At 40.3% G+C, this 72,089-nt stretch overlaps 1 pseudogene; it reads left to right on the top strand.

Annotated features, from left to right (window-relative positions):
• The first annotated feature begins 42,114 nt into the window (after positions 1-42,114).
• LOC147619205 (5S ribosomal RNA) lies at positions 42,115-42,235 on the top strand (annotated as a pseudogene).
• Positions 42,236-72,089: the final 29,854 nt, after the last annotated feature.

Genomic DNA, 72,089 nt, shown 5'->3' on the forward strand with positions numbered 1-72,089 from the left:
CTTGGGCAATTCGAACTCTTTTGGGGAGGGACTCTGCATCCAACGCCTTCATGCGCTTGCTCTTGGCCCTCTGCTCGCTCCATACAACGTCCCATAACTGTAGACGTTGCATGTTGGCTTCAGGCGGGGCAGCATCTCGAAGATCACTGCACGCTACTCGCATGCTCCCCAAAATGGTTCGTGTTATGTGCTGATGGTTGAAATCTGCTATCTTCTGTCTATCCAGCAGCTCAGCGTTGCCTCCGCTTCGAAGCCGCCGCTGTGCATTTTCCCATATTTGGTCTATGAGATCTCGCATGAGTATCTCAGACTCGTTGGTCTTCTTGACGACATCATCAGTACATTGTGATACTGTGATGACCGCTTCAACGCGAATTGCTCGCAGAACAATTTTGCGCTCTTCGGGAGTAAGCATGTTGATCGTCTTCGTAAATCCAGCAAATAACACTAAACATAAAAAAACAAAATATCAAACATTACTGAAATAAACATCAAGCAGACGTGAGAGAACAGCAACAAGTATATCAATATCGTCAATGTTCATACAAAAACAGAATATCAAATAATTTTAATAAACTCAATATCATCCAATACATCATCAAACGTGAGAAAACAGCAATAAGTGTATCATTACTTATCAATGAACAAACAAAAACAGAATATATCAAACATTACTGAACTCAACATCATGCAATACATTATCGAACGTGAGACAACCGCAACAAGCGCATTATTACTTACCAAGTGTATACATTATCGAATGAGAGAGAGAGAGAGAGGGGGAGGAAGAGAGAGAGGTGTGACAGATAGAGAGAGGAAACATTAAATGATATTTTTTATAGTTTTGTGAGTTCCTAAAGAGAGAAAAATAATGTTTTGTAATCCTAAAGCACTCCTCATCTACATACCTATCGTGATAGAGAGAGATGTGAAGTGTATCATGAGAGAGAGAGAGAAAGAGTTGTGAAGTGTATCATTGCGAGAGAGAGAGAGAGAATTGTGAAGTGTATCATGAGAGAGAGAGAGAGAGAGAGAGGAGAGGAAGAGAGAGTTGTGACAGATAGAGAGAAGAAACATTAAATCACATTTTTAATGTTTTTGGGAGTTCCTAAAGAGAAAGATAATGTATTGTTTTAATTTTTAAGTAAATAGAGGGAGAAAAAAGAAATTATTAAGAAGTATGTATATTTTAAGAGAGAAAAAAAATCATTATCTACACATCTATCGTGTTGTGAAGTGAATCATGAGAGAGATAGAGAAAGAGTTGTGAAGTGTATCATGAGAGAGAGGGGGGTAAGAAGAGAGAGATTCATATTTTTCGAGTTACGAATCACGATATTATAAAATAAAACGGTTAGACAATATGATGTAAACTTTGATCCATGAAATACTAATGCCGCGTTAGCAACCAAGTATCGCATGGATCAAACACAATAAAAACAATACAAGTCAAATCAAACAAATTTACGACATTTATTCGACCGCGTTAACGATCATATGCCGAAATACACAAGCAAATTTACGACACTTTTTCGACCGCGTTAACGATCAAATGCCGCAATATGCAAAAAACATTTTATGCACTAGCGGACGACACCAACTTGCCGTGTTAACGACAAAATGGCGCCCGATTCTATGGGAATACCAATAGGATACGAACATACACTGGCCGCGTTACCGACCATATGTCCGCATTTGACAAAGGGAAGGGAAGGGAAGGTGACATCGCCATAACGATACTATGCTTGCCGCGTTACCGACTAGTACCGCTACGGCATGCCATACTTACCATAGGACACAGACTAGCCGCGTTACCGACTAAGTGCCCCAGGGTAAGCACCATTCTGAAGAATGGCCTTACACACACACCAGTCGTGTGGCGGGCCACCCAAATCCTGCCGCGCATTGCGACAATGGGCGGCTGCCCGCACGAACTCACCCACACACACATCCCTCGTGTGGCGGACCACCCACATCTTGCCGCGCATTGCGACAGTGGGCGGCTGCCCGCACGAACTCACCCACATACACAAACACACACACACACACACAAGTTTTTATTACCTGTGTGCTGTCAGCAATGAAATCCCAAAGGGCCCCCCGGGCCCATATATATAGAAAAATGTACCCCGCCGGGATATGTGACGACCCCGGCGGGCCCCGCCGGGTAAAGCATAAGCCCGGCGGGCCCGCCGGGGTATATCAAAAGCCCGGCGGGATTTTTCCCGGTTACCAGGTCGCTTGCCACCGGCTTTTTTGTGAACATGTTAACATGTGAACATGTTAATAACATGTTCACACATGTTATTAACAAGAAAAATTTTGTGATCACGTGAATATAAAATCCCTGATCAGAAGACAAGAACCCTACATGATCTTCGGCTTACCTAGACACCTGCTCCTTTCTGTGGTAGTGATGAATGCGGGTTCAATGCATCTTAAGGACGATGCCCTTGTCACGTTGCTTGGTCCTCCTGCCATGACCACCCCTATGATAGATGCACATAGCAAGTAAGTACATTTCTAAACCCTAAACTTCTTTATTTTTGCAGAACTAATTTTTACTTGTGTTAGTTTTATTGTGTTTTAGGATTATGTAGCTAGAAACGGTGGTGCAAATGTCCAAGCAAGAAGCAATGGAAATGTGAGAAGCGAAGGGGGTGGAGCTGCAAAGGAACACTATAATAATCGCACAGCATGAGATCTACATAGCCCCTACCTCCCTAGATTTTCATTATGCTTTATCTTTTTCTCTTTTTTGTTACACAATAGGGGATTATTGCTGTTGTGCACAACTCGTTGTTTTAGCATCAGCTTGATTTATCCCAATCATTGGAGGCACTTCCATTTGTAATACCACCTTGAGATGGTATTTGATGTGCAAAATCTTATTCATTTTCCTCCCTTACATGGGTGGTTTTAGCCACTTCTGTGTGCAACAAGTTTGGTAGAATGATGGTGGTCTTCTTTCCGCTCTAGCATGCCTCAAAATTGATTGTCATGTGTAGAAGTGGTAAGGGCTTAAATTTTCTTACCATTAGAAAGGTGATAATTAAAGTTTGGATTTTCCTTCTTGCTTAACCCTATCCTGGAGTCCAAATTCTTTAGGTTCTTTCAAACTAGGTTAGAAAATGTACTGCTTTTGGGCTCTTATGAGAGTGCCAACTCCCCGTCTTGTTGTTCAATTCATAATCCAATGAGAATGGCTTCTCATCTCCTTGACTTCCATTCAACACAAAATCGTAAGGAATGTGCATACAATGAGACCATAATTCATCATGGATAATTAATTGGGCCACACCCATGAATGGAGGCGGTGCCTCGGAGGTTGACCCCACATGCAAATGGTACACTCTCCTAATCATTGTACGATTTTGCATCAGATAAAAATAAAAAAATTACCAATCAATGATGAGCATTTGCTTTTTAGGAAGATGACAAGACAAAAGCAATAATTACCTAACCTTGTGAAGCTTGTTCGTGGATTGGTCCATCAGAAGACAAGAACCCTACATGATCTTGGGCCTACCTAGCCACGTAGTCCTTTCTATGGCAGTGATGAATGTGGGTTCAATGTGTCTTAAAGATAGTGCCCTTGTCACGTTGCTTGGTCTTCCTGCCACCATGACCACCCCTATGATAGATGCACATAGCAAGTAAGTACATTTCTAAACCCTTAACTTCTTTGTTTTTGCAGAACTAATTTCTATTTGTGTTAGTTTTATTGTGTTTTAGGATTATGTAGCTAGAAACGGTGGTGCAAATGTCCAAGCAAGAAGCAATGGAAATGTGAGAAGCGAAGGGGGTGGAGCTACAAAGGAACAATATAATAATCGCACAACATGAGATCTAGATAGCCTCTACCTCCCTAGATTTTCATTATGCTTTTTCTCTTTTTCTTTTTTCCTAATTAAGAGTTCTCTATTCAACCTTCATATGGTAAGAGATCTTGATTTTTCTTTATACTTTTTTTTCTTAACTTGGTTTAATTTTATAGGTTTTCAACACATACAAGCCTCATAAGAGATCTCTTTCTTATATGTTTCTTCTTTCATGCTTTTACATGTTTATAGGGTTTGTAAGTTTTAGGGCTTTTAAGATTAGCGTTTGTTATTAAAACATTTTTTTCTTATTTTGGTTTTATTTTATAGGTTTTCAACACATACAAGCCTCACAAGGTAAGAGATCTCTTTTCTGTATGTTTCTTCTCTTATGCTTCTACATATTATAGGGTTTGTAAGTTTAGGTTTTGTTTATTTTTCCATGCTCCATGCATGCTAGTAACTACCTATGTATGCTGGTAGCTTCCTAGGCATGCCGATAGCTACCTATGCATGCCGGTAGCCTCTAGTGCGTGCTGCTAGCAACCTATGCGTGTAGGTAGCTTCCAATGCATGTTGATAGCTACCTATATATGCCAATAGTAACCTATGCATGCCGGTAGCTACCTAGACATGCTGGTAGAGCAACCAATGCATGTCAGTAGCTACCAGTGCATGCTAGTAGCTACCTATGCATGTCAGTACCTTCCAATGCCTGCCAATAGTAATCTCGCCATGCCGGTACCTTCGAATGCATGTCGGGAGCAACCTAGGCATGCAGGTACCTTTAAATGCATGTATGTCGATAGCTTCTAATGCATGCCAGTAGTAGCAACCTATGCATGTCGGTACCTTCCAATGCATACCAATAACTACCTATACGTGCTCGTAGCGTCCTAAGCATGCCGATAGCTTTACACATTATGCCATATGTGTTAGCATTATGCATTAGCCATATGCATAAGGCCATATGCATAAGAGTTTTAAGTATTTATGTTTTTTCTTAGATAGATGGGAAATAACTTGAGGCACGATGTTACAGGTGAAGGAGGAGTCGATATCCCAACAATATTTGTAAATATATATTAGCCTCAAATTTTATCTTATCTTTTAATTACAAAATGTTATCTTAAATAAAAACTATCTAAATTGTTCATTTATTTGTATGCCTATAGCTTGAAGTAGTGGACCGCCACCCTACACAAAATGAATATGATTTTGCATTACAATAGGATTCGCAAGCTCTATTTGATAAGGTGCCAAACGAAGTATATATTGTTATTACTAGAGGACATCCTTGACAAGCACGGTAACTAAGTACATTTGTAAACCCTAAACCTCTTTATTTTTGAAAAACTAATTTTCACTTGTATTAGTTTTATTGTGTTTTAGGATCATGTAACTAGAAACATTGGTGCAAATGTCCAAGCAAGAAGCAATGGAATGTGAGAAGCGAACAGGGTGGAACTGCAACAAGGAACATTAATAATTTCATAGCATGAGGTCTAGATAACCCCATAGCTTCTTCATAGATTTTCATTACACTTTATCTTGTATATGAGTTTTTTGGAATCATACACTTATGTAATTTCGCTAAGTATTGTAATTGAATTTTGACATTTCGAAAACCATGAATTGCAATTGTCATTTTTTTGTATTTGTCAAGTTTTACATTACACTTGTCCATGATTATGTGAAGTTGTGTTAGTTTTACTGTGTCTACGTTAGAAAAAAAATTTTTGGAGCAAACAGGGGAGTCCTGTGCAGACTTCCGAGTCTACCCAGCTTTTTTTTTACTATGCAGTACTTTCTCGGCTCTTCTACAAGCTAAAGATGTGGACTCACATCCTCCGAATCTCCTCGAGGACTCTCAAAGTCCTTCCGTTGATGATGCACTTGCTAGTGCTCACTCTAAGGAATGGATCGACGCCATGACGCAAGAAATGGAGGTCCTCATGGAGCAAGGCGCTTGGATTCTTGTCCCGCCACCACCTCATCGCAATATCATTGGGTGTAAGTGGCTTCTCAAGAAAAAATACAAGGCTGATGGGAGTCTGGATCGATTCTTATTGCTCGCGGCTTCACTCAGCAACATGGTGTTGACTACACCGACACTTTCTCACTCGTCTTAGGGAACAGGTCCTCTCAGTATATGGAGGCCTTTACAGATTCAGATTGGGGAGGCCATGATCCCAACATGTGGAGTCTCTCTGGATACCTCTTCATGCTTGTTGGTGGTGCCATATCTTGGCAAACTAAGTGTCAGTTGTTGTCAGTGGCTTCCTCCACGACCAAAACGGAGTACATTGTCGCTTAAATTCAAATGTCCACCTCTTACCTTAAGTGGGGATGTTGGCAATTAATGCATCGTATGTGTCCATTTTAATTAGCATTATTCTAGGAGGAATATCTCTACTTTTGTATGTAGATCCAAAAGTCACTTGTAATGGTCACCTCCACATATAGTGACCTTATCTTGTATAAAAGACCAACTCTTGTAAACCTTTGGATATCAATGAAATACAAGTGATTGTCTTCAACATGTGGGTCCACATGTGCCGATGTATGTGAATGCGAGAGGTGTAGTTCTTGTGACTTAACATGTGGGCATTTAGGGTTAGGGTTATGGAGAGACGGAAAAACTCTCTCACTTGTAGCAAGAGTAGTATGATCCACCCTTAGCTCAATCCAATGGGATTTGCATCCCTTTCGGAGCTAGGGATTCAACCCGTACCGGTGCACAAAAGCTTATCCATTTGATGGAGAGAATGCTAAGAAAACTACTACTAATGACATAGACTCAACACACACTCAAGCTCAATATTGCTATTGCTCACTCAACTCCACATTCCACTCATCCATACATCCAAACAAGAAGAAAGCTTAGCTATTGATTACACAAGATCAAAGCATTCTTCATTCTCAAATACTCATTTCCCTAGCATGCACACAACCCTTGAAGCTATCAATAAGAAACATGCACACTAGAGAATTGACATGAGAAGAGAGACAAATATCAACTCATTGCATTGAATTAACAAAAGAATAGAACTTACAACAATGTAGATGGGGAGAGAGAAGAGCTTGCACCTCTATGGAAGAAGAGGGAGAGCTAGTCTCAAGAGAGCTCAAACATGAGTTTTCCCAATGTGTCCATAAGCTCTCAAATGAGCCACTTTTTATACAAAAACTCTAAAACTCCCAAAAGTTCCCATGTGGGATTATTGTCAAACCCACTCCCACACTCATCCACAACTTGGAACTCTTTTCAAGAGCCCTAAGTGTCTTTTTTGTTGCATCCTTGTATTGATCTTCATTCGTCATGCAACACTCCCCCCTTCCTATTTTGCGCACGTCCTCGAGCGCGGTAGTAGCAAGAGCTGCAACAAAAAAACAATAGATATAAGTAAAGTCTCTTATTGAAAAAAAGAAAAGAAAAGAAAAACCAGCAATGATAATTTCACACGTGAGCATACAAGTGCAAGGCTGATTAAAGTTTTAATGAGTACTAAAATAGGTGAGTAAAGACTAGTCAAAGTGAGACTTAAGTGGTAGATAATGCTATGCAAAGGCAAGTGTGCTTTGTACACCGCCGGTTATGACCGCAGTCTCAATGTCCTACAAGTATGTAAGTTATTCCTAAGTGGCAAACCTACTCCTAAATATGAGCAAAGGTGATTGGAACTCTTTTTTTTTCTTCTTCTTCTTTTTTTTTTTCTTTGATGTGTGTGTAGAAGGTGATAAAGATTAAGGTTCCATCCCAAAGAGACCCAAGCAATGGCCAAGAGACCTCCGCCAAGAGAATCTAAAGACCGCTAAGTATCTCAAGGGCGACAGACCCTTTTTCTTTCTTTTATGACCTAAGGAGTACCCCATGAAGATGAGGGCATCGGTCTCGAGGGCCCATAGTGTACCCCAGAGTCCTACCAACATCCATCAAGGCGATAGATTCCTCAAAGGTCTTTTTCTGAAGCTTTTAGACATCAGTGTTCACCCCATGGAAACCAAGGCATCGGTCCCAAGGTGCTAAGACAACCCCAGGTCCTACCAAGCATTTCTCATGGCTGTAGATACGTCATGTCTCAATTCACTTTGTATATATATTTTTTAGGGTATAATTTTTTTTATAAATTTTTATTACTCCTAGCACCTAGCTCATATCTAAGAGGTAGCCACCACTAGGGATAACTAATATACCTTGAAAGCATAAGAACTTGGCATATTCCATTGGTATATATCCTACACTATCTTTAGATAGAAATATCTTTTACTAAGTCTTCTAAGACTCTAGAATTCACTCACCATATTTTAACAACTAATCAAAAACTTCAAGCAGCCAACATTGTGTGAACATGCAAACCATATATTCGAAAGATAAGAGCACATAAAGAAATAATGATTAAGATTTGAATACACCTGTTGTAGTGCCCTGTTGATGTTGTTCGTTTGCATTGATGCATTGCTGATTTTGTGCAGATTGCTCCTCCTTGATCTTTGTAAGCGTAGCATGTCTCCCCCCTTCCTAATTTGTTTGCACGATAGGTGGACTATTTGATGCTCTTGTTTTTTTTCGGAGATCTCTGCAAAATTTTTATTAACAAACAAGAAAAGAAAAGAAAAGAATAAAATTTGCCATTGGTGCCAAACACCGAATATAGCCGAGGGGAAAAACCGAGTGGGAGAAAAGTGCCCTGGCTTGTCGATCTTATTATGGAGTCACTGAACTTACCTTTGCGCTGGTAGTGGAGATCATCTCAAAAAGAACATAATCCTTTAAAGGCATAAGGAACCACACTATACAAACATTGATCTACCAAAGAGTTTCAATTGTAGTGTTAATGCCTTATCTTTGGTTTTAGGTATGTCCTTCTTGAGTGAAAATTTTATCAATTGTCTTGGAATTTGAGCAAGATAAGAGGATTTAGGCTTTGAAATGCTAGAATCTATGCTCAAATGAGACTCCTTTGGAGTTGGATGTGTCTTAGGTACACCAGTTGATGGTGGAATTGTGTAACAAGGAGAATTTGGGACAACTGGTGACTCATTACATGTTTTAGGAAGAGCAACACAAGTAGATTTGTAGGTGCTATCACAGCCACCTATCCTATCTTGAAGAGTTTGTGTTGATTTCTTTTGCACCCACTGATATGGAAAATCAAGGGTGGCTTTTGGCATCTTTCGGAAACACTCTTTTATCCCTAGCAAACCAAGGCATTTTGGAATCCAAATTGCTATTGCACCCTCATAACAGCCTTGTGCTTTAAGAACATGTTTTGGGACCCATCGAGTAACAATCCGAGGTTTAGGCTTGGAAATGATGTGCTTCTTAGGAAGCTTAGCAACTGGACTAGATGGTACAAGTTTGTACGCACCTTTGGGTAGCCACATTGATAATTCCTTCTTACCTGGCCTTCTTTGAGCAGCAACTAGAGTAGTTGAAACATGCCAGCCATGGCCCTCACTTGAGTACTCATCAATTATCCACATCATTTGTTTTGGAGCTTCAAGAGCAGATTTTGATTGTGGGTTGGGTAAGGTAGAAACATTACCCCTTTGACACGATAAAGCTCGTGGAGTAGCAGAGACTTTTTCTAAATGCAATGCTGTGGTGTATGTATCCCTATAGTACAAATCATCTAGAAGGGCACGTGGTTGTACCATTCGTATAGGAATAATATCATATCCATCTGAGTCACAAAATTGAATTGGCTTCGGTAAAGCACATGTCGATAATGTTGCAAGGACATGACTCCATTCTAATGGATCAATTAAATGCTCAGGGAAGGGTTGTGGAGTGTATGCCTCATCTGATACACTTCGATTACCCTTAAGTCTCTCAGTGTTGAAATCCCTACATGAGGCTCCACACATCCATAGATCTTCTCTTCCGTCTGACAATGTAACTTTTGAGACCTCAGATGAAGCAGAATCAAACTCATCTATTGGAGACCTTGTTACATCACGATATGAGCGATTCCTTAGGTTGACCCTTGTGATGACAGAATCATGTCGGAGGTACAAATAATTGTATCCCCAATCTTGAATCATTTGAAATTGTCGCATGAATGGTCTACCCAATATCACTTCATAGTTTGGATGTTTTCCAAAATCCACTACTGCAAAGGTGTGCTCATATTCAATCCCACACGTGGTGACCAATATGTTCTCAAGCAGCCCAAGGGGATGTTCTAAGCTTCCATCTGCTAGCTGCAAGCGCATCCTGGTACTCCTAATAGCTGGTTTGCCCCATTTTTCCCAAATGGACCTTGTCACAATGCCCACTCCTGCACCACTATCAAGTATTGCAGTTGAAGATACTTTTCGCACTTCTAATGGGAGGGTAGCATTTCCCTGATCGTCCTCACAAAATTTTCCTACTTTGTTGATAGGAACTGGCATAACATGTTTTGTCTCAGGGTGTATAGTACACTCATGGTGACCCTTTTGTAGCAATACCTGCTCTGACAAACATGTGGCAATATCATTCCACAACTCAGGTCAAATTTTAATCAAATCAAGCAAAGGTAAGGTACAAGCCACTGGTGCTGACAAAATAGCTTGCACCATACTTATATCTTTCTCCTTTGTCAACCTTTTATGCATGGAGGGTATCCTCAAGGTTTGAGAACAGTTCTCATATTCTCCCAGATATGATGGTAAGGTTTTCATTGTATGCTTACTTCTAGGAGAAACAATTGTTTGAACTTCCTCCTGGATGCTTGGGCGTCTAAAGTTGTTTTTCGTGCCCCTGGTAAAATCCACCTCAGAGAATGGAGGCGAACTAATAGAAGACATGTTCTCATGAACTTTCTCGTGAACTGCAGCCCACATCTCAATTGCCATGTCCTCATTAGCATCAATAACTTCATCATTGCATGGGAGGACAAGGCTAAGTGGTGGCAGATTACCCCCTGTCAATTGGGTGTCAATTGGTGCAGACCTTTCGCTATGAGCTTGTGAAATGAGCTCACTTTTCATTTCCCGACTTGATGACACTTCTGGTATGGTTTCTAATGTTGGCTTAAGAGAGGTTGAGCCCCGAGGAATAGGTGGTGGTGGTCCCTCAAGTATTGACTGAGCTTCCCTAATGAGTTGCTGATGTACAGCTAGATTGATCTTCTCCTCATCACGAGGGTTTGGGTATTCTTGAAGCTTCTTGGGTAGCTCAGATAAAGCTGCAATGCGACTTCTATGAGCATCAATGATGGCCTCTAGAGTCTCATTCACTTTATCCACAAAAACAGAACCCCCAGAACTATTCTCAGTCGTACTAGCCTCATTTTGTTTAACACTAGGCCCAGGTTGAGGTTGATGTTCCTCATGCACTTCTTGGGATGTAAAAGTTTTATCCCTCATGTTTTGTTTTGAGGCTTCTTGAGAACTAGTGGATGTACTTTTAGTTTGCTTGTTTCGGTTCTTCTTCCTCCGAGTGGTTTTTTTTCTATTGGACTGTAGGGTCTTGTCCACTAGATTTGTTTTTGCATCCCTAGTTCGAGGTGTCTCATCAGTTTGTATTTCGGCATTTCGTGTCTGTGATCTAGTCATGACTCTAAGTGGCACGACATCCTCATTCTCAGATGAAGGTGGTGATGGAACTGCGCCTACAAGGTTGAGTGAGACCTTTGGTTGAGAGGTGCCTTCCTCATGTGGTTTCAGCAGACAGTCTTTTGGGAAGTGTTCTACACAACACCCTAGACAATATCTTTCAATTGGTGGAAACTGTTGTACTGTTGTATTGGACCGAGAAGCTTGCCTTTGAGCGATGTGGACAATCACGAGCCCAATGGGGTTCTCCGCACTCATAACAGGGGCCCATTGGTTTGGCCTCTACTTTCCTTGGCTGCCATTGACCTGAGGCCTGGAGTCCTAGGTCGGTAGCCGCCTAGCAACATTAAAGAGTTTTGTTCCCCTGGTTGAGCGTCTAGTGCTGGGCTTGGGTATATGGGACTTTCAAAGAGATTTTCTTTGGATGAATATATGATGCGTATTCCTCTTCCACATAGCCTGGGTTTACCAAGTCTCTACACATATTTGAATTGTCGTAGTCGACAACCCTCACAGGAGCAGTCCCTGGAGCAGGAGGTTGAGCACCAAGAACAGGTCGTGCTTGCTCTTGTGCCATCGGTGGCTTACGTTCAAAATTAGTATACTGTTGATACATTTGTGGAGCCACTCCACCCCTTGGCTGCTCACGTTCCTATCTCATTCTCGCAATGCGAGTGCATTCCTGTGTGGTATGGGTAAAGTTCCAAGCACAGGCTTGGCACCACTTTTTTGTGGGTTGGTTTGTGACTAGAGGAGAAAAGGTATTACAATCCTCTATTTTATGGTTACCGCCACATGCTCCACAAAGATGAGGACCTGTAGGAAGTACACTTGTAATCCTCTGCTGCTGTTGTTGTGGCTGCATGGGGGGACGATAGGTCTATCCCAATCTCCGTAGTACTAGGTTAGCTATCTGGTCTGGATTTACTAGCGCACTAGACCCTGAACTTTGGTCGTTTCCCCACCGATCTCTAGGTTTCACCTCTGGGCCAGAACCATCTTGGAACTTGAAGTTATCGGTGAAATCCATAGCATCATGGCAACACTCATTGAAATTTGTATGCTTCTTCGCATAGAGATGTGTATGCAGAGTCGAATTTTTGAGTCCTTTTAAGAAGAGAGAAATTAATCGACTTTGGGCGGGCTTCTCATCTTCAGGGCAACGATTAATGTACTGCTTCATTCTATTTACACAGTCTCTAACACTCTCATTCTCGCCTTGTTTGAAAGAGTAGATGTGTGCTACCGTGTCATGTTGAATTCCCATCAAGGAAAAAGCAGCAATGAATCTCTCTTCCAAAACTCGTAAAGAAGATTTGTCTGAAGCCTCTAATGCGTGAAACCAAGCCAGGGCTTTTCCCTCAAGAGTGAGTCCAAATCCTTCAATTTGAGTATGCTTATCAGCCACTTGCTCAGCTCGAACTGCTTGCCTAAATGCTGCTACATGGTCGTATGGATCTCCCGACCCTTCATACTTCTTTACCAGTTTCTGAAGAGTTGATGGCCTTACTTGTCTTGAATACTCATCATAGGGCCTACGGCCTCTTACTCTCAGTGGGAATTGTTCCTCTCTTTGGAAAGATGGTCCACATGTTTCCAAAATTGGTGTGGGTACCCTATTACCAGCCTCACCAAACCCCTCCAAAGATTTTGTCACCCGCATTTCAGGAGGTGCATTAATGGGAGGCCGAGTTGGCTCCCCTACCCTCCGATTGTTATAGTGAGAAAGATGTTGGTGTGGTGTGACCTGTGGTCGCACAGTTGGTGTAGGACGATATCTTGGTGCTAGAGTTGGGCTACTAGCAGTGGTCCACTTAGATGTTGAGGGTCCCTCTCTAATGGACTCTCGTAGGGGAGGAGCAACAGTTTCTCCAAGAAAGGCTGTCTCTCCCGGTTTGGCTGTATTTGTTGAGAACACTTCCATGAATAATGGTTGTCCTTTCCACGTGAGTTCCCGAATCTCTTTCCAATCTAGGGTTCGGTATTCATTGGCCCATTTATCAATTATTCTGTTCATGTGTCCTGCAAGCTTTGCCTTTCCTATCCCTTTCCAAATTTAGATCTACAAGAAGTAAATCATCTATGGTGGATGGCTTTGAGGACTGGGCATTGGATGGTCCAGGCATGTCCGGCTCAATGAGCCAGTCATCTCTAGACTCCCTTGCTCTGGAAAGTTCTGATAAGTCTAAGAACTCGGTTTTAGAGAGCTCCCCTAATTTGTCTACCTTTTCTGGATGGTAGGTGACTTCGTAGTGAACACCATCCCCACCCATGTACATGTTACCCTGGTCATTGACTAGAGGTGCTCTATCAAGTTCTGAGAAAATGTCTGCGATCTTAACAAGATACCGTTGTTGTGGATCCCTAAAGATCTCAGCTCCTTGAGCATTTGTGTAGACATATTGGAGTCTCACATTGAGTGTTAACCCCATGGTGTCGGCTTCAAATGGATTAAAGGATCTTGAGGGTGTCCTATTTGGGGCTACGGGATGACTATTTGTCGGCCCTAGATTGTCCATGGACAATGAACTAGTTGTTCTGGAGGAAAGGGTATCGGATTGGGATTCAGAAAGGGTTTCAGTAATATCTGCCAAATTGCCTACCGATTGGGTCCCACTTTCTTGCGTAGGTACTCTAGAAGGTGCCCTAGGCCCTATGGCAGTATCTACAAGACGTCCCGACCGCAAGTGCATAAGGTCAAATTTTTTTGGTTTTTTTATGTGTTTTTGTTTTGTTTTGTTTTGTTTTTTTGTTTTTTTTAATAAAAAATATATATATATATGTATATTTTTAACCTACCTAATCACTAAATGCACTAAAAGGAGTATGTGCGGTGTAACTATCTATCCTTTTTTTTAATTTAATTATGATTTTTATTTTTAAAATGATTTTATGTTTTTTATATTTTTATTTTTTTTAAACTTACACAAAAATTATGAATCACACCAAAAAAGATACTAATTATGCACAAAGTTACAAAAATTAAAAAAATGCAGGAAAATACTAATTATGCAAAAAATTTAAATGAAGAATTACAAAATATGCACAAAGGTAGACTCCTAAAAACACTTAAAAATTTATTTTTTTAATTTTTTTAATTTTTTTTAACTTTTCTTTTGTTTTCTTTTGTTTTTTTCTCCTTTTTGTTTTGTTTTGTTTTGTTTTTTTTGTTTTTTTTTTAACTAATAAATTTCGTGCCAAAAATATAAATCTACTTATTATGCACGTAATTACAAAAATAAAAATAAAAAATGCACGCTCCTTTACTTATGCAAAAATTTAAATAAGGAACAATGGATTCAATAAAAATTGTTTTTTTTCCTCTCTTTTTTATCTCTTCTTTTTTTTTCTTTTTTTTTCTTTTTCTAAATTTAATTATTTTTCTTTCTTTTTTCTTTATTTTTCTTTTTTAATCTCTTTTTATTTTTTTCTTTTAAAAAATTTATTTTTTTGTTTTTTATATTTATTATTATTTTTTATTTAAAAATATAAAAAAACATGAAAAAATATATAAAAATTAAAAAAAAAATAAAAAAAATTAAAATTTGCACCTACCTTATCTTCCGCCTCCCGGCTCGCCCGGATTCAGCGCTGGCGCGCGCGTGGGTTGCCTTCAATGCTTGCCACCGCTTGCTCGCCTTCGCTTCCCACTGCAGGGCTCCACGCTGCCTCCAGCTCTTGCTGCCGACCTCATGCGCTGCTTTCTCTTCCTCTGCAGGCTCGCCTTCTTTCGCTTCCTCTAGCCGCCATCTACTGCAGGCTGCGCCCACTACAGCTCCGCACCGGCCAACACTGCTTGCTCGCCTTCTTCTGCCGTCTGCCTTTGCTCTGCTGTGTCGGCTATGCCAACGCCGCCATCCGCCTCTGCTGTCGTCTGCAAGCTACTACAGCTAGTCGTCTTATAGCTGCTCGCCGCGCCGTCTTACAGCTGCTCGCCGCTTACGCCGACACCTCTCCGTCTTCACCTCCTACTGCAGGCGCACAATGCAGACGTACGCCGCCGGCCGCCTCTGCTCTGCTCCCGCCTACGCCAACGTAAAAAACGATTATACAATTATATATATATATATATATATATATAATTATTTTTTTCTTTTAAAAAAAACGTCTCCTCTGCGTTTCCTTTCAGCCGCCTTCTGCTCTGCAGGCTGCGCCCACTGCAGCTCCACACCGGCCGGCCGTCGGCTGGCAAAAAAAACAATGAATGTAAGCATACTGACGATACTTGAAAAGCAATAAAACATAAAAAACAATGCGAGAGAAACCTCAACCTTCAATGGTTTTTTTTTCTTATCCTAACCATATCCACTCACACCGAGATCACACACCCGAACTTAACCTAATCACTCAATGGTTTTGCAACCAAAAGAGGAAATAGTGGTGGTTTCCACACACTCTCAACCGGATTTGAGTCTTCTCCCCGGCAGCGGTGCCAATGGAGAGACGGAAAAACTCTCTCACTTGTAGCAAGAGTAGTATGATCCACACTTAGCTCAATCCAATGGGATTTGCATCCCTTTCGGAGCTAGGGATTCAACCCGTACCGGTGCACAAAAGCTTATCCATTTGATGGAGAGAATGCTAAGAAAACTACTACTAATGACATAGACTCAACACACACTCAAGCTCAATCTTGCTATTGCTCACTCAACTCCACATTCCACTCATCCATACATCCAAACAAGAAGAAAGCTTAGCTATTGCTTACACAAGATCAAAGCATTCTTCATTCTCAAATACTCATTTCCCTCTAGCATGCACACAATCCTTGAAGCTATCAATAAGAAACATGCACACTAGAGAATTGACATGAGAAGAGAGACAAATATCAACTCATTGCATTGAATTAACAAAAGAATAGAACTTACAACAATTTAGATGGGAAGAGAGAAGAGCTTGCACCTCTATGGAAGAAGAGGGAGAGCTAGTCTCAAGAGATCTCAAACATGAGTTTTCCCAATGTGTCCATAAGCTCTCAAATGAGCCACTTTTTATACAAAAACTCTAAAACTCCCAAAAATTCCCATGTGGGATTATTGTCAAACCCACTCCCACACTCATCCACAACTTGCAACTCTTTTCAAGAGCCCTAAGTGTCTTTTTTGTTGCATCCTTGTATTGATCTTCATTCGTCATGCAACAGGTTACTATATTATTAGCTTATTTCAATCGTCAACTTTACAATTTCTAAACTTTTACCGCTAGCCCTCAATTAATATTTTCTTAGACTATGTGTGTCTTTTGTTTTTTTAGCTAAGTGTTCCATATACTCTATACACATGTAGGGAATGCAGGTCTATGTGCCATACTAGCTTTGGCCACACAACGTTTCTAGTGTGTTGCCTAGGCGAATTGTGCACATCCGTCTATCATACACATGAATAGAACGTAAGTTTATGTGCCATGCTTGGTTGGGCCACACTACATTTTTGGCATCTGGGATGGCGGACCTGTCCACATTGTTGGCACATGTAGACTACATAGTTAGATGGTGAGGAGTTTGGATGACTTGGCTCATGCATGCACTGTCCCTATATGCCAGGTAAAGAGCCATTGACTTAAACATATTTGTGTCATCCTCATATGCACGTCTACCACACTAGTGATATGGGCTCGTCTTTTCATTGAATGTTGACAATGCTTTCTTAATCAATGATTATATGCTAAATTTTTGAGGTTTGGGTATTGGCTATGTTTCATTTGTGCAATTCATGTTAGCTGAATGCTTATGTCCAAGCTTTTCTTGTGGTGGTGAAGTAGGCCCATCGAATGCTATGTTAATGGTGGGCAACTTCTCTATATCTCTACGATTAGGGTCTCCTAATCTTTTATCATTGTACTTGCTTTGATTTCCTTCACCTTAATGCTTAGGTCTCCATATGGAACAATTATTTTGATTTGGTCTTCTGGTGTCGAGATGGTACATGTATTATCAAAGGTAGATTCAATTATGAGAGGTCCCAAAAATGGCTACTGGGAAAGGGAGTGGTTATAGAGTGAGCACAAACAAGGGAGCAAGAGGTGGGGTCCTATATTCTATCTTTTTCACCACGAGAGCTGTAAATAGGGAGCACATGCTAGTTTTTTTAATGGTACATTGCAAGCAAACAAGCGAGTAAGCAAGAGAGAGAGAGAGAGAGAGAGAGAGAGAGAGAGAGAGAGAGAGAGAGGGGGGAGGTGGAGGGAACCCATCATGATGAATGTAACAAAAAATGCAATCATGACACAAAGGAATACATGAGAGAGAGAGAGAGAGAGAGAGAGAGAGAGGGGGGGGGAGGCGGAGGGAACCCATCATGATGAATGTAACAAAAAATGCAATCATGACACAAAGGAATACATGAGAAGAGAATTATGATATACTTAAATGTGAATTTCAATGAAGCTTTAGAGAAACAATCTTCTTTATAAGTTAACAATAAATGAATTCTCATTTCTCTTCCTCTCAAAAATTTCTAAAGCCAAATCGATCATTTAGGCATCCTAAAGACTGCCCAAAAAAACCAAGCAAATGGGAAGTACAATCTTCTTTCTAAGCAATTGAACTCCGAAAGGTAGGCAAAAAAAAAAAAGAGTAACCAAAATATGAAGTATTAACACAGAAGGCTCTCTATGTGGACAACAAATGTAAATATAATGGACAAAGGATGGGAATCCATTTAGGATCATAGGAGGAAAAAGGAACCTGATGCATTGCAACAGAGATTGGTATCAAATCTGCAAGGACAACATCTATACAAGTGAATTTTCTTTCCATACACAATAATGCTAAAAACCAAGATACATCCACGACAATATATACCTCTACCGCATATGGACATAGAAGACCTTCATAGATTACTTCATCATTCTCTATCAATATCACATGTCGATCCATGTATGCAGTAGCTAGCCCTAGTGTGCGAGTCCTAGCAAACATATCAATGATGGTCTCACCAGCACGAGTGAAGAGGGACACAATGTACTTGCAAAGCTTTTGACCTCTTTGATAACCCCCCCTTCATGGATGATCGTTTCTTTTAACCCAATCCTCAGATGGCACACTACACACACAAGAATCAACACACACATGTTACTACTAATGAAGGTTTAATGTTCATATTCTTTATGAGATTACCAATATACTCACTTGTCATGAATGAGATCAAGCTTAAACGTCAAACGCATCCTTGCGTTCCATTTGTCTCACTTGATCAGAATAAAGCTTAAGGCCTCTCTTAGGAGTAGAAGAACGCATAAATACAATTGAGAAGAGACATGTCCCTTTCCCCAATCAACATACCAAACTTCTGAGGTCTACTCTTTGTTCATAGTAGTGAACAAAGTAGACAACACATACATTAATTACCTTTGTTCCCATTTGTCCTTTCTTTCATCCAATGGCAGGTGTGCACTAGACCACTTGCCGATGGAAGAGCACGAATCCCTTCTATCCAGCACAAGATTCAACCTTATGTTCCTCTTCCATTGTGTACAAGCACACAAAGAATCCAATATTAGACATGCAAAAGTTTGCTAAATTGAATGGTGTTGCATGCAAGTCCATATTAACCCGATTCCACTTGGGCATGTTTGTTTGTGAGTAGCCCTCCACCATGGTGTTTGAAGGAAAATTAGCAAACACCATGTCCACACAGTAGTCTACTATCTTTCCCCTTACCTTTCCCCTAGTACAAATGATATTCAATCCTTCCAAAAAATTCTCCATCATATTCGATATGGCACCTCAAGGCTCTGTATGTCATGAGCAAGGTCAACAACATTCATACAATATGCCAGCACTGTGCCTGCATAGTAAACAACATACAATCAACCAACATTGCAGTCTATTTAGGAATCAAAGTCAATGTCTCTCTAGGATCTTTACCGGAAGGTACTAGGTGCGTCTTGAGTGTTGTATCTACTATGTCTTCTACTATGTCTTCACCACGACGAGCAGTGGAGCTCCTACTGACCCCTCTTTGTGTATAATGGGCTTGCTTCGCTGAACTATATATCTACCTAGGTTCATAGGTGGTGTGACAAATGTACTTGAGGGGATGGTCTGTGCATGTGAGGTGGAAAGCTGGTTCTGCCAGAATAAAGGAGAGAAGATTCAAAAGTAAAGCCAGCACTTTTAGAAACAAACACTTGCTTGTGTGATGGGTTCACAACATACCTCACTAGTGGTCTCACGATCTTGCCAAATCACAACTAAAGTCATATGTCTACTGTACAAGTCAATTTCTTCCTCAAGAGCCTCATTGTAGTTAAGGTCTAGCCACCATGGGCAATGTTCCATCTCTATGGTAGACAATACCTGAAAGCATGACACTAATAATAAGCACACACACAAAAACTTAAACGTTGAAACTTTAAACACTTAAATGTCAAGACTTACTCGGCCCAATCCAAAATCTTCGTACATCTAATCTGGAGTATTAGCTGATGCCCAAACCGCTGCCATGGGAGGCATTGACTCAAGGCCATCAGAGACAAGCTACTTTTGTAGACATCGATACACCAGAGAACGTGTAGCAGACTTCAAGGTAGCTTGCTCATCAATAGGAAGAGTGGGGGAACCCTCCATGGTGTGTCTTAAATGCCTTCTTGAAGAACTTTCTCCTACATGTCACTACATATTGCTTAAACTCCTTTTCAGAGGGGAGGTGGACTTGGTCAACCGTTCTGATTTTAACTAGCAAAGTCTAACCAAATTGTACAATTTGGAGCCAGCAAACAGACACATGGAGCCAATCTCTCATCTTCCTCTTATCATTTGGGAGATACTTAAAGGCGCCATTGGATTGCTCATTGTTTAGCATCCCAACCAAATATGATTTTGTAGCATTCTTAACACATACCATGCCAATAAGGTATAGCTTCTCCTCTGTTTCTATGTGCTTGGACGATTCATGCCATGGTAGGGAGAGAAAAGCTCGCTAGTAAGCCTCTCCATTGCATGGATCAGCCAAGCGCGTCATTTTGTGTTCCTTATTTCAGTATAAAACCTCCACTTATTCTATAACCTTCCGACGACCGGCATCATCCATGTTCTTTCCTTTCTCCTCAATGCGCTGCTCCATCTCATCTTTGAAAACAAGCTACGTCAAGATTTGAATTGGTATTTTGTACCACCCCTTTTTCCCTCACATATCGACGTTGCGATGAGCGCCTCTTTAATAAATTCACGATCATCATCATTAACCTCTGCCAACAAAGTGGTTTAGTGTGAATTAGAGCAAGCTACCTCAATTGGAACACCCTATCTCCGAATGTGCTTGGTACGTAGCTAAACTCATTGACCCTGAATATTCATATGGAACAGTCAAATTGTATAAAGCAATGAACAAAGAAAAAGAAATTCCAAATATCATGGACAAACACATGTCCAATCTTGTCAGACAAAATAGCAACTCCTTGACATCGCCTTTGTTGAAACGGACAAACTCACATTTCACATAGCAATGCCAAGATATGTCCGTAGTATGATCTTCAACATGTACCAAAACACAAAAGACGAAGCATTGCTAAAGAAGAATTCCAAAACTTTGAAATTATAGCACACTAAATAATACCTTTCTTGATGCACTCCATGAAAGCCTTCCATCTCTTCTTGCCATCCAAGATATTCACCATCTTTCCACTCAATAATGGGCCCCATTCATTGTCAGTCCGTAGGAGTGCCTCAAACTGGTCATTCATTACCCTCCACGCATTTGTCCAAGACTCAATATATGAGCATCTGTGATAGGTGTGTCCTCCCCGTCTAGGTGAATCTTGGAAATAATAAAGGATCCTCTACTAGAAATTGTTCTCTCGGTGTTCTGGCTAAGCTTTCTAACTGCGTCTGTTGGGCACCATCCTACCACGCGGTATCAATTGGGGATCGATGGTCAAATCAACTTTGATCGTGGAAAGGAATCCTTGTGGGATTCTAGTTTCCCAAAAATCTCTATTTTTTTGACTTGTTTGGAGGTGTCCTTTGTTCCCTCTCTTTGGCTACTTTGTGTCTCATCTACGCTTTCCCTTTCAAGACTCTTCTGCCTGTACATATAGCATCCTCCAACTCTTACCCTTGATTCTTCTCCTCTTGAGTGGTCCCATGGCTGTTATCATCCTCATAAAGGCTCACGTGAATGTCTCCGTCCACTCATTTCTCTAGTGGTTCCATTTCATGAGCTGTAACATAGGTAGTCTTGGCATGAATAGCCTCTTCTTCACATCTCTCTAACTCTACAACAGAATGAGGGTTTAGCAGCAAAAATAGCAGCACTTTTATAACTAAAAGGGTGCGGAGATGTTGGGCCAATGTCACTGCTAAACACGCTGCTATTTTAATTGTTGTGAGCACCGAAAGTACTGCATAGTAAAAGAAATCTACGGTAGACTGGGGAGTCTGCATATGACTCCCTAGTTTGCCCCAACTCTTTTTTTCCTAATGTCAAAATTCAATATCAATACTTTGTGGAATTACATAAGTGTATAATTCCAAAAAACTCATATACAAGATAAAGCATAATGAAATTCTATGGAGGTAGGGGCTATCTCGATCTCATGCTGTGCGATTATTATATTGTTCCTTGTAGCTCCACCCCCCTCGCTTCTCACATTTCTATTGCTTCTTGCTTGGACATTTGCACCACCATTTCTAGTTACATGATCCTAAAACACAATAAAACTAACACAAGCAAAAATTAGTTTTGCAAAAACAAACAGGTTTAGGGTTTAGAAATGTACTTACTTGCCATGTGCATCTATCATAGGGGTGGTCATGGTGGCAGGAGGACCAAGTAACCTGACAAGGGCACCATCTTTAAGACATATTAAACCCGCATTCATCACTGCCACAGAAGGGAGTAGGTGGCTAGGAAGGCCCAAGATCATGCAGGGTTCTTGTCTTTTGATGGACCAATCCAAGAACAAGCTTCACAAGGTAAGGTAATTATTACTTTTGCCTTGTCATCTTCCTAAAAATTAAATGCTCACAAGGTAAGGTAATTATTACTTTTGTCTTGTCGTCTTCCTAAAAATTAAATTCTCATCATTGATTGGTATATTTTACATTTTTATCTAATGCAAAATCGTATAATGATTAGGGGAGTGTACGATTTGCAGGTGGGGTCAACCTCCCAGGCACCGCCTCCATTCATGGGGGTGGCCAAATTAATTATCTATGATGAATTATGGTCTCATTGCATGCACATTCCCTATGAGGAGCCATTCTCATTGGATTACGAATGGAACAGCAAGACGGGAAGGTGACACTCTCATAAGAGCCCAAAAGTAGTACATTTTCTAACCTAGTTTGAAAGCACCTAAAGAATTTGGACTCTAGGAGGACAGGGTTAAGCAAGAAGGAAAATCCAAACCTTAATTATCACCTTTCTAATGGTAAGAAAATTCAAGCCTCTACCACATCTACACATGACAATAAATTTTGAGGCATGTTAGAGTAGAAAGAAGAACACCATCACTCTACCAAACTTGTTGCACATAGAAGTGGCTAAAATCACCCATGTAAGAGAGGAAAATGGAAGTGCCTCCAAGGTGGTATTGGAAATGGAAGTGCTTCCAATGATTGGGATAAATAAACCTGATGCTTGAACAAGGAGTTGTGCACAACAGCAACAATCCCATGTTGTGTAACAAAAGCTCCCTTCTCTTTCTCTTCACCATAAATGCATGGTACCCCTTGCTTTGTTCATCATGTTGTTGCTTCTCGCAATAGCAAAACAAATGGCAAGATTGCATGCAAAAAGGGAGAGTTATCTTCCCCGAAAGCAAGAGTTAGCTCTAGTGTTTGACATCACAATGATGTCACATAGACAATTAGAAGGCTTTCCCACAGGTTACGTTGGTAGCAAAACTCGGAGAGGTGAAGTTACCCTCTAGTGCACCCTTGATTTCTCCACCAAAACCTGATAGATTTACATCTCACCGACGTTATTCGGTCATTCTTGTGCAAATCACAACATCAATTTCCACACATGCTCATACAAATCTTTGAACCAAGAAGAAGCTATGAATGATTAGCAAAGTTCAAAACGATGCTTCAATGACACCAATTTTGATGCAGTTACTCAGTGACGCTTCATCCTCCTATATTGTGTGGAAGGTTTCGTTACATGTATAGGCAATGATTTATTCCAAAATACGTAGTTATCACAACTTCACCACCACAAAACATGAGAAAGCTACATTATAACCCCTCCACCAGTGCTAAGAGGGAAATGCTAATAAATAAAAGAAGATCCCGGGATCTCTAATATAATTAAATGGAAAAAAAAGGGATCCGGGATCGACACGGCCTTCCTATGCCTATGCCTATATAATGTAGGACGAAGTAGGGCTTAGGTCTAGTAGTGTTCTCTCCATCCCTTCCCCACACAGAGTAATATTTTCTTGGCATTGCAGGTGTGTTATTGTCAACCCTACAATCCTTCTGCGGAGGTTGCTCAAAAAAGACCGTTCATTGTAATAATTCAAGATGACTGGATGCTGCACATGGCAATGCGTTTTTCTTTGAACAACTCATGGGAAATTGACAGTACATTTAAAACAAACATTTTTTGGCTACCATTGTATGCTGCAGTATTGCCCAATCAAAATGGAATTGGCATACCTATTTGGTTTATGTTATGCACAAATGATCCAGGGTTTGAACAAGAAGCAATTGCTCTCCAAGTTACTCTCAAGACAGTGCTATCTAGAATGAGAGATATTCGTCCAGCTGCCTTGGTAATTGACAAGTCACACATGGAGCTTGAGACTTTCAACAAAGTGGTGCAAGAAGATCCTTATTGTTGGATAGACAATGGCTTAGGTGGCCAACAACAAGTGGCATGCCATGTCCTTCTCTGCTGGTTCCATGCAAAGAAAGCGTGGGTAGAGAACTTACTCCCAAAGGTATTCATTGACTTCCAATGTAATGCTTCTCATTGGTTACCATATGCTTCATTAATGTTTGGTAATGTATTCTGCAGGTTCCCAAGGAGTCCCAAGACCATCTCTACTCCTCAATGTGTACCCTTTTGAATAGTTCTACGGAAGCTGCATTTGAGCTTAACTACGAAATTCTCTTGCAAAATTATGAGTCAAACACAAATGTGCAGAGATATGTTACAAATGGTTGGTGTGGGAATGATTGCCCTTGGCGAACTAGATGGCCAAGATTTGGTCGCCTCTTCAATTATGGAAATGTGGACACTACAAACCTTGTGGAGAGACTATGGCAATATATAAAGTACACATTATTGAATGCACAGATTAATCGATCTGTTTTGGACTTGTTGGTACATACAATCATTGGTGACTCGCAAAGTGGCACTCGCATGGGTGGGACTTTATTAGAGTTTTTCAAGCAAAAACAAGAGATAGGTACTATGTTGGTTGCTTTTGCATAGTAATATGTTCACTTCTTCACTTAACTCCTTTGCTCCTCTAACAGTTGACTCGGACGATTCAATATCTATGGACATACTCAACAGCAAACAACACGTTTACGGAAAGGAGAAAAATTGCTGCAAAGATTTGAAGAACGGCCTTCTTCCGTGATTACAGTAAATGAGCTAAATTTGCTATTCAAGATGTTAAGTGCTTCATCTAATAAATGGTATCATGTCAGTCTGCAGACCAATTTTTGTGATTGTCCGGATGTTGTAAGCAACTGCAAGCATCTATATGGCCTAAGGCTAATCATTGAGAAGCATTTTTTTCACCTGATTCCAATCCTCCCAGTCTCATAGACAGCGCAAGAAGTATGCTTATGGAGGATACTACTAATGTTAGCGAGGGGCACATTCAAAAAATGCATGAGATTAGTGTTGCATCCTCTAGTCTTTCAGAACAGAAGAGTCATGTACTTGTGAGCATCAATGAAATAAGAAGCATGCTCAATCAAGTTGAAGTGCGTGTGCAAGAGAGTGACTCATCTCAGCTTGAAACTCTTTTGGACCATCTCAAGAGTTGCACATCCATCCTCATGGATGATCCAGCACCTAGACAGATCAAAATGCCCACTCGAGGAGGCATCCATCAAATACAAGAGCATGTCACAAGCACGAGGCTTGGCCATGGGGTGAAACGCATACAAAGGGCATCTACAATAAGTGAGGAGGAGCAAATAGGAACTTGTCAACCCTCCAGGCCGCCAAAAAGACTCACCACAGTGTTGAGAAGAAAGCATCAACATGGTCGGCAACGAGTGAGATTCCCAGAAAAACCATGGATTTGGTGTCCCCATTGTTGCTCAAAGACTTTTATGCTGGACCCTAAAGTGACCATAACTTGTTGCACATGCCATGCAATATTACTCTTGACATCAAGGCAGGTCCCAAGTGGTGGTGATTGTATTCTTGTTGGAAAAGTGGTAAGAATATGTGGGATCTCCTCTAGCGTTACTACTAAAATTGTGTCATGTGATCCCGACGGTGATGTAGATCAAGAGAGATGCTTTTCCTTGGCTCAAGATAATGGAGACATGCTGCGCAATGTGTTGGCCTCTGAGTGCATGCTTGTTCTCTTGTAATCAAGCTTTACACAACTCCATCCTCAAATGAATTAAGGGTCTTGCTTTCTTTACCATGTCTTTATGATTGTGGTTCACTTCAAATGAGATTTTCATTTCTGTTATTATTTTTCTACAGTTGTATGTTGTCGGGTCACATTGCCATTAATTGATGGGGTTCAAGCAGTGTTAATCACTCTTGGTTCACAAATGGTTCACACAAGGTTCACACAGGGTTCACAACTCTGTAAATATTTTCCTAAAGGTTCATGCTCTCGGGTCACATTGCCTTGAATTGATGGGGTTCACACGGTTCACAAAAGGTTCACAATGGGTTCACAAAAGGTTCACACAAGGTTCACACAGGGTTCACAACTCTGTAAATATTTTCCTAAAGGTTCATGCTCTTGGGTCACATTGCCATGAATTGATGGGGTTTACACATGGTTCTCAAATGGTTCCCATTTGGATCACACAGGGTTCACACAGGGTTCACTACCAGGTAAAATTGTATGCTCTCGGGTCACATTGCCATAAATTGATGGGGTTCACTCTTGGTTCACACATGGTCATGGTTCACACTTGGTTCACTCAGGGTTTACAACCCTATGAATATTCTCCCAAAGGTACATGTTCTCGGGACTCATTGCCATGATGAGTCATTGGGTTTACACATAGTTCACACAGGTTCACACAGGTTTCACTTTAGGATCACACAAGGATTACAAGCATGAGTATCTTATTCACATACCCTCTAAGGATTATGTTCATCTACTCAGGAGCCCTTTTTGAGAACAAACGGAGTATAGACCATTATCTGTCTATTACCCACAACCACTCACATTAAAAATTAGCATAAGGGTCTTCTCATTCACAACATAATGGAGTTTTCCATCAAGGAAGATTTACAATCCATAAAGACAATGTGTTTGCTAAAAAATTATCCACGACCACTCACAATTATCCACGACCACTCACAATTAAAATTAGCATAAGGGACTTCTCATTCACAACATAATGGAGTTTTCCATCAAGGAAGATTTACAATCCATAAAGACAATGTGTTTGTGCTAAAAAATGGTCCACGACCACTCACAATTAAAATTAGCAAAAGGGACTTCTCATTCGCATCACAATAGACTTCACATTCACAACATAGAATAGTTATTCATGAAAAACAAGAGAAGATAAGAAACAATGCAAATTATAATTGCCAAAATATTTGTCATAAGACAACCAAGTTTGTCAATAAGTTTGCCGCGATACAAACTAACTTTGCAATAATGCAAACTATCATTCCCAAAATCGTTGCCACAATACAAAATGAGTATCATGTGAAGCCAAAACTATGCCGTCACAAAGAAGGTGAACTCATTGTATCTCCAAGATCTTTTTCTTCGCCCATGCGACCGAATCTAGCTTCAACTGCTCCCCGGCCTCATGTTTGAACCAGGTCCTAGTCAACTGCACACATAAGAGAAAATAAAATCGAATGAGTACAACTCCTTAATTGTGAAACTTAGAGATAAGACTCAAGAGAAGCATCTTACATAGCTCTTCGATCGTTTGTCGTATGCCCCCTCAATCATCCATTTCATGTAGGCCATGACATAGAATCCACAATCTATAGCATTAGGTTGTTGCGGCACCTGCCAAAGAATCAAAGAATGAGTGAACCAATACAAATTTTCATGGTTAGTGATCACAAGGGTGCCAGGATTATTACATGTGGTTTCTCCAAGGTATCCAAGGACTTCCTTGGCCTCTCCATAAACTCCCTCAATGAGTTGTTAGAGCAATGTGAAGCCATGATTTGCAAAGCCCTAAAAGCATAGTTGGTGTGTAGATGGTTTAAAAAAAGGTCTTTTTTGTTCTAAGATAACAAAACAAGTAGCCAATATGTACCTGTAAACAAATGACAAATGAGTTGGAGACACTACCCTTGAAAGTGGATCAAGATATAGTAATCCATGAGTCTCCCATGGACAATGCACTAGCCTTTTATGGATATTGTTGTACAACACAAAAAGTTGCCAATGATGTCTGTAGAATGAGAAGCAACAAGAACACATTAATCCATTAAGCATCCTAATAGATAGTTTGAACATCAAAGGTACTAAGTTAGTAGACCTACCCATCCACAATTGGAAAGAAGATAAATAAGTACTTTGCCACATCTACCTCTCCAAAGTAACTATCAAGCTTTTTTGCCTCTTCATTTCGACATGCCTTCATAAAGGCATACCAAAGGCTGTCACAAAACCAAGTTTTTTCAAAGACATGGCTTGGCATTGTGTTCTCGAACCACCTATAAATTAAGCAGTTCATTGATGTCACACCCGTGCCTTGTACATATGCATATGAAAAAGATCAAGCCTTTTTTTAAAAATAGACTTACATATGATACAAATTCATTGTCCGTGTCGATGCTTTTTGAGTCACAATTAACTCCAAAAGGCTACCATCAACCTCAACAACTTGATTCGATGCATGAGACACAAACTGAATAGCAAGACCACTCTCAAACCTACATAGTGTAAAAGACGTATGATCATACATGGTAGTAGAAAATGATTCACACATGAAAGATAAAAGCCTTCTATTAAATAGCCTTACCTCTTAATGAAATCATCACATTTCAAAGGTTGACTTAAGTTAGCATCTATAGTTGTGCTTCCATTCGCAATGACCACGGTAATGGGAGCACTTGTGCTAGATAGAGGGGAGTCACAAATAATAGTAGGATACCCAAGCCTTGTGGATATGCCAACCTATGCAAAATTAGAGAAACATTTGATACATATCCATTCTACACTTTATGAAAGCAACGATTACATAAAGGAATTTATTTTTAACACACCTTCGCTTTTTTGGCCATTTGCACACGAGTTGCAAGGGGAGTTTCCATTGGCATTCTGATTTGCAATGAGCACAAGATTCGGCTTCCCTCGAAGAACGTACGAGCGCTATCCTCTTTCATAGGAGCTAAAAGTGGCCCTTGATCATCAAAGCTTGCCAACTTCTCCTACAAAAGAGATTGAGCTAAAAGTGGCCCTTGATCATCAAAGCTCGCCAACTTCTCCTACAAAAGAGATTGAGCAATATAAATCTAATAACAATAAAAGAACCTCTACCACGTTGTAAAAAAGAATGAGAAAAAAGCATTAAGCCTCTGTCAGGACTCAGGAGAGTATTACTGGAGTGACTACTTCGTCACGTACTTCATGTGATCCATCATTTAAAGGATTGGTGGCTGGTGTGGATGTCATTGCATTATCCTTCGCGCTATTAAGCGCCTCTAAATTAAGAAAAGACTACTTAAAATGATGCAAACACACATGAATATAATGCACTACCAACCAAAGCAATTATTCTATACTCACATGTTTCTCATAGCCTTCAGCAATCCGCTTGTTGATGCGACTCAAGCGAACATTCTTTCCCGCGAGTATTTTTGCATTGCACTCTCGACCTTCTCTCTAATGTAAGTATCCTTGCTTTCAAAGCACGATCTTTCATCATCACCCATTGCATCCCAATCCTCTTCAGCCCTCTTTTTAAGTCGTTCTTCTTGAGTCCTCCTGTTTTTGTTGAGCTTCTGGTCTGGATTTTCAAAGCGCGCACGACATTGCTTTGTGTACAAAGCTCTTGGGGCCTCTTGAGTGCGATGACCTAGAGGACGACCACCCTTTCGCATAGGAATATCTACATTGATATGATGCTTTTTGCGCAAATGGTCAATCATATCACCTCGCCTGAGGTATTGTACATTCAACCTGTGGTGACACTCCTCTGTAGCAATGCACAAACGAGCGGTACGACCGTCGACAAGCAAAACATCTTCAAACAATTGTGTTTCATCGGTGGGCCATTGACCTTATGAAAAAAACACCATACATTAGTTGACTTTTCTTAAGCATGTGAAGCTCATCCACAACTCAAGTATGACTCAATGACTCAATGCAAAGGTAATTTACACTTCACAAAGATTGTATGAGCGCAAGTGAGATCAGTGGAGTCGTGCCATAACTAATACAAACCGTGATTACTAGATTGACTAGGAGACATGCTCTTAGTAACGGAATCGCTCTCGGCCATGGATTAGGAGGCTTCCGTCACACCGGCGAGAGGAGCCGGATGACGGTGAGGACTCTATAATAGGTGAGCTGCCGGAGGACGGCAGAGTGTAAGAAGACGACAGACCCTCTACCAATGGAGATGAGCCAAATGACGGTGGAGTGTATGACGGAGGGCTTTCAACTACCGGCGGATGATGGCGGACTGAAAGATGATGACGGACCTTCGGAGATCGGAGATGAACCGGATGATGGCGAACTGAAAGACGATGATGGGCCTTCTGAACCAGATGATGACGGAGGGGAGTATGATGATAAAGGGGGGGACTCTATGACGCGAGAAGAGCCAGAAGACAGAGGGGTACAGCTTGACGGGGGAGATTCAACAACTGGAGAAGAGCCCGATGACGGAGAGCTGCCGCCAGAAGACGACGGAGGAGAGTAGCTGGGAGTCATCGATGGAGTTGAAACAGGAGAAGACCGGAAGAGGGCGACGGAGACTTGTAGTAGCCAAGGTGGCGGGCCATGTTTCTAGCCAAGGTGGGAGTCATCAATATAGCCTATGCTAGCTCCCTTAAGGTGAAGACCACCTTAAAGAAACACATTAATATATAGTAGACCTATTCCACTACACGTTTCCCCAGCAAAATGTTCAACCAAGATTTAACTTCTTCTGTAGAGGGACATTTACTAGTGAAAAAAAGAAAAATTCTTTACCAAGATTTTCAACGTCCAAGTTTTAACTTCTTCTGTACATGGTCATTTACTAGGTAACACTTGACCCAGTGGGTCAAGTTAAGGGATGACATTAAAAATCTGTATAATTGAAATTCCCATGGAGGATTGTTCGGATGAAAAATTTCGGTCTAATGGACCATTATTATGTTAAAGATATGAATGAGATGTTCTGAATGAATTGTTATCTGATAATTCTATATGAATATCTTTATCCCATGAACTGACCAATCTAAAGAACCCCAGAATCAGTTGAATCTAAAATCGGATTTGAATCATAAATAAAGGGACTTAACAAGATTTTTCGTATTGATAGGAGTATGAATCGAGGTCGACATGGTAGAAATGATAACCCCCAACTCGATGAGGAAGAGCTCGACTTGGATGTTCATAAGACTCTTCAAAGATCGCAGCCAGGACCTTTCAAGGGTGAAGGGAAAAACTTGGGTGAGGCTGTGGAAAAGTGGATCAAAGCAATGGAAGAGTACTTCGATGTCACCGGGTACAATGAGAAGAGCAAAATGGCTCTTGCAAGACTGAAGATAGTAGAAACGGCTAGAGTGGCATGGAAAAACCACTACAAGACAAACCTTCTGGAGCGAAATACTCAGACATGGAATGATCTCTAAATTTACCGAAGGACGAGGTTCTGTCCTCACGACTTTTTGGAAACAAAGATGAACGAATTCTTAGAGTTAACCCAGGGGAGCAGAACTATTGAAGTATATCACCAAGCGTTCGCTCTCCTCCTCAAATTCTCGCCACCTCTGGATGAAGAACAGCTGATGGCCAAGTTCATTCGGTGACTAAACGAACCTTTGAATATCGTGGTGAAGAATGCCAAACCAGTTTCCATGGCTGAAGCAGTGCCGATGGCGAAGGATTTCACCAAGGCCTTTGATGTCAAAGTCCCGCCGAAGCTAGCACCATCACCTTTTAAAAGGTTTTTAATTCCAAAAGGTGATTCCAACCTTCCACCGCCTAAAAGATATCAGGGTCAAGCCGAGGATATGGGAAGTTCCAAAATGGAAGAAATGTCCTTTTCCCGAAACTCAATCCCTTGGAATTCAACTTCAGAAGTTCCATCCTTGAACAAGGAGTGAAATGCTATAATTGTCAAGGATTTGCACATCACAGTATGGATTGCCCAACTCCTTTTGGATCAAGGTTTTTGGGGCAGGGAAATCAGGGATCAAGATTCCAGACTCGAGCTCCTTCCTCCCAGGAGGGTAATTAGGTTTCTTTCCGCCAAAATCAAGGAAATCCCAGAGGGAGAGACCCTCTAACCAACCCGCAGTCTCGATCCAAAGTAATGCAAGACCTCTGCCTCAAAATAGGGGAAGGCAAAAAGAGATATTTCCAAATCGGTCGTCCACTTCCAAGGCAGTAATGCTGGAAGTAATTGAAGAAGAAGAAGATGAAAGGCAGTAACGCTGGAAGTAATTGAAGAAAAAGATGAAAGGCATCATACTCCACCTGCGAGATGAGGACATCTCGCGTTTTTGAAGTGGGAGAGAATGTAAGATTCCTCCCCATCCCCCAAGATGTCCAGTTTCTTCCCCTATAATCAATCCCCTTTTTAGAATAATAAAAGATCTTGTTTCTACCTGTTTTGTCCTAGAGAGAGAAAATGTTCTAAAGAGAGGTAACTCAATTTTTAGATATCTTTGGATGGAAAAATATCCTTTCTTATTAAACTAAATTTCCCACAAGTTTAAAAAGAATTTCCTAAGGTGCGTTAGAAAATAAATTATAATCTGCTCAAAAAGCCTTAGCCTAAGGGTCCAGATTTTCTCAAAATTTTAGATTAAGGTTATGAGGGACCAATAAGGTTAATGCAAATGTAGGGAGGAGGGTAAATTGAAGAAATAAAGAAAAACCCCCCAAAAATGAGTAAATACTCACATAAGATGAAGAGTGGACTAAGGACCAAGGAAAATAGTTAAAAAACTGATTTTTGACACCTCAGAGTGGGGATTCCCCCTCATGAAAGTGGCACCTTTTTTCTCATCATTGCTTTCCATTTTAAATCAATAAAATGAGATATTTTATCTCTCCTCTCTCCTAATTCAAGTCTAGTTCCAAAAAGTAAGCTGAACTGACCCAAAGATGGTCAAAAATTGACCAAACTGATCTGGAAAGCTCACAAAACTCCATGTAAGTTAAAAATTCTACTTTTTTTTAATTCTAATCTATGGTTTTTTTATTCTTATTTTTCTAATGTGAATATGGATGCTATGCCTTGATGAAAAGGCCACCCCCTTCTCTTCATTAAGAATTCAGCCTTTCTTTATCCTAAAATGAGTAACAAATAAATTGAGTTAAACTTTTCCTATTGATTACTCGATTAGATTAGAATGCTTTATTTCATCTTGGGATAAATTTTAAAGTAAATTTAGAATGTAAAAATTGAGAAATGGTCAGCCATACAAAGGAGGTTATGGCAAAAATTTTCTTAAATTTTGTGGAAATAAGTTTTATCTTTATGTTATTCTAAAAGAATAATCCTCACCGTTTGTGCATTCTAAAAGAAATTCTTTTTATTTTAAAAGTGTTATTCCTATTTTATGCATAAATAGATGCATAAAAGGATTTTCTTTTATATAAAAGTGTTATTCTCATTGGACTTTAATTCTATGCATGGAAAGATGCATAATAGAAATTTTTATTATAAAAGTGTAATTTTCATTATATTTAATTTCTATGCATGGAAAGATGCATAATAAAAAAATTTATTTTAAAAGTGTTATTTTTATTATATTTAATTTCTATGCATGGAAGGTTGCTTAATAGAAATTTTTATTATAAAAGTGTTATTTTCATTATATTTAATTTCTATGCATGGAAAGATGCATAAAAGATTTATTTTATTTATTTTTAATTCAAAAGTGTTATTCTCATTAAAATTGATTTTATGCCTAGAAAGATGCATAAAAGATTTATTTTTTATTCCAAAGTGTTATTTTCTTTAAATTTGAAATATGCATAAAGAATCTTTATATCAAAAATTACAATTCTCTTAAATTCTGTGTTTAATTTCTATAAATAGATGTGATGAAAAGTGATGTGAATGAGATAGATGTGAATGGATGGATGGATGTGATGTGAATAGAGGTGATGAGATGTGAATGAGATAGATGTGAATGGATGGATGGATGTGATGTGAATAGAGGTGATGAGATGTGAGGTGAATAGATGTGATGAGAAGTGATGTGAATCAAATAGATGTGAATGGATGGATGGATGTGATGTGAATAGAGGTGATGAGATGTGAGGTGAATAGATGTGATGAGAAGTGATGTGAATTAGATAGATGTGAATGGATGGATGGATGTGATGTGAATAGAGGTGATGATATGTGAGGTGAATAGAAGTGATGAGAATATAAGGTGAATGGATGGATGGATGTGATGTGAATAGAGAGATGAGATGTGAGGTGAATAGATGTGATGAGAAGTGATGTGAATCAGATAGATGTGAATGGATGGATGGATGTGATGTGAATAGAGATGTGAATAGAGGTGAAGAGATGTGAGGTAAATAGATGTGATGAGAAGTGATGTGAATCAAATAGATGTGAATGGATGGATGGATGTGATGTGAATAGAGGTGATGGATGTGATGTGAATAGAGGTGATGAGATGTTAGGTTAATAGAGGTGATGAGATGTTAGATGAATAGAAGTGATGAGAATGTGAGGTGAATGGATGGATGGATGTGATGTGAATAGAGGTGATGAGATGTGAGGTGAATAGATGTGATGAGATGTTATGTGAATCAGATAGATGTGAATGGATGGATGGATGTGATGTGAATAGAGGTGATGAGATGTGAGGTGAATAGATGTAATGAGATGTGATGTGAATCAGATAGATGTGAATGGAAAAATGTGATGTGATATAAAGAGATGTGATGTGTTATAAATATATGTGGATGTGAAGAATGTATAGATAGATGTGAGAAGTCGTACATGTGAACGATTGGATGGATGTGGATAAATGAGATGAGATATGCATGAATGAGATATGATGGGGATAGAAGTGATGTGATATAACGGTGATGAGAATGAATGTGATAGATATGAATGTGATAGATATGAATGAATGTGAATGTGATGGATATGAATGAATGTGATGTGATGGGATATGAATCGAGATAGATGTGAATGAATGAGATGTGAGGTAAAATGAATGAGATTTGATGTGGTATGAATGGATGGGATGTGAGCGAATGTTATGTGGTCTGAATGAATGTGATGTGATCTGAATGAATGAGATGTGATGTGGTCTGAATGAATGTGATGTGATGAGATGTGGATATGGGTAGATGTGAGTGGATGAGATCTGATAAGGATAAATTTAGGAAAGATGTGATGAGATGAAAATGATGTGATTGGATGAGAATAGGAATACTTATGAAATGGTTATGGAATTAAATAATGTGGATTAATAATGAAACAGTGTGGAAAGACGAGAGTTCATTATAGAAATTATATTTATGACATTTTTTTTAATGATTGTTTTATGTCAAGAATGCTGGGAAAGCATATTGACCGTCTTGTGATTGAGGTCGTGGAGACCTATTCTGATAAAGTTGCAATAGCTGACGGAGAGTCAATGGAGGACGTCTTGCATGTAGCAAGGTTGGCCCACCAACCTCGGTTCGATTAAAATGGTGAGCTTCCGGTATGGTGGATGAGGGACCAAGGAAGCGGCCTATGAGTGAAGCGCTGGGTCACCTGCGAAGGATCCTAAAGGGTGCTGACCATACGGTGCTCGGGCTCTCGGTCACCACCGACAATACCCACGCGTGCATCGAAGAAGATATTGGAACAAAGAGTAAGAGTTGTTTTCTTAATTTGGACATGGATCTGGTTGATTGACCTAGCTGGTCCTCAACGGATGAGGCCATGGCTCTTTTATATGGATCCGTTGGTTGATCTTGCTGATCTTCATCAGAGATTCCATTTTGATATGTGAATATATTGTTGAGTACTATGAGCTAGGAACCATTGAAAAGGCCCCTGAGAGTGGACAGGTGGTGAGCGTTCTGGTTGCCAATGATGCCATAGGTACACTGATGAAAGAATGTTTGGAAATAAGGATTCAACCGGAGATTTTGAGGATTATGATCAGTGACACAATGGTTTCATTAAATGATTATTTTTAAAGATAGCTGATTCTGTGAAAAAGGCAATCTCATATTGGGTGTGTAAGTGGTGTGATTAGTTTTAAGTCTGCATGAATATCCGGCTAGGGGGGCCTGGGAACTCTTTTTCCCGGTACCCGAGACAAAACCTAACCAAATTCTTAATTGGATCCCATCACTACAATGATTGGTGGGCGGTTGGCTAACCCACGGGATTGGATGGGACTAGGTTGGGCTGATGGATCCCTAATTTGAGACTCAATTCTGTTATGGTACGATAGATGAAGTAAATCCCAGACAAAAATTGTTCTATGGAAAAGAATCAACGGCTATGCCTCTCAATGAGGAAAAAAATATTGGTCTCTCTATGATCCAAGTGCAATCTTTTCCCTGATCTGATTATGGGACTTACGGGTTCAGTCAGATCAGTTCAGTGAGTTAAGGCTTTTGACTATGTTAGAGAAAAATTATCCTGGAGGAATCACCCATGCTTTCCGAGCCAGGGAAGTTTTTCCAGGTTTGTTTTTTAGAAGAACCGATGGATTAGTCTCTTATCTAGATATCAGTGGGCGAGGCCCACTGTTTTTTGGAAGAACCGATGGATTAGTCTTTTACGGTGGGGACAGGGATCTTACAAAGACACACACAAAGAGAGAGAGAGAGGTTGAGAATTTCTATATAGCAGATAGTTTGTGTGGGAGAAGATAGTGTGTGTTTTCATTATTTAGTGTATGTGCGGTATGTACGTGTGTGTGTGTGTGTGTTTGTGTGTGTGTGTGTGTGTGTGTGAGAGAGAGAGAGAGAGAGAGAGGTAGATAATTTCTACATAGGAGATAGTTTGTGTGGGAGGAGAGAGTGTGCATTTAGATTAGTGTATGTGCAGTGTGTACATGTGTGTGTGTGTGTTTGTGAGAGAGAGAGAGAGAGAGAGAGTATATGCATGCATGTGTGTACATCTGCATCTATGTGTAGAATGTGCTTGAGAGAGAGTGAGATGGGGCAGACAGAGAGAGAGAGAGAGAGAGAGAGATAATGAGGGAGGGTGAAAAGAGAGAGAAAGAGAGTGAGAGATAGAGAATAAAAAGTAGCTTTAAATAAAATATAAATTAAATAGAAAACATATATGTATATGTTTGTATATGTGTGTATACATATCTGTGTGTAATGAGGGAGGGTGAAAAGAGAGAGAAAGAGAGTGAGAGATAGAGAATAAAAAGTACCTTTTAATAAAATATAAATTAAATAGAAAACATATATGTATATGTGTGTATACATATCTGTGTGTGTGTGTGTGTTTTTATTTACATTTATATATACATACATACATATGTATGTATGTATGTATATATATATATATATGTTTGTGTGTGTGTGTTTAGATGTGTGTGTGTGTGTGTGTGTGTGTGTGTGTGTGTGTGTGTGTGTGTGTGTGTGTGTGTGTGTTTAGATGTGTGTATGATATATCTATCTATATATTTAAAAGTGACTACAACTTATCACCCATCTTCGCACATTAAAATTTAATCAAAATTAATTAAATTATAATGATGTTTGTATTTATATTTTTAAATACATGTATATATGTATAAGTATATGTGTCTATGTATAGGTTTATGTATCTAAAACATAATATTGTATATACTATATATTTACATATATGTATGTGTGCGTGAGAGAGAGAGAGAGAGAGAGAGAGTGTACTTTGCTTTTGGCAGAAGATTGTGTAAAGAGTTGTATCATAGTTGTTGAGTTGTTCTAGGTTGGACTTTTTGGTCTTGCTTTTAGGTAGGATATTATGAAGGGTGGCCTCTTAGGATGGTCATTTTTCAAACTTTGAAGGGGCTTTGTTTCTTACTGACAATATTTATGAATTTGAAAGTCTAAAATCAAAACCGCTTGGCATCATATATGCTACATGTGGGTCCACATGTGCCAATGGATGTGAATACGAGAGGTGTAGTGCTTATGACTTAACATGTGGGCATTCAGGGTTAGGGTTATTATATTATTGGCTTATTTCAATCATCAACTTTACGGTTTCTAAACATTTATCTCTAGCCCTGGATTAAGATTTTCTCAGGCTATGTGTGTCTTTTGTTTTGTTAGCTAAGTGTTTCATATACTCTATACACATGTAGGGAATGCAGGTCTATGTGCCATACTAGCTTTGTGACGTCTACACATCGCATCGAAACATAGTCATGTTGGTACTCAGAATTTGTGGCATAGGTCGTCTGAGCATGCTTGCATGGACGGAATCACTAAAACAGGTTGTTTGTGAAAATTGATCTCCGATCCACCAACTTTCTACTCTAAAGCATAGAGTTGATGTTTTGCATCAACTTTTATGCACAACATAAAGTTGTGTGCAAAAGTTGATGTTTTGCATCAACTCGATGCAAAACATCAACTTTTAGTCTAAAAATTGATATTTTGCATCGAGTTGATATGAAAACATAAACTCGAGTTGATATTTTGCATCGAGTTGATATGAAAACATCAATTTTTTCATAAAACTCGATGTTTTGCATCAAAGTTGATGCAAAACATAAAGTTTTATAAAAAAGTTAATGTTTTACATTGAGTTGATGCAAAACATCAACTTTTCCATCAAAGTTGATACAAAACATCAAGTTTTGTGAAAAGTTGAAGTTTTGCATACCGTTGATACAAAACATCAAGTATTGTACCTACAAAAGTTGATCTTTTGTTTATAAAGTTAATGTTTTATATCAATTTAATGCAAAATATCAAATTTTCATAAAAGTTGATGTTTTGTATATCAAGTATATGAAAAATATTAACTCTTAGCTGAGAAGTTCTTACTCAGCAGGCCCAAGAAGACACAACCAAAAGATTCAAAGATTTAGACGCTGCAAGGATGGTCAAAGAAATGGCAATTTCAAACCTCCTTAGCAACACTAACTCTCGCCTACTACAAGAGTTAGAGCATCGGATGGTGGTACAAGATAGAAGTCAGTGGCTAGAGCCTAGTGATGATCTTTGTCTCCTCCTGAGCGCGCTCCGAGTTAGGTAAGCTGCTGCCAGTAACTCCTCGGGTCCCTCCTCAAACTCTTACCTTGTTTTTGTCTACACTAAAACTCTCTCTACTTCAGTATGACATAAATCTATTGGAAGATATAGGCCTAGGAGAACTAACACTAATTTTTAAAAAAAATACTGAAAGAGATGTTGATCCTACCATAATAATGGGAATCTTGCGGGGGGAAGACTTAGTATTAACGAATCCCCATGACATCTTTTCTACCCTCTACATCCTATAGTGCTAAACCTTTGTAGTTGGTGTCGCGTTCTCCAAAATTTAGAAATTTTGACAATAGTGTCAAAAAATTAGACCTGTTTGTCCCAAATGACATCCTTGAGATGCCTACCAACTATGAGGTAGTCGCACATAGTTACAAATGGATTATTAGTCATGGGTGGCTAGAAGTATATAACACTCACCAGCATCTAAATGTGAGTCCATCTTATATCATCTTTTTAGCATTCTAAAACTCTATTCTAATATCTACAAGAACTTAGAAGCCATGCTAACAAATTTACAATACAATTTTGATGCTACCCGCATAGAATATCCCACTATCAATTTTGATGCTACCCGCATAGAATATCCCACTATCAATCTCGAAAAAATTTCAGACTTACAAGAATTTATTAAGTCTACCAAACCTACACACCCACCCCTAGCACAGGACAAGGTCAAGAAGATTCCTCTTCTTCATTTTCAAAATAAACTTACCTTGTCTATTCTAATGTCGCTAGTAAGTTACTTAACCCATATCCATTAGGGGAAGGTTGAGGTCTATAGGGACCCTTTAAGCTGCCATATTATGATTTTAATGACTTTTTGTTAAAATGTTAAGTTTCTTTGACTTTAGATACCTTCTTATTCTTCAAATGGCTAGAAGTTTGAATTTCAAAGTTTCTCGCCAAAATTGAATTTAAAATTGAGTGGGCAAAACCATATCATGTGACATATCTATGGAATGAGCTCAGCGAGAGTAGATTCTGGATCTCTAATCTCTAACAAATTTTGAGCTCATATGTGGAAGTTATGGATGTCCGAAATTTCAAAAACTTTCCCCTCCACTTTTTGGGAATGAAAAGTACAAAAAGGCATCTTCTAGAGAATCTTTTGACCACCTTTAATCACCCAACATTTTTGTATACATGGCATCACTTTATTGGCCCTTTTCCTTAATAACCTTTTAATCACATGGCATCTTAAAGGGCCCCTATAGACCTCAACCTTCCCCTAATGCTAACACGCCACCTTCTAACACATCTCAAGCTGACTGCATTTTCTCATCCTTGAATCCTCGAGATAGATTTTTCCACTAACCCTCTCGCCCCCGAGGAGATACTCTGGCACCTTCCATTTCTACCTTAGTTTCTACACGAAAAGATACATCGTTCACTCCAAGTATACTCCATTTTCATTACAGAAACGTATTACGTCAAGATTTCCTATCAAAATCTTATTATACTCATTTTCCGGAAGTTAGATTGTGTAAAACCGTTTTGGTTCTAGGGGAATTCAGTGTGACCGGGTCTTTAGACCTTGCTAACAGGTTCTGCGGATAGAACCTACATTAAGAAAGGGGGATGTTAATCGCGTTTTGGATTAACAAACATGATCCTCCAATTGAGGACATTAATAAGTGTCATGAAATGGCACTATAAAAGTTTTACATTATGGACGCCCAAGTGTGAATAAGAGCCAAATGTATATAAGACATTTTCTCATAATAAAAAGACACAATCCGCTTTGTGCTATAGAGAGCTCTTCCTTGAGTATTGAGAGAGATTGAGAGAGAGAGAGAGAGAATTCTAGCATTGTTCCTCTTCTATGCTTATGTGATTCATGCTTATGTGGGAGAGTGAGAGAGAGAGTGATTGCCTTATGTGACGGTGCAAGCGACTCTCCGGTGTGACAGTGTGGAGGTGGAGCTTGGAGGTTGGAGCTTAACAAGCAAGCTTGGAGCCCTCAAGGGACTCAAGTTCAAAGCATTGTTAATAAGTGCCCTACAATAGTTGTGATCTATTGCTCATCTTTTAGGTGAATGTGTTGAGCTCCCTCTTGGAGGTGTGGTAGTAGCCGATAACAATTGTTTTACTTTTGAATATGCTTGAGTTACTTATATATGTTGCTTGAGGACCATTCAGTAAGGACCATTCAGCAGTAGATAGCAAGTCAACCAACTTTGGGTGGATAAACAAATGCTGATTGACTTTATTCACTCCTACACTTCACTATGGCTGGTCAAACCCCATGCTCTCTCTATTTATCTTCACCATCGACACCACTCAGGAGGGCAATCCTCTCTACTCCTCACCACCCCTCAGGTACTACACAACCCTTGTCACCAGAGCTTGCACCACTCATGATGGTAGCCCTCTTTTCTCTTCATCACCATTCAGGTTGTAACGCAACACCCTTGTCATGAGAGTTTGCATCATCAATGCTTCTAGCCATCTAAAAGCAACCCAATCTCTCCTACTATACAACACAGCAACGTTTTATCATTAGTACACATCTTGGGACAACAGCTCAGACTGTACTACAACACATCATCATTTTTCTTCTATAGTTTACCTCAGGATAGCAATGATCTCTACTCACCATCTCACAACATTAGGACAACATCCATCTCTGCTCCTCACCACCCCTCAGGTATCACAGTACCCTTATCACTAGACCTTGCACCAATTGGGATGATAGATCTCTAGGCTCTTCATCACCATTCAAGTACTGTAGCACCCTTGTCATCACGAGAATTTGCATTATCAACGTTTCTAGCCATCTGATAGTAATTGTGCGGTGCCCCCCAAAGAGCTATGCAGTGTTGTGACCCCGCTTTGCCCCAAGAGCTGTGGGGTGAGCCCACCCCCTCTGAGACCATGTCATGCCATGACTCCGCCCTCGCCACCCAGGAGCTAGTGCCATCACACAACCCCGAAGCCATGTCATTCCATGTCGTGGAAGTATTTGTCTAAGTGTCTACGTGGGCAGACTTGGAAGGATATCAGGAGGAGTATTTGTGTAAGTGACCACACGGTGGACTTGGATGGATGTGGGGAGGAGTATTTGTCTAAGTTTCCACATGGGTGGACTTGAAAGGATGTGCAAGGAGGACTATATTCTGCGAAGGGTGTTTGGATGCCCCCGCTTCTCTCTTGGAAATGCCCCTTCAATGTGTTGGAAACCTAGAATGTTTATGATACGGGAAACCTCCTCCTCTATTTTTCTTGTATTCTCCTGGATTCGCATACTTTAATGTGGTGTGGTCATACTAGTGAGCTAATACACTGGATCCCATCAGAACTCCGTAGTTAAGCCCACTTGGGCGTGTATAGTACTAGGATGGATGACCTCCTAGAAAGTCCTAGTGTTGCACCCTTTCTTGGGTAGGAGCTCTACAAAGAACCCACTCTTTGCTACAGTGCATCATCAGTTTTCTTCTATAGTTTTACCTCTGGATAGTAGCCCTCTCTTAACATGTGCACGCCTATGCCATGGCTTAATCTTGAGTATGTGTACTGATCCATAGCCCTAAGCATACTTAATAACATTGATGCTAATTACTTATGATTAAGACACAGAGGAGAGAGATTAGTGCGTAAGGTTTTGTTGTATAACTATGTTACAAAAAGGTAACTGATGCTTTTACTTGAATGAGGCTTGTGGTCAACCCCATAGGGGTTGATCCTAGCCCTTTCACATTTATTCTACTCTTGCTATGACTGAATGTTGATTTATGAACTGAACTATGACGAGTGAAAGCATGATAAGGTGGTACACTTTCTACACCAGTTGCATTGGTTACTACCACACTTGAAGACAACCAATATTAGTGGATTTAATATCATCATAAGATGTATTTAGCAATTTTTCTAGTGCCATGTTTTATTTCTTTAACTCTACATAAAAGTGTTTCACAACTAGTTGTAGACCATTGTCTAAGACACAGGTTTTCAGTCCACCTTATCATGCTTTTATCCCCTTACAAACTATTGAATATGCTTGAGTTGCATAAGGGCTAATCCGCCAGTATAGACGGCAAGTCGACCAACTTTGGGTGTACAAACAAATGTTGATTGGCTTTATTCACTCCTACGCTTCACTATGGCGGCTGGTCACACCCCATGCCTTGCTATTGCCCGTTATGCTGACTGTAAGCTGGATAGCACTATTGGCTGTCGACAGTGTACCAAGCCCCTCATGCACTATATGATGCTGCAAATGAAGATGATGATGATGATGTGATGCTGCTAGTGCTATGGTACTGATGATGATGCTATTGTAGACCATGCTAATGTTGAAGATGATTCTGCTATAGTGATGATGAAGATGTGTCCGCTATACTGATGATGAAGATGCTTCTGCTCACTAATGAGGGATTTAGAAAGTTCATGCTAAAGCTTAAGCCATGGCACGGGCGTGCACGTGACATCTCTGCTCTCACCATCTCACATCATCAGAATTGGAACCCTCTCTACATATCTTAACCATCAAGTTGGAAAAATTTAAGAAATTAATACTTTTTTTTACCTTTAAAGGTTTAGAATGTTATTCTTGACCAAGGTTATAAGCTAAAACTATTGTAGTAGCAAAACATGACGTTTTCCATGTGACTTTGTTAAAGAAATATGTGCTAGATAGTGCGCATGTATTGAACCAATAAATTATAACTATGGTGGTATATGGACCTTGGAAATACAACCACAAAGCATTTTGGAACAAAGAAATTGTGGGGCTTCTAGTGCAATGTAAGTACTTCCCAAATGTATTGGATGCGAGGAATGATAGGGAAGTGTCTCAAAACCTTTCAGGGAACTTTATCACCTTGCAAATCATCCCTATAGTGGCTCTCCTCACATTGTTGACATTGTGTTGCATCTTTATTAACCCCTCTAAATAGCATGCAACACAGAGAGCCTTATGTGTTAGTACTTCACATCTTGGTTACTCTTTTTTTTTCCTACTTTTAGGAGTTAAATTGCTTTGAAAGAAGATTGTACTTCCCATTTGCTTGGTCTATTTTGGGCAGTCTTTAGGATGCCTTAGTGATTTATTTGGCTTTAGAACGTTTTGCGAGAAAGAGAAATGAGAATTCATTTATTGTTAGCTTGTAAAGAAGATGGTTTCTCTAAAGCTTCATTGAAGTTCACATTTAAGTATATCATAATTCTCTTCTAATGTATTCCTTTGTGTCATGATTGTATTCTTTTGTTACATTCATCATAATGGGTTCCCTCCCTACCTCCCCCTCCCCCCTCTCTCTCTCTCTCTCTCTCTCTCTCTCTCTCTCTCTCTCTCTCGGTGGCTCGTTTGCTTGCAATATACCACCAAAAAAACTAGCATGTGCTCCCTATTTACAGCTCTCGCCGCCAGAAAAGATAGATAATAGGACCTCGCCCCTTACTCTCTTGTTTGTGCTCACTCTATAACCACTCCTTTTCCCAATAGCCATTTTTGGACCTCTAATAATTGAATCTGCCTTTGATAATAGATGTACCATCTTTACACCACGAGAAGTCCAAATCAAAATAGTTGTTCCATATGGAGACAAAGAGAGCCAATCATTAAGGTGAAGGAAATGAAAGCAAGTATGATGATAAAAGATTAGCGGACCCTAATTGTAGAGATATAGAAAAGTTACCCACCATTAACACTGTTCCACGGGAACACTCACGGGAACACGGATTATGGAAGGAGGCCGGTAGCAATTAATGTGAGAGAGCGGGATTGTAGCCATTGGAACATAAAGACGCACATAATTTTTCCATATTTTTGTGCCAAAGTGCAATGTAAATCGTTTTAGGACAATGTGGGTTCTAAATGAGAGTTCTAAGTGTATTAAGCAAGGCTCACTTATGGGGTTTTCTGCCCATGTGTGAAAGAGGCTAGGATTAGGGTTAGTGACCTCTCTACAAAAGAGATGTTAGCTAAAGAAAGTGGACGTTTTTGGGCATTCTCATAAGCTATTGAGTGAAGCGCTTGAGCTCTCAAGCTATGGCAACTCTCTAACTCTCTCTCTATTGTACTCTAATAAGCATCAAGCTCCAATGAGTATAGCTCCACTTCATTCTCTTAATCTATTTTAGCATCATTGAAGTAGATTAAGCATGAGTCAAGATTTTCAAGTAGTCAGCTTCACATACACACATGCACAAGTTGCCATCCTTGCCCCTCTTGTAGAGTTGGCCCTCTATCAGCATATATTTGGCCGCTTCAACTTCAATAGCATGCTTTCAATATTTAGGAATTGTTTGATCAGTATGACCATGTTGAAGATAGTCCAAAATGTACTTACTCCAACTTGGTATAGTTGAAATTTGGAATAATGTGACATGATGAATTGGTTGTTGAATATGACATGACGCAGAGTTACGAACAAATTTTTCAGCATCCGCATGCAGGGTAGGCCACCATTGCCCATCTTGAGTTATACATCGCACACAAGTAGTAGCTGATGCATGGATTCCACCAATACCCTCATGTGCCCATTCCAAGATCTCCTCATATTGGTCAGGGTTAGGTATAAGCCGCAACACTCCATCATTACCCTGACAATATAATCTCCCTGAGATTAACTTGAATGGTCGCCAACCATAGGTCCACATTAGGACCCGCTAGTTGTATCTGCCCACTTGTCAAAATTTCTAAGATGGGTTCAGACCATTTAGGAGCTGTCTCTACAAGCAAAAGTGTTGAATCTAACAAATCATCATCCACACCCACCACTGGAGCTTCTCCAGAGGTGATTCGAGACAAATGATCTACCCTAAGATGAGTTGTTCCTTTTTGGACTGCCACTTCAAAATCAAACTCAAGAAGGATGACGAACCACCTCACAATCCTTCCAATTGCACAAGGCTTATTCACCAAATATAGCAGTGCTTGATGGTCCACAAAAAATATAAATTTGTTTGCCAAAAGGTAATGGCGAAACTTTTTCACTGCATATATCATGGACAAACCTTCTCTTTCTGTTGTGGTATAATTCTTCTCAGCATTGTTCAACTGTCGACTCGCATATGAGATTGGGAAATCCTTATTATGTTCTCCCGATTGAGCCAAAATACATCCAATTACAAAGTTTGAAGCATCAATATGGACATGAAAGATTTGGTTCGAATCTGGTGTCCATAAGATGGGTGTAGACACTAATGCTTGCTTCAACTTTTCAAAGGATTCCTCACACTCGTCAGTCCAATTAAACTTTACAAGAAGAGCATATAATGGTCTTTCTAGGACAGCGTACATGTAGATGAATCTACGATAATAGCCACAATGTCCCATGAATATTTGTACCCCTTTAGGGTTGATAGGCTGAGGTAATGAGACAATGACATCAATTTTATCTATATCTGTTGAAATCCCATTTCGAGAAACAATATGGCCCAAAATCTTCCCTTGTCTTACCATGAATTTGCACTTGTCAGGATTCAAGCATATACGATAAACTTGACACTTTTGAAACACAAGTTTCAAGTGTTCTATATGATCATCACGCTCTTGTGAGTGAACACATAAATCATCCATGAAGATCTCAAGAAATAGCCTAAGGTACTCCTTGAATACATGACTCATTAACCACTGAAAGGTTGCAGGTGCATTTGTTAGACCAAATGGCATAACACGATAGGCAAAGATGCCATCTTCAATAGTAGCAAAGACTGTCTTGTGTTGATCCTTTGGATCAATTGACACTTGATTGTAACCGGAGAATCCATCCAAGAAACTATATGCCTTTTTCCCTGTAACACGTTCCAAAACATGATCCGTGATTGGAAGTGGGTAATGATTACATACAGTAGCTGCATTTACCTTCTTGAGGTTTACACATACTCAAAGTTTTTCATTTTTCTTGGGCTACCACTACCATAGGGGAGACCATCCCCGGGGAGACCCATTCAGTGTGTTCAATCTCATAGATAAATTTTGCCTCTAAGAGCTTGTCTATTTCTTCTTTTATCTTTTGTGCAAAATTCTCATTGTTTGTAAGTATAAGGACGTTGCTTGGAAGGCTTTGCATCCTCTCGCAATGGAATTATATGCTGACATATGCTTGGATCAACTCCTTTGAGGTCTTTATAACTCCAAGCAAAAACATTGTGATACTCCTTTATTGTTTGAATTAATAACTTCTCCTCATCTAAGGACAAGTATGTGGCAATCCACACATAGCGAGGCTCTTTTCCGGGCTCAGCGATATCATTTTTTTTTGCATCTTCTGGACCATCATATGAAACCCCTGCTGGCATGCTTGGCTTTTGTCGCATGGGCCGTTGAAGAACAATCTTCCGATCTTGAAGAGTGTACTATGTGAAGTTGGGGGGAACATTGAGACCTTGTTCTTGTCCACTTGAGTCATCACTAATTGAAGACCATGCGGTTTTGAGCTCTCTTTTGCAATCTTGCATCAAAGTTTTTCGTTCAACCTTTATCTTTGCACTTCCGACACTCTCTTTTGAATCTGTTTGAGACTTGAGTTTTTGTTTTGGTTTCTTTGTTTTTTTGTTTTTTTATTTTTTTGTAATTTTTGCTAACAGTTTTTAGCTTTTCTCCTGGAATCCATCTGATCGTTTTACTTGGTCTTTGATACTATCTTGTGCTTGGACATAGTATAGATATCCATTCTTTCCTGAGAAGTGAGGTGGTGGTCGAAAGTGTTCGTTCTTAAACTCCTCGTCTTCTTTTTGTATTCTCTTACATCGTTTCCTCTCATCTTGTTTACGGATTCTCTTATGGCTCTTATAGCATTTACGTTTAGGTCGGCTTCGAGGGATCTCTACTTGAACCTCCCTTCCTCTCAAGAGTAGGCGTGCCTTTCCTAACTCTTCCTCGGGGATTATCACATCATCATCAAAATCAAAGTCCCATCCATCTTCCTTATCAGCATCATTAGCAGATTCGAGTGTTAAATCCTCCACTGAGACTTCCTCTACATGCAGTGCTTTTGTGGATGCATCCCCATAGTACAAATCATCTAGAAGGTCACGTGGTTGTACCATTCGTATAGGAATAATATCATATCCATCTAAGTCACAAAATTGAATTGGCTTAGGTAAAGCACATGTCGATAATGTTGCAAGGACATGACTCCATTCTAGGGGATCAATTAAGTGCTCAGGGAAGGGTTGTGGAATGTATGCCTCATCTGATACACTTCGATTACCCTTAAGTCTCTTAGTGTTGAAATCCTTACATGAGGCTCCACACATCCACAGATCTTCTCGCCCATCTGACAATGTAACTCTTGAGCCCTCAGATGAAGCAAAATCAAACTCATCTATTGGAGACCTTGTTACATCATGATATGAGTGATTCTTTAGGTTGACCCTTGTGATGATAGAATCATGTCGGAGGTACAAATAATTGTATCCCCAATCTTGAATCATTTTAAATTGTTGCATGAATGGTCTACCCAATATCACTTCATAGTTTGGATGCTTTCCAAAATCCACTACTGCAAATGTGTGCTCATATTCAATCCCACATGTGGTGACCAAATATGTTCTCTAGCAGCCCAATGGGATGTTCTAAGCTTCCATCTGCTAGCTGCAAGCGCATCCTGGTACTCCTAATAGTTGGTTTGCCCCACTTTTCCCAAATGGACCTTGTCACAATGCCCACTCCTGCACCACTATCAAGTATTGCAGTTGAAGCTACTTTTCGCACTTCTAATGGGAGGGTAGCATTTCCCTGATCGTCCTCACAAAATTTTCCTACTTTGTTGATAGGAACTGGCATAACATGCTTTGTCTCAGGGTGTATAGTACAATGATGATGACCCTTTTGTAGCAATATCTACTCTGACAAACACTTGGCAATATCATTCCACAACTCTGGTCGAAGCTTTATCAAATCAAGCAAAGGTAAGGTACAAGCCATTGGTGCTGACAAAATAACTTGCACGATACCCATATCCATCTCCTTTGTCAACCTTCTATGCATGGAGGGTATCCTCAAGGTTTGAGAACAGTTCTCATATTCTCCCAAATAAGATGGTAAGGTTTTCATTGTATGCTTACTTCTAGGAGAAACAATTGTTTGAACTTCCTCCTGGGTGCTTGGGCATCTAACGTTGTTTTCTGTGCCCCTGGTAAAATCCACTTCAAAGAATGGAGGTGAAATAATAGAGGACATATTCTCATTAACGTTCTCATGAACTACTGTCCACATCTCATTTGCCATGTCCTCGTTAGCATCAATAACTTCATCATTGCATGGGAAGGCAAGACTAGGTGGTGGGCAGAATGCCTTCTTTCAATGGGGTGGCGATTGGTGCAGACTTCTTACTATGAGCTTGTGAGATCAGCTCACTTTTCATTTCCCAACTTGATGACACTTCTGGTATGGTTTCTAATGTTGGCTTAAGAGAGGTGGGGCCCCGAGGGATAGGTGGAGGTGGGCCCTCAAGTATTAATTGAGCTTCCCTAATGAGTTGCTGATGTACAGCTAGATTGATCTTCTCCTCACGAGGGTTTGGGTATTCTTGAAGCTTCTTGGGTAGCTCAGATAAAGCTGCAATGCGACTTCTATGAGCATCAATGATGGCATCTAGAGTCTCGTTCACCTTATCCACAAAAATAGAACCTCGTGAACTATCCTCGGTTGTAATAGCCTCATCTTGTCCCAGGTTGAGGTTGATGCTCTTCATGCACTTCTTGGGATGTAAAAGCTTGATCCTTCATGTTTTGTTTAGAGACTTCTTGAGAACTAGTGGATGCACTCTTAGTTTGCTTGTTGCGGTTCTTTTTTCTCTTAGTGGTTCTTTTTCTATTGGAATGTAGGGTCTTGTCCACTAGATTTGCCTTTGCATCCCTAGTTTGAGGTGTCTCATCAGTCTGCATTTTGGCATTTCGTGTCTGTGATCTAGTCATGACTCTAAGTGACACGACATCCTATTCTCTGATGAAGGTGGCGATGGAACTGCCTCTACAAAGTTGACTGAGACCTTTGGTTGAGAGGTGCCTTCCTCATGTGGTTTCAGCAAGTGTTCTACACAACACCCTAGCCAATATCTTTCAATTGGTGGAAATTATGGTACTGTTGTATTGGATCGAGCTGCTTGCCTTTGGCGATGTGGACAATCTCGAGCCCAATGGGCTTCTCCACACTCATAACAGAAGCCCACTAGTTTGGCTTCTACTTTCCTTTACTGCCATTGACCTGAGGGGCCTAGAGTCCTAGGTTGGTAGCCGCCTAGCAACATCAAAGAATTTTGTTCCCCCGGTTGAGGTCCAGTGCTTGGCTTGGATATGCGAGACTTTGAAAGAGATTTTCCTTGGATGAATATGATGCATATTCCAACTCCACATAGCTTGGGTTTACCAAGTCTCTACTTGAATTGTCGTAGTCAACAACCCTCACAGGAGCAGTCCCAGGAGTAGGAGGTTGAGCGCTCCAAGTACAGGTCATGCTTGATCTTGTGCCATCGGTGGCTTACATTCAAAATTAGTATAGTGTTGATGCATTTGTAGAGCCACTACACCCCTTCACACTCCTGTCTCATTCTTGCAATGCGAGTATATTCCTGTGTGGTGTGGGTATAATTCCAAGCACATGCTTTGCATCACTTCTTTGTGGTTGGTTTGTGACTAGAGAAGAAAAGGTATTATATTCTTCGATTTTATGGTTACCGCCACATGCTCCACAAAGATGAGGACCTATAGGTAGTACACTCCTCATTCGCTTCTGCTGCTGCTGCTGTTGTGGCTGCATGGGTGGGCGATAGATTTGTCCCAATCTCCTTAGTACTAGGTTAGCTATCTGGTCTGGATTTACTAGTGCGCTAGACCCTGAACTTTGGTCATCACCCCACTGATCTCTAGGTTGCACCTCAGGGCCAGTACCATCTTGGAATTTGAAGTTATTTGTGAAATCCATAGCATCATGGCAACACTCATTGAAATTTGTATGCTTCTTTGCATAGAGATGTGTGTGCAGTGTTGAATTTTTGAGAGAAATTAATCGACTCTGGGTGGGCTTCTCATTTTCTGGGCAACGATTAATGTACTGCTTCATCCTATTTACACAGTCTCTAACACTCTCAGTCTCGCCTTGCTTGAAAGAGTAGATGTTTGCTACTGTGTCATGCTGAATCCCCATCAAGGAAAAAGCAGCAACGAATCTCTCTTCCAAAACTCGTAAAGAAGATTTGTCTAAAGCCTCTAGTGCCTGAAACCAAGCAAGGGCCTTTCCCTCAAGAGTGAGCCTTGTCAGTCACTTTCTCAGCTCAAACTGCTTGCCTAAATGCTGCTACATGGTCATATGGATCTCCTGACCCTTCGTACTTCTTTACCAGTTTCTAGAAGAGTTGATGGCCTTACTGGTCTTGAATACTCATCATCAGGCCTACGGCCTCTCACTCTCAGTGGTTCCTCTCTTTGGTAAGATGGTCCATATGCATCCCAAATTGGTGTGGGTCCCCTATTACCTGCCTCACCAACCCTCTCCAAAGATCTTGTTACCCGCATTTCAGGAGGTGCATTTATGGGAGGCCGAGTTGGCTCCCCTACCCTCCTCTGATTGTCATAGTGAGAGAAACGTTGTTGGGGTGTGATCTGTTGTCGCACTTTTGGTGTAGGATAATATCTTGGTGCTAGAGTTGGGCTACTTTTGCAGTGGTCCACTTTGATGTTGAGGGTCCCTCTCTAGTGAACTCTCGTAGGGGAGGAGCAACAGTTTCTACAAGAAAGGCTGTCTCTCCTGGTTTAGCTGTATTAGTTTAGAACACTTCCATGAATAATGGTTGTCCTCTCCACGTGAGCTCACGAATCTCCTTCCAATCTAAGGTTCAGTATTCATTGGCCCATTTATCAACGATTCGGTTCTTATATCCTGCAAGCTTCTCGACTACCACCACAAGTGCTAGAGGAAGATCTAGCTCTGGCAATCTAGTTGTGGCATAATATCCTTCTAAAGAGTCCTTATAGACCTCTTGAAGTGGGTCATCCTGAAAGACCTTTGTCACTGGAATTTGTCGTACAAACTCCCATTGGTTCTCAGCCCCCTGATCCCTTCTGCTCTTGCCTTTCCTATCCCTTTCCAAATTTAGATCTAAAAAAAGTAAATCATCTATGGATGGCTTTGAGGACTGGGCATTGTGGTCCAGGCATGTCCGACTCAATGAGCCAACCATCTCTAGACTCCCTTGCTCTGAGGGCTTTGATAAGTCTAAGAACTCACTCTTAGAGAGCCCCCCTAATTTGTCTACATTCTCAGGATGATAGGTGACTTCATATAGCGAACACCATCTCCACCCATGTACATGTTACCCTGGTCATTGACTAGAGGTGCTCTATCAAGCTCTGAGAAAAAGTCCGCAATCTTAATGAGATACCGTTGTTGTGGATCCCTAAAGATCTCAGCTCCTTGAGCATTCGTGTAGACATATTGAAGTCTCACATTGAGTGGTAACACAATGATGTCGGCTTCAAATGGATTAGAAGATCTTGTGGGTGTTCTATTTGGGACTAAGGGATGACTATTTGACGGCCCTAGATTGTCCATAGACAATGAGCTAGATTGTCCATAGACAATGAGCTAAGGGATGACTATTTGACGGCCCTAGATTGTCCATAGACAATGAGCTAGTTGTCCTAGAAAGGGTATCAGATTGGGATTCGAAAAAGATTTCAGCAATATCTGCCAAATTTCCTATCAATTGGGGCCCACTTTCTTGCATAGGCACTATAGAAGGTGCCCTAGACCCTATGGCAGTGTCTATATGACTTCCCGACCGCAAGTGCATAAGGTCAAATTTTAAGGTTTTTTTTTTAATTTTTTAATCTTTTTTCAAAAAAATCCAAAAATTTTCAAGTTGGCTCAAAATTTGCCAGAACCCATTTTGAACCCCCTCGAACACATTAGGCCAAAAAATAGCGTATTTTTCAGGATAAAAAATTACCTAAAATTTACTAGTTTCCCATACTGAACTCACTATGGGAAAATGGTTCCGGGACCAAAATTTCGACGGTGGGTGTTTTCTAACTCCTCTCGAAAAGTAATATAACCTCCCAATTTCTTGCGGCAGAAAATGAAAAATTTTCCAGACTCCCTTATCCGGTGCGGTGGCGGTCTTTATGGTGCGGTGTGTGGGTCTCTCCGCGTGGTGCGCTGTTCACGCACAGTCGCCTTCTTTTATTCTTATTTTTTTCTTTTTCTTTTTTGAAGTGCGTGTGCAGTGAATTCAATGCGTGTGCAGCTGTGATATTTGTAGCGAATTCAAAATATTCAATCTTCATGTGTGTGTACAGATTTCAGTTTCTCTACAAGTGCAGGTTTAACAGAGAACTAAAATGCACAAAATTAAAGATGCAAAAAACTAAACTAAGCTAAGAACATAAAATAAAACGAACAAGCAGAAAATTAGAACTGTAAAAATTAACCTCAGACAGCAAAAATTATCCTCAAACAAAATGATAGAAATGCAAAACAGGCCTCTCTCTTTCGCACACAAATTGAAATTGGCAGGTTTAGCGCCTACCTCCAATCCTTCCCGTGTGTTGAATCCTTGTCCTGACCTCAAGGGAGAAGCGTAGCTAGCCAATCACACTCAAATTGCAAGACAATTAAAGAGAATTTAACAACAGATTAGTCTTAAATAAGTACCAAAGTTAGTCCCAAAGCTTGCTCTCCTATCCAACAGTTTTGCAATCGATTTGAGCTTAACAAAGAGTGGTAGTGTGTGTATGGTGCTCAACTAATGTAGGCACCGTTTCCCCTGCCGCCCCGCAGCGGCGCCATTGTAGAGCGGTTCTCTCTACCGTGTAATATAGTGCTCATAGAGTACTACCAATCAACAAATTGAGAAACACAATGTCAATCCGAGGACTCAACCCAATTAGAGCATGAAGGCTTATCCCTTTGCGGGACAGCTCACAAAAAGGAACCACCACTTGACGATTCAACCATTCAACATCTCAATCAATCTCTCAATCCCTTAAACCCACTACACTAATCAAGAGAACAAGCAATGCATGGCAATCTCTTAATCCCATTCAAACATTGATTAAATCTTAGCTTTCCCTAATGCCAGCAAATCTATAAGCATGCATCTACTAACCCACAAGCTTAAGCAACCATAGAATGTAACATTCACAAACCCACAAGCTCATAGAGAGAGTCTATCCATGAATAACTCATTGCCAATGAAGTGGGCAAGAGCTTGCATCAATGGAGACTACACACACACACACTACAAGCATGCAGCATACACAAGAGAAAGAAAGAAGCATTCAACTAATCATAGAGGGACATAGAACTGATTGGGAGCAAAAGTTGCACTCAGTTCTTTGGGCATATAGAACAGCCTATAAAACATCTGTGGGTGCAACCCCATTTGAGCTTGCTTTTGGGCTAGATGCAATTCTTCCCCTTGAACTTCTTGTACCCACTCTACAAGTTGCTAAACAATTGGACTGGACTGATCATGAGCTTTCTCAACGCATTGATGAATTGGAAAAGCTTGATGAGACCCACTTAATGGAGATGTATGCCGAGAAGAGGAGACAAAAGCAATGGTATGATCGAAATGTAACAACTGGCCGATTCAAAAAAGGGAACCTTGTGCTCTTGTACACACTTAAGAAGCATAAGCAAAAGCTCAAGAAACGTGTCCTAGGACCATTTGTGATTAATGAGCTTACTCCTAGTGGTGCAGTGCATTTAGAGACACTAGAAGGTGAGCAAATGCCTAAAACACTATATTCGTGAGTTTAGGAATTTCCCAACTCCCATTTTTTGAATACTAAAAAGGTGGGACCTGGATAACATGCCTATAAGTTTTTCAAAACCATATCATGTGACCTATTGTTGGAAAGCGCTTGGAAAATGGAATCTAGTGAGCTATAGAGCGCTCAATTTGGAGTAACGGTGTTTAAGTTATGATTAATCCAAAGATTTGACCACATGTCCCAAACTTATGGGAAATTCCCATATTCCCCAATATGGTGTTCTAACTTCATTAATGGAAGTCGTCTCAAGAAATACAATGAACCATTAATTGAAGCTATGCTTCAACAAATGCATGCTGCCCACACGCGGAAAGAAGCACATGACCTACTTAAACATCAGGCTCAAGAAGAAGCTAAAGCTAGAGTTGCCATTAGGAAGTGAATGGGGTCTTCTTGGGCCCTTTAATTTGCCCAAGCCTAATCAAGGTGATTAAAGAATAGCCAAATGGGGGTTGCCATGTGGACTGAAATGTTGGGTTTGTAAGAGAGGTGTAAGAGTGGTCAAAGGGTGCACTTTTTCCCCAAAAAGGAGGGGAGGCAATTTTACAATTTTCGGACCTCCATAACTTCTACATACAAGCTCCGATTTGAGCGGAGATTATAGATCCGTGATCTACGCATCAAGAGCTTTCCATAGATATGTTACATGATATGGTTTTGTCCGCTAGATTTTAAATTCCATTTTTCCTCCAAAATTCAAATTCGAATAAAGTAGCCGTTTTGAAGTTTCTAATTAGAAAACGTTTCTTCTTAAGAGAAAAGGTTTGACTCCTTAAATTGCCAAATAAAAGGGCCCAAGAAGCCTTCCATTGAGGTCCTAATGCAAAAGCCAAGCAGCGTCGCCAACAAGGCTTTTGTGTTGACCTTACAGTTGGCTACTAATGAACAATATATCGATCCTTTCAATATTCACGTGTGTCTTCATCTTCATGAGACTACCTACTTTGTCTCTACCTTAATTGACTCTGGTGCAGATTATAATGTTCTCTCATTTGACACATGGGTAGCCTTGGGACAACCAACACTTGTGCACATTCCTATTGACTTACAAAGCTTCTCAGGTGAAGATAACCCTATAGAGGAAAAATGTGTCATTATGATGTCCATTCAGGATCACCAGATGTCAGTTCCCTTTTATGTTAAGTCCAAGGAAGTGGTAGAGGTTGTTCTTGGTCGATCATGGTTAAGTGCTACCAATTGTTCATTAGATTGGAAGAATAGACAATACAAATTGCAAATTGATTCTGATTGCATCTTGGGATCTGCTGCTCCATGAGTTTTATCATGTCAAAAGGGTGGTAGTTCTACCTTACACAACCCAATTTCAACATCTCCTCTTCAAGCTCCAAGACAAATGATGTGGATAATCGATGATGCGTACAAACTTGTACCATCTAGCCTAGTTGCTAAAACTCCTAAAAAGCATATCTTTTCTAAGCCTAAACCTTAGATTGTTACTCATTGGGTCCCAAAGCATGTTCTTAAAGCACAAGGCTATTATGAGGGTGCAACAGCACTTTGGCTTCCCAAATGCCATGGTTTGCTAGAGCCAGAAGAGTGTATCAATAAGATTTCAAAAGCCACTCTTGGTTTTTCATATCAGTTGGGTGCAAAGGAAATCAACACAACCTCTTCACAAGATAGGTTCGGTGGTTGTAATAGCACCTACAAATCTACTTGTGTTGACCTTCCCCAAACATGTATTGAATCACCAGTTGTCCCAACTTCTCCTTGTTACACAATTCCACCATCAACTTGTGTACCTAAGACAAATCCAACTTTACATGAGTCTCTTTTGAGCATAGATTCTAGCACTTCACTGCCTAAATCCTCTTATCTTGCTCAAATTTCTCGACAATTGCTATCCTTCCCACCTCTTAAGAAGGACATACCCAAAGCCAAAGGTAAGGCATTAACACTACAATTGAAGCTCTTTGGTAGATCAGTGTTTGAATAGTCTCACTTTTACTAATGTGGTTCCTTATGCCTTTACAAGATTGTGTTCTTTTTGAGATGATCTTATCTACATTGTTTTTTATAGGGATTATAATGATGGATATGAGTGTATAAAGTTTGAAGTTTCTAAATTTCATTGTTCTATGCCTAGATACCTCTTGATGGATACTTGGCAAGATACATGTCCACCATGCATTGACCGTGATAGTACTCAACCTAAACATCACGGGGGTTATAGTGCTCTTCCTTTTCAAACTCATTCTAGGTACTTTTATGCTCCCTTAGGTGAAATTTGTTGTGGGCATCACTTTGTCACTTTATTCTATCAACAGCATCATCCATTTCCACATTGTCAAGAGTGTGCATGACTCATATTAGGAGAAGCTTCACACATTTGTTGGCTATGCCGCTCTTACTTTTGACGATATGGCATGGGCTTAATGAAACAAATTGTGGGAATTACACCCCAATGCCATAACCTTCTTGATGTGAGAGTACCAGGCCAAGGACCAAATCAACATAGATTACCTGAGGAGGTTCAAGCACAACAATGGAGGGATACATGCATAAATGACTTACAACCACCTATCTTGCAAGCCCTCCTTCCCCTAGCCTCAACATGTCAATTTTGGATCACTATGAGTACCTATATTGAGCAATTCCAAAATCGGAATTGTCTACTTAACCTTCCCATAGAACCAATGCCATATTTTAGCGAGGAAGCACTCCTTCCCCTACCACCTTCTCTAGAGGCCGGCTTTTGTACAGGGTTGTCCTTCCATCCTGAAGTGATTGATACTATCTTTCCAGCAGAAGTGGACACGGATCCACCACCAGTGCAAGGGTAAGCTCATCAACTCCACAATAAGATCAACAAGCCAAGGTACTTTTCTCCCACTAGGTTTTTCCCCTCGGCTATATTCGGTGATTGGCCCCAATAACAAATTTTATTCTTTTCTTTTCTTTTCTTGTTTGTTAATAAGACATTTTGTAGAGATCTCAGCTAAACAAGAGCATACAAACATGCCCCAATAGTCCATCTACCGTGCACACAAATTAGGAAGGGGGAGAATGCAATGCCTACAAAGAGCAAAGAGAAGCAATCTGCACATCAGCAATGCATCAATGCAAATGCACAACATCAACGAGCACTACAATAGGTGTATTCAAATCATAATCTTTTGTTCTTTATGTGCTTTTCACTTTTGCATATATTGGTTACATGTTCACACACAGTTGGCTGGTTTAAGTTTTAAATTAGTTGTTACTATGTAGTGAGTGATTTCTAGATTCTTAGAGGACTTAGTAGAAGGTATTTCTATTCGAAGACGGTGTAAGATATATGCCAACGGAGTATGCTAAGTTCTTATGCTCTCGAAGTATATTAGTTATCCCTAGTGGTAGCTACCTCTTAGGTACGATTAATAAAAAATTTACGAAACTCATGCCCTAAAAAATATATACAAGTGAATCGAGACATGACGTGTCTACGGCCATGTGGAATGCTTGGTAGGACCTTGGGTTGTCTTAGCACCCTGGGGCCGATGCCTTGGTTTCCATGGGGTGAACACTGACATCTAAAAGATTAAGAAGAAGACCTTCAAGGACTCTATCGCCTTGATAGATGGTGGTAGGACTCTGGGGTACATTATGGGCCTTCGAGACCGATGCCCTCATCTTCATGGGGAACGATGCCTTGGTTCCATGGGGTGAACACTGACATCTAAAAGATTAAGAAGAAGACTTTCAAGGACTCTATCACCTTGATAGATGCTGGTAGGACTCTGGGGTACATTATGGGCCCTCGAGACCGATGCCCTCATCTTCATGGGGTACTCCTTATGTCAAAAAGAAAGAAAATAATTTGTCACCCTTGAGATACTTAGTGGCCTTTAGATTCTCTTGGCGGAGGTCTCTTGGCCATTGCTTGGGTCTCATTGGGATGGAACCTTCCTCTTTATCAAGCTAAAAATAATAATTCTCTTTGATCTTCTGCTCTTTACACACACACATACACACACACACACAAAAAAAAGGAAAGAAAGAAAGAAAGAAAGAAAGAAAGAAAGAAAGTTCCAATCACCATTGCTTATATTTAGGAGTAGGGTTGCCACTTAGGAATAACTTAAACACTTGTAGGACATTGAGACTGCGGTCATAACCTGCGGTGTACAAGCACACTTGCCTTTGCATAGCACTATCTACCACTTAGTCTCACTTTGACTAGTCTTTACTCACTTCTTTTAGCACTCTTTAAAACTCTAATCGGCCTTTCACTTGCATGCTCACGTGTGAGATTGTCATTGCTGCTTTACTTGTCTTCCATTGTTTTTTGTAACTTTTGTTTCTATCGCGCTCGAGGATGTGAGCGATTTAGGAAGGGGGGAATGTTCCACGAGAACACTCACGGGAACACGGATTATGGAAGGGGGGAACACTCACGGATTATGTTTCTATCACGCTCGAGGATGTGAGCGATTTAGGAAGGGGGGAACACTCACGGGAACACGGATTATGGAAGGAGGCCGGAAGCAATTAATGCGAGAAAGCGGAATTGTAGCCATGGGAACATAAAGGGGCACATAATTTTTCCATATTTTTGTGTCGAAGTGCAATGTAAATCGTTCTAGGCCAATGTGGGTTCTAAATGAGAGTTCTAAGTGTATTAAGCAAGGCTCACTTATGGGGTTGTCCGACCATGTGTGAAAGAGGCTAGGGTTAGGGTTAGTGACATCTCTATAAAAGAGATGTTAGCTAAAGAAAGTCGACGTTTTTGGCCATTCTCATAAGCTATTGAGTGAAGCTCTTGAGCTCTCAAGCTATGGCAACTCTCTAACTCTCTCTCTATTGTACTCTAATGAGCATCAAGCTCCAATGAGTATAGCTCCTCTTCATTCTCTTAATCTGTTTTAGCATCATTGAAGTAGATTAATCTATGATTAGTTGAATGCTTCTTTCTTTCTCTTGTGTATGCTGCATGCTTGTAGTGTGTGTGTGTGTAGTCTCCATTGATGCAAGCTCTTGCCCAATGAGTTATTCATGGATAGACTCTCTCTATGAGCTTGTGGGTTTGTGAATGCTACATTCTATGCTTGCTTAAGCTTGTGGGTTAGTAGATGCACGCTTATAGATTTGCTGGCATTAGGGAAAGCTAAGATTTAATCAATGTTTGAATGGGATTAAGAGATTGCCATCCATTTCTTGTTCTCTTCATTAGTGTGGTGGGTTTAAGGGATTGAGAGATTGTGAGGTGTTGAATGGTTGAATTGTCAAGTGGTGGTTCGTGTATGTGAGCTCTCCCGCAAGGGATAAGCCTTCGTGCACTAATCGGGTCGAGTCCTCGGATTGACATTGTGTTTCTCAACACATTTGTTGATCGGTAGTACTCTATGAGCACTATATTGCACGGTAGAGAGAACCGCTCTACAAACACACCATTCGATGGGCCTACCTCACCATAAGCAAAGCCGAGAGAGAGAGAGAGAGATAGAGAGAGAGTACTGTGATGTGACACCCCCTTAGTGTTCGCTTCTAGGGGCAGCTGATTTGCAAGGATATACAGGAGACACTTGCCGCCATTGCAGTCATCACTAGCCGAATCAATACTTGCCTCCATCAACGGCATCGACATATATAAAATCAAGCTACAACATACAAGAAGCGCCACCCTATTCGCACTATGTGCGAGCGAGCGAGAGAGAGAGAGAGAGAGAGGGGGGGGGGGAGGGACGGAGGAGACAAACAAAACACTACTAGACTTAAGCCCTTTTTTTCCATTTAATTATATTAGAGATCTTGGGATCTTCTTTTTTTTATTAGCATTGCCCTCTTGGCACTCGTGGATAGGTTATAATGTAGCTTTCTCATGTTGTGTGGTGGAGTTATGTATAACTACACATTTTGGAATAAATCATCACCTACACATGTGACGAAACCTTCCGCACAATATAGGAGGATGAAGCGTCACTGAGTAACTGAATCAAAATTGGAGTCATTGAAGCATCATTTCAAACTTTGCTAATCATTCAGAGCTTCTTCTTAGTTCAAAGATTTGTATTAGGATGTGTGTGGAAATTGATGTTGTGATCTGCACAAGAATGATCGAATAACGTAGGTGAGATGTAAATCTGTCAGAATGTGGTGGAGAAATCAAGGGTGCACTAGAGGGTAACTTCACCTCTCCAAGTTTTGCTACCCAACGTAACCTATGGGAAAGCCTTCTAATTGTTTATCTGACATCATTATGATGTCAAATGCCAGAGCTAACTCTTGCTTTTGGGGAATCTAACTCTCCCTTTTTGCATGCAATCTTGCCATTTTTGTGGGCCATTTGCTTACACAAGTTTTGCTATCGCGCAAGTGACGAGAAGCAACAACATGATGAACAAAGCAAGGGATACCATGCATTTATGTTGAAGAGAAATAGAAGAGGGGAGCTTTTACTACACAACAGGGGATTGTTGCTATTGTGCACAACTCGTTGTCCAAGCATCAGGTCTATTCATCCCAATCATTCAAGGCACTTCCATTTCCAATAGCACCTTGAGATGGTATTTGATGTGCAAAATCTTATTCATTTTCCTCCCTTACATAGGTGGTTTTAGCCATTTCTGTGTTGTGCAAAAATTTTGGTAGAGTGATGCTGATCTTCTTTGTGCTCTAATGTGCCTCAAAATTAATTGTCATATGTAGAAGTGATAAGGGCTTGAATTTTCTTACCATTAGAAAGGTGATAATCAAGGTTTGGATTTTCTTTCTTGCTGCCTATCCCTATCCTTGAGTCCAAATTCTCTAGGTGCTTTGAAACTAGGTTAGAAAATGTAGTGCTTTTGGGCTCTTATGAGAGTGTTAGCTCCCCGTCTTGTTGTTCCATTCATAATCCAATCAGAAACGGCTCCTCATCTCCTTGACTGCCATTCAAGACAAAAATGTAGGGAATGTGCATGTAATGAGACCATAATTCATCATAGATAATTAATTGGGCTGCCCCCAGGAATGGAGGCGGTGCCTGTTTGGTTGACCCCACTTGCAAATGGTACACTCCCCTAATCATTATACGATATTGCATCGGATAAAAATGAAAAATTTTCCAATCAATGATGAGCATTTTGGGAAGATGGCAAAACAAAAGTAATAATTACCTAACCTTGTGAAGCTTGTTTGTGGATTGGCCCGTAAGAAGACAAGAACCCTACATAATCTTGGGCCTACCCAACCACCTGCTCCATTCTGTGGCAGTGATGATGAATGCGGGTTCAATGTGTCTTATGCACAAGATGGTGCCCTTGCTCAGTCGTCCTCCTGCCATGAACACCCCTATGGTAGATGCACATGGCCTAACTAGTGATCAAGGGGGGATAGCCATGCCCAAGCTAGTCTCGAGAAGTGTAAGCTCGTTCAACACCGTGCACTTAGGTAGAAGCATCCTTGATGTGCCCTTATCTTTATCCTTTCTGTAGGCATCTTGATGTGCTTGCAAAATTGCATCTTCCCACTAGTTCAACAATAATATTGACATAAGCAATATTGCAATTGGATCAAGAGGGTGGTAGAAAAGGTAAATGTCACTCATATAGGATTATCACATCTCATAACGCAGGAGCATCTCTAGGGGCATGTCGTCTCTGAGTGGGGATACGGATGGGGCCTTGTCAAGAGGGAATTGCCAAGAAGCCTATATTGGCAGGGGCACGTTCAAAGAAGAAGATGTTGATGAGGATGCCACATATAAGACATCCAATTGGCTATAGACTTGCTGTTGCATACTATGGAAGACATGAAAAAACACAATTAGGATGGTGAGCCAATCTTATTCTGAGCTACTTTTGCTAGTCAAGAATTTTATTACTAACTAGAGAGGTTCTTAAATAGAGGCATTTTTCTTTTTTTCACTAGTAAATGTCCACGTACAGAAGAAGTTAAAGCTTGAATCAAATGCTCTCATTATGTGAGTGATTTGTTGTAGATCATTTTCCTTCATGCTCCTTCCCAAACACAAACGTGTATGCTCTCCCACAATCTACAAGTCTTGAAAGGCAAAGAAGACAAGAAAAATAAGGAAAGATTGATTGTCTCGCAAAGACCTAACTCTTCCCTTAAGCAATCACAAGCATAGACTTGAAAATCTCTCCTCTCTCTCTCTCTCTCTCTCTCTCTCTCTCTGGGTGATCAAAATTTCCCTACTTCAATGGGGGCTGCTTGGAGACATGATGATGATGCTCCTCTTCAAAGCGGGCACATTCTAGCACATCATAACAAAGCTACAATATATAGGGAGGCCAATCTGCAATGTGGGACATGACCCTGTTGTGGATGGAGCTGATCTTGCAAGCATTCATGCACTTTTTTAGACCCTCCCTAATAATATTTATGCACTAGTAGACTCCCTTAAGGCTGTCCACAATGCTGAGATCATCCATTATGATCTATATCCCTTCAATGCGATGCTGGACTTCACAAGGGATCGTCGACCTAGGATAGGAGTTATTGATGGGGAGCTAATGTTGTGTGCGGTGAGACACATGCTTCCACCAATTTTGTCAAGAATTTACCTACCATGAACGTTGTTTCATACCTTCCAATGAAGAAGAGTGCGGCAAGGCAACAAAGACTTCAACCTTGGCAAGATCTAGAACTTCTAGATCCTATGAATGCAAATGCATGCAATAAGGAGTTTGATGTGTATGCGTTAGGCTTCTTGATCTCGCAATTGTATCAGTTCAAAAAAGAGTGCATGGATTTCATTTTCAAAGACGATTGGTCCAAGGATCCTAATAACACTAAACTAGAGTTAATCTCATGGAATGTAATGGACTACATGCTTATCACCGAGAAAACTACTGGTACACCATGACTAGATGAATGAGCGAATGAACACACAACCGAAAAATATCTTAAAGCCCATGATAGAAATGATGCCATATGTTTTTTGAGACATCTTCTATTATGGCTTTGATTCTCTTAGTGTATCTTTGAGCATCTCGATGTATGAGATTTTGTAATCAATGATGGATACTGTATTTATCATACTCTCAATTGGTTGATGGCTCTCAATGTTTTTATAAACTACTACTTTATCCCTTTTCTAAAAGTGCAAGGATCATTAAGCATAAAACATAATTTGAGTTCAAAAACACCAAGAACTATTACTTGGTCCAATTATCAAGGCTTGAGAGTATGAAGGTGAGGTTACCCTTCTCACCCTACTCCTATTCTACAGAACTTTGCAAAAGAACAAAACTAAATAAAATTAGAAATATTTTACCTTAGAATATTTTCCTCCCCCCACCTAGGAAGTCATCTTGATAATAGATTCAGATCTTCTCTTTATAGATCCTCCAACCCTTTCCAAGTGGAGTCTTCCACAGGGAAGTGCTTTTGTTGCTCTAGAAGCCTTGCAATTTCTTTGTTTGTCATGGGCTTCATCCTTTATCCAAAATTCTTGTGGTTGTATTTCCAAGGTCCATATACAACCACAGGTATAATTTCTTGGTCCAATACATGCGCACTATGTAGTACATATTTCTTTAACAAAGTCACATGGAAAATGTCATGGAAATTTTGCTACTACGGTAGTTTTATATTATAAGCTTGGTCAAAAATGAAATTTTAAACCTTTAAAGGTCGAAACAACAAGGTGTTAATTTGTTAAATTTTCCAACCTTAAACTACTCTACTCGTGTTAAACTAATTGCAGAAACACCATGTCTCCTTTGAGGAAGGGTAGCCAATGCGGTGTGGATTCACATACTTCTCTTGCCCATATTAGGTCCACTTGATATCTTGCATTGCACCTTCATAAAACTCCTCTTCCTCAATGGCCCCTATACTTCCCTCAACTCCATCTAGCCTCGATTTCTTCATGACTCATTTTTTAGGGGAGGCCTCTTGTGCCCCAGCCCCATCCTCTAAGGGAGCCAACATGCACTCCCCCTCTCTTCCAGCTAAAGTGATGTGAGAGACCTAACCTACCTTATCTTCTCTCTCCACCTCCACCTTATCTCCTTGCATTGCTTTGTGAGGCACAATGATTCACATGAACAACATACTATAGTAAGTGTGTCTTCTATTGTATTTTTGTTTTATAGAGATAAGACGCACACACCCGAGCAACCACAACAAGAGGGTTTCCATCCCCTTTCCAAGTATTGGCCACATTTTATTCAAGGTAATGCCAGACCTTATGATAAACAAGCAAGGTTCGAAGTCAACTTGAATGATGGGAGAATGCCCTACACAATTGATTAGAGTTGCACACTTGCCCAATGGTGGAAGCTTTGATGTAGCTTTCAAGCACTATCCCCAAGCTAGATGATTTTTGTTTTATAGAGATAAGATGCACATACCCAAGCAACCACAGTAAGAGGGTTTCCATTCCCTTTCCAAGTATTGGCCACATTTTATTCAAGGTAATGCCAGACCTTAGGATAAACAAGCAAGGTTCGAAGTCAACTTGAATGATGGGAGAATGCCCTACACAATTGATTAGAGTTGCACACTTGCCCAATGGTGGAAGCTTTGATGTAGCTTTCAAGCACTATCCCCAAGCTAGATGATATTTACTTGAATATATAACGGTGCCACACTAGCCCTCCTCCACCATGTGTCATCAATGAATGGAGTGGAAGAACTGATGGTTGTAGGTGGATTAAAAAAAGGAGGTGTGTGATGAATGCCCAAGGCTATGCTAGGTTGTCCACCTATGGACAAAAACACCACCACATGAACCCCCATTAAGGACGGGAGGTTTTCCTACCCGCATAGGGGGATTTGAACTCATAATCTTGTGGTTTTGAGCAAGCTAGCCATTCAATTTGTCCCGCCTTTGTAGAGGAGGCAATCACGCATCGTGATACTAGGAGATGCCGCCTATGTCAATCGAGCTAGGTTAAACACAATGTGCTCGATACTAGTAGGCCTCTCATAGAAATCACTTATACAAGCCCAAACTTAATAATGTGTTCCACATCAATTGTTGGTTTGACATGCCTCTCCTTCTTCTCTCAAAATGCACTATATGCTATACAGCGCGACAAGGGTGACGTGACAAGGAAGATGAAGTCATTTGATAAGGATACAATGATGCAAATCCAATATAGGGCCATCATCATTAAGGCCATGAGGTATATCTTCATGGGTGACAATTGTTCCCTACTTCAATGGGGGCCGCTTGGAAACATGATGATGATGCTCCCCTTCAAGGCCATGAGGTATACTTCATGGGTGACAATTGTTCCCTACTTCAATGGGGGCCGCTTGGAAACATGATGATGATGCTCCCCTTCAAGGTGGGCACATTTTGGCACATCATAAATAAAGATACAATATGTAGGGAGGCCAATCCGCAATGTAGGACCTGACCTTGTTGTGCATTGATCTAATCTTGCACGCATTCGTGCATTTTTGGAGGCCCTCCCTAATATTATTTATGCACTAGTAGACTTCCTCAAGGTTGTCCACAATGTTGGGATCATCCATTATGATCTTCATACCTTCAATGTGATGTTAGACTACACAAGGGATCATCGACGTAGGGTAGGAATTATTGATTGGGGGCTAATGTTGCTTGTGTGGTGAGACACATGCTTCCATGAATTTTGTTGAGAATTTTCCTACTATGAATGCTTTCGCATACCTTCTAATTAAGAAGCGTGCGGAAATGAAACCAAAACTTCAACCTTGGAAAGCTCTAGAACGTCTAGATCCTATGAATGCTAATGCATATTTTAAGGAGTTTGATGTGTATGCATTAGGCTTCTTGATCTCGCAATTGTACCAATTCAAAAAAGAGTGCATGGATTTCATTTTCAAAGATTATTGGTATAGGCATCCTAATAACACTAAGCTAGAGTGAATCTCATGGAATGTAACACCACACGACATGCTTATCACCGAGAAAACTACTAGGTACACCATGGCTTAGATGAATGAGAAAATGAAGAGAATGAACACACAATCGACAAATGTCTTATGGGCCATGATAGAAATGATGCCACACATTTTTTGAGACATCTTGTATTATGGCTTTGATGTTCCCAGTGTATCTTTGAGCATCTCGATGCATGAGATTTTGTAATCAATGATGGCGAATGTATTTATCATGCTCTCAATTAGTTAATGGCTCTCAATGTTTGACATGTTATATTCTTTCATGGCTCTGAATGTATTATGTTATTTTAGGTCATGGCTCTTAATGTCAAACATTTTTTGTTAATTCATGGCTATCAATGTTTGACATGTTCTATTCTTTTATGGCTCTCAATGTTTGATATGTTTTATCAGTTCATAGCTCTTAATGTCAAACATGTATTAATTAAAGGCTCTCAATATTTGACATGTTATATTGGTCTATAGCTTGCAATGTTGTATTGGTTCATGGGTCTCAGTATGAATATTATTAGGCACAACTTGGTTTAGGATGTATAGGTCAAGCATGTTAAATCTTAAAAATCCAACCTATTAATATTGTTGTATGTCATGGTTTAGGGTGTATAGCCCCAAGATGCATTTGAAATGCTGAAGACTTATGCTTTTTTGTCTCTATTTGGCAAGATAATGGCCGAAGAAGAACACTAAGATGAACCTAGACCAGACCACAAAACAAGATCGATGCCCCAAGATGATGATGTTGCATAGCTATAATATAACGAGCGAGAAAAGAACCCACTTGAATGCATGAAAACCCTAGCAGTACAGGGTATTGAAGGAGTCTACAATTATCGAGAGACTAGCTTGGGCATAGCTAAGTCCGCTCACTACAAGACACTGTTGCCATACACGCGTTTGATACACGCGATAAGTTACGGGTGCATGTATGGTCGTGCATGTATATGAGTAGTATTGGGTGCGTGTATATTGGCATCTATATTAGCATGTATACTGGTTTCAGAAACACGTGTACCAGCGCATGTATATTGGCATCTAAATTCGCGTGTATACTGGTTTCAGAAACGCGTGCACCAGCGCGTGTATATACGTGCAATTATACATGCCCTATTACACGTGATAACAAAGGAGAACTTTATTAAGAAAAACTCCATTCCTTTACAAAATTAAAAACCATTTTCTTTAAACCATCTCATAGTACATTACAGTATATATCATTACACAATCCCACTACATGCATTTACAACAATGTAATATATTCAAAAATAAATCATGAGATGATAATTAAAAGACAATATATACAATAGAAATGTCATCAATTTAGAACGATACAGTGATGGATTGGTTAGGGTTCGATCTTATCATCAATAAGATCCATCCTTACCAAACAATCAACATCAATATCCATTTGATCAATTTGTAAGGCTACGATTAAATTTATTCCACTCGATATTCTGTCCATTGACTATGAAATTCTGAAATATATACAAGAGACTCTTGTATCAACCAACCCTCGGCCATGCTTTCTTTGAGCCTTGCACTTTTCCTCACAAAGTCTTTTAAGGTCTTCATGAAGCACTCTAGGAAGAACATCCAACGTGCATGCACAGTGCCACATAAAGCAATTTCATCCACTAAATGCACAATGAGATGTAGTTGACTTGTGAGAATGGTTCGCGGAAAAGTCTCCTCTACCAAACAAACCACCTCCACTGCCATAGCACGCGTATCATCAACATGGCTAGATCAATTGCTTTGGAACTAACATATCTGAAAAATAAATGAATAGTACGTTATACCTTATGCACGTTCATTTTGCAAGGTATAATGAAGGGTGATCTAATATGGGTTTTACATACCTCACAAGCTTGCCCATCTTATAAATACATTTTTTCAAATTCTTGTTTGCATAATGGTCGATGCTAGTAGGTAGTATGAACTGCACACATAAAGAACTGTGCACATAAGAGCACATGTATGTATGGTTTATGGCATTACAAAATTTAATTTCAACCTACAAGACTTGGAAAATACTTACTTGGAGCATCTTGTGCCAATCGTGGGACTTCAACCCATATAGTTGCTCAACGCCTCTTTTCTTAGTGGTTGTAAAGGCTCCCTTCAATGATCTCATGCATCCAGTGGGAGTACGCAAAGTGGTGATGGCCTGCTTTACCTGCTTCTCCTCTTTCTTAGTGGTTGTAAAGGCTCCCTTCAATGATCTCATGCATCCAGTGGGAGTACGCAAAGTGGTGATGCCCTGCTTTACCTTCTTCTCTTCTTTCATTGATATAATCCATGGTGTAGGTGGAAGACGAACGTGCCCACCCTCCTCTCATGGGCCAAGCTTGACGCATACGTCCTGCGACCCGCAAGTCCTCCCGTACGCTAACATTATCTCATTTACCAATAACATGTTCCCAAATACGAGATCCCACATTCTTGAAGATGTGCATGGGATCAAGAAGATGGTTGATCTTAAGATGGGTCCAATATGGTAGCTGAAAAAAATGGAGTACCTACACAAGGGATTGCTCTATGTGATCTTTAATCCAATTAGAGACTATACAAAACAAGATTGAAAAACATTACTATACCTGCTCATGCCATCTGGAGGAAGAACATTTGTAGACTCCCAAATACGCTTCCAATCTTTTGCACGAAGTGTTTGTGGAGGAATGTTACTCTTACTAGCAACATATTTAGGATGATCTGACGGGAGAAATCGATGATGATTATGGAATATGGTCTTACACAAACCGTCAGCATACTCATGTACTAAAACGAAGGGCCACAAACAGGACATGCATGTTTACCCGATGTTTTCAAACCTGTTAAAATATAAATAAAAGTTAGAATAATAAAGTCAATAGTTATAATTAATATAGCCAATAGTATTAGCGTAGGGAGGTAATTAGAATTCTTACCAGAACAATCGCTGTATCCTCAAAAGTCATGCATTTTAAGTCAAAGTGTCGAGAGGAGGGAGGCCTACTAATGTCCACCACCGCAACATCTCTCCATAGTTCCTCCAACTCATCAATCAACGGTTCCAGATAAACATCCATATGCTTGACTTTATGTTTCCCTGGAATTAGAAGGGATAACATAAGATGTCCCTTCTTGATTGCCATTGATGGTGGAAGGTTGTAATTCACCAACACAACTAGCCACACGCTGTATGCGGTGCTTTTGAAACCAAATGGATTCACTCCATCCATACCTAGGCCAAGTCTCAAGTTTCTGGGCTCTGTTTTAAAGCTGGGCCACTCATCTTCAATATGCTTCCAAGCAAGAGTGTCTGCTGTGCGAGAATTCTCCACATGCCATCATCCGATCGATGTGAGGAATGCCATGACATGAGCTCTGCTATGGATTTTCACTTGAACATGTGTTTGATGCGAGGAATTATAGGAAAGTGTTGCAAGACTTTACCAGGTACATCAAAACTCTTCACATCTGTTCTATACCTTCCTTCACCACAAGTGGGACAATGTCGAGCCTCCTTATGCATCCCACAAAAGAGAATGCAATCATTGATGCATGCATGTATGCGATCATAATCCAATCCTCCAAGAGATGTCACATAGTGCCTCGCTATGTCTCTTGAGGTGGGTAGTCTATTCCCCTTTGGAAGCATGTTTGATAATAGCCTGCATCCAATATCATCAATTAGCCCTAAATCCTAAACCCTAAACCCTAAACCCTAAACCTTAAACCCTAAACCCTAAACCCTTAACCACTAATTCAAATTTGCAAGTTAGAATGCTTACTTCAATAATGCGTCAAGACTTGCATTGCTCCATCCATAAACTGTTTGTATATTGAGTAGTTCAAGTGAAGCACGTAAAATAGAGAATGTGCACCCTTCAAAAACCGGTGTCGATGAAGCCTTGTAAAGATTCTCTTGTTCCATATCATCGTCGTCCATACCTTTGGGATCATCCCTAAAAAGATACCGCACCATATCATCAAACACTTCCTCTTCCACAACTTCGTGGGGTGCAGGGCTATTGTCATCCCTTTCCCACTCATCTTTGACAATAGATCCCGAAGCTCCAGCATCATCTCGCCGATGCTTTGCGTGCTCTTGCCCTGCATAGGGCACCATGTTAGGGTGTGGTACTGCATCTTGCTTCAATTAGAGTATATATATTACAACTCCATTAATTTGGACACCATGAGTCATTTGAATACTATCAATTTACATCTACTCACCTCTAAACTTGTTTGATTCCATTCTCCATACATGGAGATGTGATTCAAGGTAATTTGACGCGCTCGTACAATGCATCCTTCACATCAATTACACATACACTTGATCCTTTGTCCCAACCACACCATAATTACGATGACACATTGTCTCATCCTCACCAGAACTGCTCACCAGAACTGCTTGAGGAGGTTGATGACATCCTATATACAAAAGAGCCAACACATAATCATAATCAATTTTTAATGAAAGTATAAAAAGTCTCCATATCCTGTGTTGATCGCATGTAATAGCACGTCTCACTGTTTTAAATCGCGTGTAATAGCACGTCTAGATGCCTAAAATTGCACGTATGAACGCGGCTATTTTATAATACATGCGAATATACATGCGCTCCTACACGTGACCACCTGTCTATACCTAAAATAACCTACCGCCTTCTCCAAAAAACCATTTTCAAACTCCATGTTTCCTCTCCTTCGTCATCGCCAAATCTTCCCTCTTCCAACAGAGAACTAAAGCCAAGTGTGCAAGGAGCAGACACGGGTGCAAGGAGCAGACACGGGTGAAGGAAACCAGCCAAAAAGAAGACTCACTTTTCCAGAGGTGAGTTAATTTGTCCTATGTCCTGTTTCTTTCCTTCCATTTATTTATGCAATTGTCTCCGTCCTTCTCTAGTCGTGCTTGCTTCAGTATTTTTGTGAACTTTCTGTGTGAACGATAGTGACAGTCTAGGCTTTCTTTATAAGAAAGATTTATCGTCGATGGTGGGTCGTTTTCGAAGAAGTTTTTACGCAGGCTGCGTGTACGAGCGCGTGTATGTCTGTGTGTACCCTGTTTGCATAGATTGTTCACGCGCAGATACATGCATTTATAGATGGGTTTTTACACGCGATTGTGTTTGTCCTTAAATTTCACCCATGCTTGCGTGTCTTGCTTGTCGATCTAGCTCAAGAGAGAGATGATCCCATCTGCATATGGCTTGCCTTCACAAAATCATATGTGCTAGCTTGCACCTGCAGTACAGAGGAGAGCAAACGCCGCAGTAGGAAGAGTGGGAGTGGAGGATATGCGGCGGGTGCTTTGGTGGGGGAGGTAGTAGGGCACGCGGTGAGAGAGGAGATAGAGGGAGAAGAGTTAGAGGAGACAATGAGGATGAGGAGGTGAGAGAGGTGGAGGGATCCCCAACCAATGAATGAGGTTCTTTCACCATTGCCACATGAGGAGGAAGAGAATCTCATCATGTACGATATGGTGTTCAAATAACTTCTTTGGACGGGAGGTCATAGATGATAGTGAGCAAGCTCCAATGTCACAAGAGGAGAAAACCTTGCATAGAGAGCCAAGCACACCTTTGTATGAGGGATGTTTGTACTCCACATTGCGAGTAAACTTGGAGCTATTGGACTTGCAAACAACTTATGGATGGAGTGATGCAAGTGTCACAAGTC

This window comes from Cibotium barometz, chromosome 33, assembly GCF_041138505.1.
Source record: "Cibotium barometz isolate CiBa-2024 chromosome 33, ASM4113850v1, whole genome shotgun sequence".
NCBI lineage: Eukaryota > Viridiplantae > Streptophyta > Polypodiopsida > Cyatheales > Cibotiaceae > Cibotium > Cibotium barometz.